Source organism: Antedon mediterranea, chromosome 3 (assembly GCF_964355755.1).
Source record: "Antedon mediterranea chromosome 3, ecAntMedi1.1, whole genome shotgun sequence".
Classification (NCBI taxonomy): domain Eukaryota; kingdom Metazoa; phylum Echinodermata; class Crinoidea; order Comatulida; family Antedonidae; genus Antedon; species Antedon mediterranea.
The window spans coordinates 28926010-28995857 of NC_092672.1; the positions used below are offsets into that span (position 1 = coordinate 28926010).

General features: G+C 33.1%; 4 protein-coding genes and 3 long non-coding RNA genes across 8 annotated transcripts; 4 read left to right on the forward strand and 3 right to left on the reverse strand.

The window, feature by feature from the left end:
- The first annotated feature begins 5008 nt into the window (after window positions 1-5008).
- Window positions 5009-6119, forward strand: LOC140043809 (uncharacterized). Its single transcript, XR_011844409.1, has 3 exons — window positions 5009-5158; window positions 5477-5642; window positions 5768-6119. It is a non-coding gene; the product is annotated as an uncharacterized lncRNA (long non-coding RNA).
- Window positions 6120-12901: 6782 nt separating this feature from the next.
- LOC140043811 (plasminogen-like) lies at window positions 12902-31573 on the reverse strand. The gene is made up of 7 exons (XM_072088280.1): window positions 31446-31573; window positions 16508-16537; window positions 16041-16295; window positions 15737-15766; window positions 15107-15361; window positions 14358-14588; window positions 12902-13962 (listed from the first exon to the last, which is right to left on the reverse strand). Exons 1-7 carry the CDS (start codon window positions 31507-31509, stop codon window positions 13703-13705), a joined length of 1125 nt encoding a protein of 374 aa, XP_071944381.1. The 5' UTR covers window positions 31510-31573; the 3' UTR covers window positions 12902-13702.
- LOC140043810 (uncharacterized) lies at window positions 24610-25535 on the reverse strand. Its single transcript, XR_011844410.1, has 3 exons — window positions 25428-25535; window positions 24943-25064; window positions 24610-24752 (listed from the first exon to the last, which is right to left on the reverse strand). It is a non-coding gene; the product is annotated as an uncharacterized lncRNA (long non-coding RNA).
- Window positions 31574-45684: 14111 nt separating the features above from the next.
- Window positions 45685-47288, forward strand: LOC140043812 (uncharacterized). Its single transcript, XR_011844411.1, has 3 exons — window positions 45685-46244; window positions 46733-46944; window positions 47054-47288. It is a non-coding gene; the product is annotated as an uncharacterized lncRNA (long non-coding RNA).
- Window positions 47289-52058: 4770 nt separating this feature from the next.
- Window positions 52059-61080, forward strand: LOC140045156 (uncharacterized). Of its 2 annotated transcripts, none has more exons than XM_072089924.1 (10): window positions 52059-52154; window positions 53343-53554; window positions 54228-54380; window positions 54717-54909; window positions 55559-55662; window positions 56354-56528; window positions 56843-56954; window positions 57269-58666; window positions 59022-59501; window positions 60010-61080. In XM_072089924.1, exons 2-10 carry the CDS (start codon window positions 53394-53396, stop codon window positions 60153-60155), a joined length of 2922 nt encoding a protein of 973 aa, XP_071946025.1. In that variant the 5' UTR covers window positions 52059-52154; window positions 53343-53393; the 3' UTR covers window positions 60156-61080. The 2 variants fall into 2 exon arrangements, with proteins under 2 accessions (XP_071946025.1, XP_071946026.1); XM_072089925.1 differs by having other exon boundaries at window positions 52136-52255.
- A 401-nt stretch (window positions 61081-61481) lies between these two features.
- Window positions 61482-64743, reverse strand: LOC140043813 (uncharacterized). The gene is made up of 4 exons (XM_072088281.1): window positions 64732-64743; window positions 63765-64319; window positions 62880-63400; window positions 61482-61799 (listed from the first exon to the last, which is right to left on the reverse strand). The coding sequence occupies exons 2-4, from the start codon at window positions 64300-64302 to the stop codon at window positions 61533-61535; spliced, it is 1326 nt and encodes a 441-aa protein (XP_071944382.1). The 5' UTR covers window positions 64303-64319; window positions 64732-64743; the 3' UTR covers window positions 61482-61532.
- Window positions 64744-65030: 287 nt separating this feature from the next.
- Window positions 65031-67589, forward strand: LOC140043814 (60S ribosome subunit biogenesis protein NIP7 homolog). The gene is made up of 5 exons (XM_072088282.1): window positions 65031-65178; window positions 65804-65890; window positions 66180-66318; window positions 66495-66635; window positions 67339-67589. Exons 1-5 carry the CDS (start codon window positions 65123-65125, stop codon window positions 67456-67458), a joined length of 543 nt encoding a protein of 180 aa, XP_071944383.1. The 5' UTR covers window positions 65031-65122; the 3' UTR covers window positions 67459-67589.
- The last annotated feature ends 2259 nt before the right edge of the window (window positions 67590-69848 follow it).

Consider the following 69848-nt stretch of genomic DNA (forward strand, 5'->3'; position numbering starts at 1 on the left):
GCAATAGTACGCACTATTTAACGATCGTTAAATAGTACTTTTTGAAACATTTTTGTGTACGAAAAAAAAAACGTCTCGCGGATGAAAAAAAATCTAGTACACAAATTATCCTATGATATGGCTCTGTACTGTGAAATACAACAGCGCCACCTGTCGTCTGGTCTCAGTTTCATTTGTAAACACCACCGCGAGATATGCAACAGCAGCAGATATTTGTGTACGATTTGGACATTATGTACTAATTTCATTCAAAAAGGCATTTAAATTAGCTTTAGATCGTTTTTAGGATTTTGATTAATTAATGGGGACATCCCTACAAGACGTGGAATTGTTGGAAAAACCATAATTAGCTTAGATAAGTTCCAATTGTCTGTCGAAGTTTTGCCTTTCAGCCAAGCTAGTACTACTAGGCTACTAGGGTAGCCTAGGCCATGCTAGTATTAGGCTAGGCCTAGCCTAGGCGTTTTAGCCTTGCTAGGCCTAGGATTGTTTGGTCGTTTGTTGACATAATTAACACAAAAGTAGTAGTCCAGTAAAATATCACCTTCACCATTGCATAACGTTAGTAGTCAACGAGATTCTCACCGTAGGTTCTAAACATTATGTAAAGATCATTTATTGATGTTGCGTCGCGTAAAAGTTGGGATTTGTGGAGAAAATGAAGTTTTTATACGCAGTTTTTGCTTCCTTTCGTCGTGGTTTGTTTTCATCGAAAAATGACGTCATGGGGCATAAGTGAATGACACGCCATTGTCGACATTTGCGTTCGTATTAAAAAGTGAATTTTAAATGTACGAATATGGTATTAATTATCTGTATTACATTGTATTATTATGTATCGCATATATAACAAGTCATTTTGATAAAAAATAAGTCAAATAAATATGAAAAACAAAGAAAATTGTGATTTTTGCATGTCATCTGAAGTGACCTTCCATACAATGTGATAGCGCCCTCTATAAGTATTGATACACTCGCACTTCAAACTGCAAGCTTTTTGTTGTTATATAAATTCATTCATTCAGAAATACAATTTAAGGAAGGAATCGAATCAAGGGCATTATTACTTGGTTTACTATATATTTATGATGTTTTCCCCAAAAATAATTACTAGTATGTACATTTTGCGAATTGTAGATGTACCGGCGGTATGAAATTAAAAAAAGCTGTTTACGCGGTCTGTAGCCTAACGATATAATAATTATATGTATAAAATAATTGTTACTTTTTTCTGATAAATCAGTATGAATAATAATGTTTACTTAGCGCTGCTTTAAGCACCATATTTAAAAAAAAGAAACAAATTGATTTAAGCTTACTTTTTGTCACGTTTTCGGTAATTAATCGTCTTCTTCGCTCTCACTATCTGATTCGTCACTGTTCTCATCATCCGATTCTGTTGGAAGAGGCCCCAGCAAATCGTTATCGCCAACGCACCATCCGTTATTGTCTTAGGGTTTCGGCAACTCTTAAATCGGTGTTAGAGTGCGAGCTTCCAGATCATGACTTGATAGTTCGATCGTGCGTCGTATATGTTGATGCAAGTATCTACGCGACGGTGGAAAGTTAGCTAAATCAATGTTTTTTAACACTGATTATCCGTCTTTTTCCTTGCATTTCCTGCGAAGAAAGTAAAATCTAAGTTCATCGGTACTCCTTGCTTTCGATCGGGATCCATATAAGACAGCGATGTTTTTTTTTTTTTATATTGTTACATTTTGTTTCGTCACGCGTCCATTATTGCAAAAGTCCTATTCGATACAGGCAGTGGCAGGAATCGACGAATAACCAATCTCACCAGTTTAGCCACCACTGAAATCACCCCAAGTCGATGTAATGCCATTCTAGGGCTGCATGCGTTCACAAAGTGCAGCACGACCAGCGCTTTCAAGGGAAAAGGAAAATTAAAGGCCATTAAACTTGTCGAAAAATATCCAAAATTTGAAGAGGTTTTCAAGAAAGTAGGAGAAAGTTGGAAAGGAGAAGAAGAGTTAATGTTTTCTGACAGGAACTGGAATAGTTCACGTGCCTGTTATTATATGGATTCCGTTCGAAAGCAAGGCGTAGGCCTACCGATGAACTTAGATTTGACTTTTTTCGCAGGAAATGCAAGAAAAAAAACCCCGGAATAATCAGTGTTAAAAAAACATTGATTTAAAAATTAGCTAACTTTCCACCGTCGCGTAGATGCTTGCATCAACATATACAACGCACGATGATCGAACTATCAAGTCAGGATCTGTGGAGGCTCGCACTAACACCGATTTTACGAGTTGCCGAAACCCCAAGACAATAACGGATGGTGCGTTGGCGATAACGATTTGCTGGGGCCTTTGTGGTGTGAAAGCGAGATTCTTCCAACAGAATTGAACGAGCGATTGCTGAGAACGACTCCTTTAACTCGGATGATGAGAACAGTGACGAATCAGATAGTGAGAGCGAAGAAGACAATTAATTACCGAAAACGTGACAAAAAATAGGCTTAAATCAATTTGTTTCTTTTCTTTTTTAATAGGGTGCTTAAAGCAGCGCTAAGTAAACATATTCATACTGATTTATCAGAAAAAAGTAACAATTATTTTATACATATAATTATTATTATATCGTTAGGCTACAGATCGCGTAAACAGCTTTTTTTAATTTCATACCGCCGGTACATCTACAATTCGCAAAATGTACATACTAGTAATTATTTTTGAGGAAAACATCATAAATATATAATAAACCAAGTAATAATGTGCCCTTGATTCGATTCCTTCCTTAAATTGTATTTCTGAATGAATGAATATAACAACAAAAAGCTTGCAGTTTGAAGTGAGAGTGTATCAATACTTATAGAGGGCGCTATCACATTGTATGGAAGGTCACTTCAGATGACATGCAAAAATCACAATTTTCCTTTGTTTTTCATATTTATTTGACTTATTTTTTATCAAAATGACTTGTTATATATGTGATACATAATAATACAATGTAATACAGATAATTAATACCATATTCGTACATTTAAAATTCACTTTTTAATACGAACGCAAATGTCGACAATGGCGTGTCATTCACTTATGCCCCATGACGTCATTTTTTCGATGAAAACAAACCACGACGAAAGGAAGCAAAAACTGCGTATAAAAACTTCATTTTCTCTACAAATCCCAACTTTTACGCGACGCAACATCAATAAATGATCTTTACATAATGTTTAGAACCTACGGTGAGAATCTCGTTGACTACTAACGTTATGCAATGGTGAAGGTGATATTTTACTGGACTATAGGTGTGTTTACGAAATCCATATAAATATAACATTTAATATAAAATTATTAAAAACCAAATGTTACTGTTTTTAATCAATGTGTGTGAATGAAATGTAGTAAGCTTTGGTTAGGGCTACCTTTTATTTGATTCAAATAACTAGAATTTATTTAGATGTTATATAAAACAAATAATGAATGTTTTGTATTCGTGTAATGGTACAAATAATGGCACTTGGTGAATGATGAAAGGTTATATCAACTCGGCTCATCGCCTCGTTGATATAACCTTTCATCATTCACCTCGTGCCATTATTTGTACCATTACACTCATAAACATTCATTATTTGTATAATACTCAGCTGGATCCTATTTTGAGTATGATTGTAATCTGGTGTAAGAGATTATTTAAAATCAAGTAATTAAATTGACATATAACCTCAATATCAAACAGTTACTTTGAATGTGTTCTTTATTAAATGATTGAGTATATCAAATTATTAATGCATATGAGCGTACACTTGACATGCTTATAATTGTATTGTAGATATTTTTACATAGATACTGTATGTATTAATATTTTGTATAATTTTATTATTGATTTGTTTGTACTGTTTTCTAAATAAATAGAATAAACAAAATGGAACATTATGCTTACTGTTGTTTCTTGCCTAGATTGGTGTAGGCCTACTTCAAAATAACAGAGTAACATGAATAAAGTATTGCTAGAGTTTCTATCAATATTGTATTCATGTTTTCATATGTGATTGAGTACATGGGCCTGTTCGTAGGGGTTGAAAATACCAGCTTATTCCCGATGATTACGTTTAATGATCAGGGGATGACTGGAATAATGATGGTCCGTTATTGTGGGTAAATATGTGTTTGGTATTGTGGGTAAATATGGGTTATAAACCCATCCCCACACTTTTTCACGCAGTGCCCTTAAATTAATAATTATATATAATCTATAATAAAAGTATGCCCTTATACAAGGAAATATTTAATTTATTAACATCAATTAACACTGTCCTGAAATTCTTTGATTTTCATTGAAATAATTTATTTAGATAACAATCATTATAAACATTTTTGCCGTTAAACCATCTTCTAATTTTATCTCAAACTTAACTTTAAAATACTAGGAATCAAACCATTTTCCAGTATGGTCTTTGACCCTACAGTTTTGCAGAAATACATGGGCTATTTGTAGCGTTGTTGTCCTACTTGATGGACACGCTTGTTCTGATATGACACACGACAAATGAAATCATTGCTAGGTAATTAGTTAACGATAAATATTTTTTTGTGTGAATTTGTTCGTATATATAGTGTGATATCATGTTTGGGTTTCACTGACTCATGTGTGATGCACATTGTTTTATAAACCGCTATGCATTGTTTACATCGTTCCTTTCAAGCTCCTCTAAAGGCCTGTGCACACCAAACGCGAAGCCGCGAATTTCGCGTTAAAAAGTGACGCACGCGGCAGGCGACGGACGCTTCCAGTGTGAACATACAAGCGAACAGTGTACGATAGTCGAATTTCAACTTCAACGCGTTGAAAACGACAGCAGCGAAGGCTTCGCACGCGAATTTTCAAAAGTTGAACCTTGGTCAACTTTTTGAGGCGTCGCGAGCGCGGTTTGCGTTCGTCAACCAATCAGAAGTCAGGAATATCTCTCATCGACGACACCGACGGCAAAAAAATGGTGGCTGACGAGCGAGGTCTTTATGGAAATACTTACCCTTCTCCTGCCCTTCTTGTGTTTACGATAAGGGAAGTAAGTCATACACAGACAGAAACATAAGGATTAATGCATGAAGACAATAATTTCAGACAAACATCTGTGTAGAAGAATGCCAGAAAAACTAGGCCTAAAACGCGTCAGAGATCAATTTGTAAAGTGAGTTGGCAAGCCTATTTCTAGCCTAGGCCTAGGCCTAGGCCTACCTAGGTTTAGGCAAAACTAGGGCCTAGCTAGGCCTACCTAGCCTAGGCTACATATACCCTAGTAGGCTAGGCCATGCCAAGTAGTACTTATAGGCCTACATAATACTTACTAATCCCTACTAGTCTACTATGAGCTAGGCCTAGCCTACTTATTATTATTAGTTAATATTTATAGGCCTAATATTTAGTTGATTTTAATAGTGTTGTAAGGCTAGGATAGGCCTAGTAGTAGTAATATTAATACATAAATACTGTTGTTTTGTTTTTTTAGGTCAATTAGATGAACATTGATAAATGGGATCCTTCAGGCTATTACCAGCGTTACAAACTCCACCAATGACCAAGCTAGTAGTTTAAGCGGCCAGTATATTATTGCCATGGAATTAAGAGCAATTGCTCCTCAAAAACGTGGACTGGCAATTATGAGGCTGATACAGGTTTGTATAGACTTTTTTCAAATGGGTATGTCAGTTGGTGACATACATTAGCCAGAAAAAAATGATTTGAGCAATATGCCTTACTATAGCAATTTTTTAATACTTGTTTCATTTTTTTTTAATAGAAAATGGAAGAGATTAAGGAGGAGTTGGACTGTAACTAGTATTTATTAAGTGGTTATAGAAGGAAAGCTGAACTGAATGTCTTTTTTTAGCAATAGAGAACACATGGAAATATATGTATATGTTTTGTTATACTCCAATACTAAAAAAATAGTCAAATTGGCTGCCAGCTAATGGAATTTTTTTCATTTTATAAGTGAAAACATAAGTTTTGTTGGGTTTTTTTCTATGTAAGTGATTAACTTTGTTAAAACTACAAAATGGCCTATTCAAATTTGATTTTAATCATCTTCATTTTTCATGATTCTATGGGACAATACATCTTTAAGTTTAGTGTCATTTTTTGGACAAGATATATTGTCTTCCTGAAAATATAATTTAAAATATTTTCGTTGTGTGTGTAATACAGTATACAGTAACACTTTAGGGTTAGTTATTCACTTTTAACAATAATATTTCTTCAATTTTCATTTTTTTTTTTGGGATGATACCTTTTAAATTTATTATTTTGATATTATTTTGCGAAAGTATTCAGGAGTAGTAAAAAAGAAAATCTGGTTGATATGTAATGATACCTTTAAAAACAATGATTCACTATTTCAATAAGTGTATTTATGTGAAAAAGTCATAAGATAATATACAGTGTCAGGGAAAAATTTCATTTTGTAATTTTGTTTAGCAAAATTGCTAATCAAACTGATTTTTGAGTCAAGAAACATAGTTTTGTATTGTATTTTTTGCTACACAATTTTAGAAATGTGTAGCAATATTGTTGTTTTGTATAGCTTTTTGCTATGCTACACTGGCGAAATTATTCCCTGAGTGTAATGATTAATTATTTAATGATACCTTTAAAAACAATGATTCACTATTTAAATAAGTGTATTTATGTGAAAAAAAGTCATAAGATAATATAAAGTGTAAATATGAGTTTGGGATATTTATTACATTTAATCAAATGAGAAAAAAACTGTATGTTTTGTCATGAATAATATAATATTTAATAATAATTAGAAAATGAATGTGAAAACTTTACATTAATATATAGGCCTATAGTTTATTTTATTTATTTATTTATTTATTCAATTTCTGCCATAAACATAAAAAGACAAAACAATTATAAAAGGAGGCACGGAAAGACCAAACAGGTGCTAAACACCTATGCTATAGTTGGTCAACCCATGGAGATTCCCAGTTCGTGTTTATATGAAATGTTTTATATGGTTATAAATGTTGTTGCAATGTGACTGTAATTATAATTGCACCTCTGTTGATTGGTAGGCTGACGCTGCAAAAGATATTTGTAACACCACTAATAAATATACTCAGCAGATCACATGTACGTGTAATCAACAATAAACGCTTTAATTCTTGTAACTGTGTTGATATTGGATACATCTTCTTCTGTCCTTGTGATACGATGTTTGACTGCTTGTTAATATACACACAATCATGCACATTTCATTTTCAGGCTTTGGAAAAGGATAACATTTTCCCACCAAAACCAAACACTGTGATTGGTTTAACCAGGGAAGAGTTAAATTACATTTTAATATAACTCTTCCCTGGTTTCACTTACACTATTCAATGTATGCAGATCCAACCTGGAACACCCTAGCAATCGCGCCGAATCAGCAGATCGTGACGCGTTTAGTGGGAACCGACAAGAAAAACTAATAGACGCATGACAATTCAACTTCCAAAGCGATCCGTCGAATGACGCGTGACGCATGACGCTTCGCGGCTTCGCGTTTGGTGTGCACAGGCCTTACTTGTTAATCCGCTTAAGGATTGGTCGTAAAACACCGCCCTCACTCACAGATTGGTACTAACATACATTCCTATACTATAAATATCAATCATTTTGTCCGTGTTCAATCTACCACACAATCCAATAAAAATCACTAATACTGTACACGCTAACAAACACAACTTGTGCTTTATTCCACTGTGTATTACAGTATTGTAAATGTGCAATGTCCGTGAAGTTATTCACTTTAGTCTTCAAAATCAAAGTATAATGGCCACAGGAATCTTTCCATAATCACCAGGTATGTAAAGTTTAGTCAAGTTTACCTAATCAACGTACTTTATAATTATTGTCATATACATTACTAATTATTACTTTGAATAACTTAGCTAAGTACGGTAAGGTTGATTATTTAGACCAAAAACGTTTGTTGGGACTATAATTCCTATATATAATTTGCTTTTCTTCCTTATATCTTATTAACTAAATTTTTTAAATTTTTTATACTAACAAACATTATTAATATGCCTAGTGTGTAAACATTATTGACATAATTTTATTAAACATCGACACAGTACGACTCTTCTTAACAACATTGTTTCAATCTTCTATCAACTAAAAGTCGTAGTTACTCATGTCTCGGGTCACATTCTATGGTCACCGTACAGATAGGCTACTACATCAGTACTTCTATGAATGGATGGCTAGTTGGTGACAAGAACGCTAGTTGATCATACCCAGTACCGTTTTGATTTTACGATCATTCGGGAAACCACCTCACGACTACAACTATTTTGGTTATTCCACCAGGAAGTTGACTCCTTGGTTATTCTTATCTGTTTGCATTGGATACTTTACCGTAGCACAATTCAATTGCATTCAGTTTGTAATTATACTATGTTGAGTAAAATAAAGTATAAACTGTGGCATATTCTACTATTATGTCAGTTTGTAGAAATAACAGGTCGGGTACATTTTCTCAATACTGGTAAGAAATAATTAATATTAGGCATAGACCTACTAACCATTCCTATTTGTCTAACGCTTGGTGATATATATTAAAACTTCACTAAAGCATTATATAAATATCATGACTGGTTTACTTGCATGTACACAATAAAATAAACTTAAAACAATCCAAACCATACTTTTCTGTCATTGGAAAATCAATTAAGACAAGCAACAAAATCATTAATTATTTAACAGAAAACCTCTATCAAATAAATCGTTTCTAATCACAGACAGTGAGTTTGACGAGGTACGAATATTTAGTTTCGGACATAATATTGTTTGCATCACATGACCTCTTCGTTTGATGATCTGGAATTGCATAAGATAACCAAAAATCATTTCACTTCCAACAAATACAACTAACCCTATAGATAGGGCCATTACGAATATGATGCATATGCCAATGATCCTGCATTTGTAAACATTTGTTTTCTATTTCCATTCAATTTTGTCTGACCTACACTATGATATTTTATATTGCCTTCGGCTTAACATCTCGCTGGACCTACCTCTACATTAGAGAGACAAGAGATTCTGCATAAAACTGGCCTCTTGAAATACGTGTATTATATTATACTGCCTTTAGACAACACATTTTTAGTCGCGTGGAAGCGACTCTATAGTTCACTATGTCGGTCGGTCGGTCTGTTGGTCTTTCGGTCTGTCTGTCGGTCCGGTATCACTATGCGTTTTATCGCTTTCTGACCATGTCTTGATATCAGTTTAATCTAGCTAAGTCAATTTTTCACAGGCAATTTTAAGCGTTTACAAAATTGCTATGAGTGCGCAGATTTTTGCGCACGCACTGCGCGTTAAATGTTATTGCGCACTCTTTTTGCCCGATTTCTGTTTTCTTGACTTACTTTTCAACTCGAAATTACGTTATACGAGCACGTCAAAAGTGACAGGCTACGCACGTGTAAATTAAAAAAATATAACTGTTTTTAAACATTTGAACATTTGTAAACATGTTCAGTAATTTCGGTCAGTTGGTAGGTTGGTCGGTCGGTCGGTAAACACTAAGCACGCGACTGCAGCCATCTATATGGCCTTGTTTTTAGTAGAGTAGAAATAAGGTTTCACCTCAAAAAAATTGCAACAAACGGTTTTTCAACGGATTTTGGTAGTATTAGGTATACTAAATAACAGAAAAAAAGTCTCAAGAATTTCGACCAAAGGAAAGTGGTTTTTTCAAGATGGCCGCCAAAATAGATAAAAAGTGAAAATGGCCATACCTCCTAAACTACTTGGTCTATTGATATAATTTTGGTACCAACATACTCAGAACATACATATTTATATTCGCTATAATAGAACATTTTGGCCAAAAATGACCGGAAATACCATTTCTGACAATTTGACCGTTGACCTTGATATGTTGTATCTTGGTAACAACTCACCGTAGGGAAACAAATGATGGCTCAAATTGTTCAGAATGTACATATTTAAATTTATTGTAATGAGACATTTTGTCAAAAAATGGTTGGAAGTAAAGGTTTTTCACCTTTAACTTTATCTATGTAGAATTTCTATATCTCACCAACTATGTGTGGTAGAGATTTAAAATTGGGCTCTAAATACTGAGAATATACTTATTTATATTTACTCTAATGAAACAGTTTGACAAAAAATGACCAGAAACGACATGTTTGACCATTGACCTTGATATGCTATATTTCGATAATGACTGACAGAGATACACCATTTATGGCTCAATTTGTTCAGAATATAATTATAACTTTTAAATTTCTAATTACGGTATAGCAGCAATTGATTAGATATTGTGCATGTATTTAGTACGGCATCTTAAACAACTGTTCCAACTTCGTCTTATCATCGTCATCAATCTTTCTATCTACGTTGTCCCATTCTTCTGGTTGACACACTCCACAAACTGAAGTACATGCCAATCCATAGTGTCTACAACTGCAACATACATCCAGTAGTTACAATGGATGACTTTCAAAGTTCTTCTGGAGCAGCAGTTTCCATCGTCATTATTGGCACAAATGTTTTATTACAAACTTTCCATCCCCACTTGGTAGCATCCATGGTATTATCTTTCTATAGCCATTGCATGATTTGACTGTGACATTCTGTAGCAGATGACGTTGGTGGTAGTTGTTGAGGCTAGGTTTGATAAATGATTTACCTTCAACAACTTTTTTATTAAACAGCTTGCATCTTTAGCTATTCAGGGAATCCAGTGACTTGGCTCCAAAAAGAATAGACATGTCCTTCAGTCCAAACTCCTCCAAACGAGCGACGTGCAAACTCAACACGAGTGTTGTAAACACAATACGAGGGATTTCAAATTAACATAGTTATGTCCGTCCTGGCGTGTTATAGTTTACACATACACCTCGAACCACTGTTATGATAACGTACAGGGAACATGCCGTAGACGCTCTTGCTCTTCCTGATTCCGAAAATACGACCTGAAACTGTCGAAGGTAGCAGAATTCATATTGCAGGAAAATTACCGCTAATCGTTTCAACCGACGAACGTTGCGTAAATTAATATTTTTCTAATGACATCGATGACATTATCTTATCATGGAATGCATCAAAGCAGTTGGGATTCCTCTCACCAGTTTACCCTGAGCCAATATGTCACCAAAACGTTGCATCAGTTGCTAATACTAGTCTGATTGCTGTGCCACGACCAGTTGCTGCGCCACGTTTCAATCTGACTAACTTGTCCTAGGAATTTCCAGAAGTGTTTGATGGTGTAATTCGCTCGATGCCTGGTGAAGAATTCACAATCAAGATAGCAGATAATGCTAAACAATTCTGTGTTAGCACCCCACGAAAGATACCATATGCATACCCTGGAAGCAACTTATCTAGCTAGTACTAACCACACCTTGCACAATGACGATCTTGTATTAAGCATAGGCCTATAGTATTGAATTATAACGCACATCACTATTCGTATTGCATTCATTTTTAGTCGCGTCGGTCGCGTGCAACGCGACTCTACAGCTCACTATGTCGGTCGGTCGGTCCGTCGGCAAAACACTAACTTGTATATGGCCTTGTCTTGATATCAGTTTCATCTAGCTATGTCAATTTTTCAAAGTATATTCCATATGGCAAGGACTCGATGTGATTATGTTTTTCACGGTGCGCAATCAAAAAGTACGCAGTCTACGCACGATTTAACGGAATCACGTTTGTAATCATATCTTCACAAGCATGAATCACAATTAACTAAAATTTGGTAATCATAAATTTCAGGTCATATTTCATCATAATTATGGCAATACAAGTATGTGCGTAGCGCATATAACGCATGCGTACGCGCACTTAAAATTTTCAAAATTGTAAAATTTATTTTCGATGAAATTAGAGTACGTTTCAAAATTTTAAGCGTTTATAAAATTGCAATGAGTGCGCAGATTTTTGCACTGCGCGTTAAATGTTAATATGCACTATTTTGCCCGATTTCTGTTTTACAACCTTTCTTTAATAATATTATAATTATTTGATTCACTTTTCCACTCGAAATTACGTTATACGAGCACGTCAAAAGTGACAGGCAACGCTCGGGTAAATTAAAAAAATTATAAATGTTTTTAAACATTTTCAACATTTTTAAACATGTTCAGCAATTTCGATCGGTTGGTTAGTCGGTCGGTTAAACCAACTTAAGCACGCGGCTGCAGCCATCTCTATGGCCTTGTTATGTTGTATTTTTATGGAGACAACATAAATGAAATGAAATGAAATAAAACATTTCATAAAATTGCGACTCTAACGTCATTAACAAAGTTTCCTGCACATCTACAGGTTAAGGTCAATGAGCATTGTTTATGTATGTAAGTATGTGGTGGTGGGATTGCAGATGTATAAACTATCTATACACTCAAAACTGATCTCCGGTGTGATGAGTAGGTATTATGTTTGCTCATATTGATTGTTATTATTACTAATCACCAGGATGGCAAAGAACATAAATTGTGATAGATGATCCGTTGTTTTCATTGGCAATAATATTAGATCAATGCCTTTTGATTTTTCTAAAAAATGCTATAAGTATGTCAATCTTTTCAATAGAAAGCGAAAGGGTTACTGGCTTCATACTTTGTAGATCCAGATGATATAAATAATCATAAAAGGTTAAGGCATCGTATTGAGTACAGCATTGCCGATGTTGCAATCCCTTGTAGTTCATTGAATTTATAAAAGTCTGCTAAATTCCAGTATAGTAACTATAGTACTGAATATATGTCCTCATCTTTATTGTTTATCTGTAGTAAACCACTAATATTAAACAATGTTTCAGATTTCATTTTAAATTTAGCTTTTATTTACTTCTTTTCACATACAATTTACTTAAGGACAATTTACTTATTTACGACAAATTGTACCTTCTTCCAGAAATTGTTTTAAAAAAGTTTAATAATTTTGAAAGCAGAAAAATAATCCTAAATAAGAAAAAAACATGCAAACATTACAACTTGAAAGACAAATGTCCAGGAACAATAAAAGAGTGACCGTTAGGGATTAAACAAAATTATACACATGACTTTGGGTATGACACACTTTATTTTAAAAAAACAGAGGGAGGATTAGTGTAAATCGGAGCTTGTAATGAAGTTTAACCACATTGCACAAACATCTTAATCGGATTTTTTTCTCCATTAATCTAATGTTCTCCTGTTTAAGATTATTTAATAAGATATTTATTAGAGTAATGCAAGAAGATCAACATACATTTAGTTAATTAGGTCAAGTAAGGTCGTTTTCCCACAGCCATAACAAACATTATTGGTTATTTAATCAGATACCGTAGTTAATAAAATAAAAATGTGCGCATGAAAAATAGTTACCGTAACACAAATGCTTCAATTTCCAAATGCAAACATTTGTCCTTCAGGTCAGAAGTTATAAATAATCTTATTTAATTTAACTTATAAAGGATTTAAATCAAAAACACGGTCTAAAATTAAGAACAGATCGGGATATTATATATTTCCCAATGATAAACAGCAAAAGAGCTTTCGAGTAAACATTAACTTCGAATATCATAAAAAGTTTTACAGGAATGAAATGATTTGATAAAGGCTAATTACGGCATTGGAAATGACAATTAATGTTAATCTACAAATAATGTAAAGTTAATCATTTTTTCAAAAAGAGGATTTAGGTATGACCATCATAAAGTGTTACATTAGCCACATGTGTTTTTAGCATTACCCACGTTACAATATTCCCATCTTTTACTACTATCGGTTGTATAACACCATGCAGTGTTTACATTATCGGGGCTTCGACAGTAGTTGTGATTACCTAATCCAAATGTTGGGTAATTTTCTGGTGTCCTTGTGTGTTTGTGTGGAGACTGCGAGGTCCATTGCTGGCACTTCCTTCCACTCTTTGTGACACTTACAAAGCCTCGATAGTCTTTTGCATGTCCATTCGTATAGCACTCTGGCGATGAGTAAAAAAGAAAGTCATATAGACTCTGATGATTTACCAATGACAATGATCAAAATTAATTGTGTATACATTTAGATAAGCATCATTCGCATATCGGTTAAAAAAAATAAGTTAGCAATTTTAATTTTGTATCAGTATAATTTTTTTTAATGAATTTACCATAATTGAAGAATAGTGTTTACGAATAATAATTTTTACTTTATTTATTACTAGATCAGTGGTGAATGTATTAGAATAAGAAACAGTGTCTTTGCTTAGGCTAATGGTTTGCCAAATATCCATGGTTTGATTCGATGCTTAGAATCTCAGTCATCAAAATACAGATTATGTTCTGTTCTTCAGATGATCTTTGCAAATAAGCGATTATTTAAATTACTAATATTTACCACAATGATCTCCCGGATTTCCAACATTACAGTATTCCCATGCTGCATTTTGAACATTTGTATAACACCAGGCTCTACTTTTTAGATTTAGTGGGCTCCTACAGAAGTTGTGATCACCTAAACCGGATGCCCTGTATGTAGTTACTGAGGACCAACGCTGGCAATTCTTTCTACTGACTGTTACACTTACTGAGCCCCGATAGTCATATGCATTACGCTTCTTATAACATTCTGTATGACGAAAAGAGTAAACCTTTCAATTAGGAAAGAATTATTACCTCCGCTAGGGAGGTTATGTAGTCGATATCGTGTGTCTGTTTGTTAGCAGCATTACTAACAAATGTATTGCAAGATCTTTACCAAATTGAAAATACAGGTAGATATGTGGTCAAGGACCAGTCCATTACATTTTGGAGGCAAAAAGATCCTCAGATTACATAGGTAAACTTTTCTGAATTCTGGATTCAGGATGGATTCAAGTGTAGTTGACATATTATTTAAAAAAATATATATATTTATATATAAATCCAAAGGCAAATTACTGAAAAATGACAATGCTGTGGATATCAGTGGCTGGATCTCAATGGAGATACAAAAAAAAAAGCGAAAAGTTAAATCAAAACGATAAGTAAAAAAGCCAGAAAGTTATCAGAGCTTTTGGGCAACACTATACATTCATCAGTGCAAGTGAAGGGATTTGGATAACGTCAAAGTAAAAAAACTGGCAAGTACATATATAACATATTTACCACAATATGATCCAGCTTTACCAACGTTGCAGTATTCCCACCTTTTTTTGGAATCGGTTGTATAACACCAAGCAGTTTTTGAGTTATCTGGGTTTCGGCAGAATGAGTGATCACCTAATCCGGAAGTTGGGTAATTGTATGGTGTTCTTGTGTGTGATTGTGGATACTGCGAGGTCCATCGTTGACATGTTTTCCCACTTACTGTCTGACTTACGACGCCCCGATAGTCCACTGCATTTGCTTGATTAAAACATTCTGATGAGTAATTGAGGCATCGTTTTTTAAGTTTTAAATGATAATCAAGCTTCGAATTGAGGGAAAGTTTAGAACTGATGTATTTGAATGCAATATTGCACTCTACAAAATAAAAACTCTCAACGTCTGACAGGAGAGCCTTCATTGATGTCTAATTACAGTACTAAGCATTTTTAATATTTTGTCATCGCATCATACAGTCACACATTCATTTTTAAAGAAAATTCGCATTGGGACTATGTTGATTGTATACAGAATGATACAAAGTCTAATAATATAATATTTAAAAATCAAAGATGAATGGAACACAATGTCAATGTATTAGTAGCAGTAATGCATGTAAGCCTATTTAAGTAGGCATACTAAATACCATACCATCTCCCGTTCTTCTTTTCCCGTCGCCATCTAAGTAAAAAAAAAAAATTGTTATAAAATTATTAGTCAAAAAATAATACTTGTTTTATTGTAGGGTGCTTTTTTTAAAACAATATTTCGTGAGCATCAACCATCCATATACATCTTATCATTAGAAGCTCTCTCTTTCCAAAATGAATAAATAAATAAATACGAACACAAATACATTAGTTAAATAGTGAACTGACTGACTTTATCACAATCATAAAAATAAACATTAAACTATTGGTAACACACATAAAATGACATAACATGACATATTTACCACATTGTTCTCCAGGATAACCAGCATTGCAGTATTCCCACCTTTTTAGCGGATTGGTTGTGTAACACCAGGCAGTTTTTTCGTCATCTGGGTTTCGACAGTAGTTGTGATTACCTAATCCAAATGTTGGGTAATTTGCTGGTGTCCTTGTGTGTTTGTGTGGATACTGTGAGGTCCATCGTTGGCATTCACTTCCACTGACTGTTACACTTACATAACCTCGATAGTCCTCTGCATTTCCTTTCCTATAGCATTCTGATGATGAAACAAGAAAGATTTTAATGAACGCAGAGTTGCATTTTTGTCGGGCAGCTAATACAAATTGATATACGTTAATATGTTACAAAATAATAATGATTTGATTGCGGAGTGTTATTTTTTATTTTGTGAGGGTCAACATCCATATATAAATATTATGACCAAGTGTGTATTATTCTAGAATTAATTAATAAGTACTGATGACGTACCGGTCCTTCCTACTATTCCTGTTCCTTCACCTAAAAAAACAAAGAGATAATTGAATAAAAAAGTATAAGATTTAGGTACATATAGCAGGTATATGAAAAACAAAAACAAGCTTAAATTTGCCAAAATGTTTAAGCATTTCTAGTAAACACACTTTTTAAATAAATCGTTAAAAAAAAATAAAAGTTGTTTTTATTGTTTCGTTTGCCTATCTAGATATTGAAGTATTCCTTCAAATAACAAACTAATATATTTTGGCATATTTAAGGGTGTCTAGAAAACTCAGATGTCAGATATATCTGAGTTTTCTAGATCTTGAAAACTTAGATATCTTACTGTTCTAGATCTAGAAAACTCAGATATCAAGATCTGAGTTTTCTAGTTCCAGAATAGAACTCGTACCCACACCAACTCGTACATACCTAATTTTTAAGCCTACATTTTAACGGTAACATGCACTGTATTTTTTTTATGATTTAAGCCGTAGGCCGCTTCTACATGTTACAATATTAGTAAGAAAACGTACTCAGTAATCGGTTTTAATAATACTCTAGTATTTCAAATGATTAATAAGGCCAAAAAAAATGATTGTGTTGGCCACGCCCGACCGACCCTAAAATGAAAGTCGCCTTTTTTTTCTTTTTTTTTTGTGAGCCAAACGGCAATTGTGAAACCAAATGGTGAAAAAATATTGTCTTATTCACCAAATTGGCGAAGTATATATTTCACATCCGCCGGACGTGTACAAAACGAAGCGTGCAGCCAACCGTGAATCAATCACGTGATAACCGGAATACGCGATTATCAATTTTTGGAGGATCCAAGTTTTAACTAAATGAACACTTTGATTAACACAGTGGTTGAGACACATTTTTAATTCTCTTGTGGGATGGGCTGAGACATGGAAACTTTCTTTAAAAATAAGTAAATGTAAATCTTTGTGTATCACTTTGAAAACAAAGCCTATTATAACCAAATATAAGTTGAATGATCAGGAATTAGATTGTGTTAATTTTCTAAGGGATTTGGGAGTTTTAATTGATAGTAAGTTAAATGTTTGTTTACATGTTAATTATGTTGTATCTAAGGCAAATAGAATGCTGGGTTTGTTATGGAGGAACTGTAGATTCATAGGCAATTGTGGAGCATTAACATCATTGTACCGTTCAGTCGTGCGCCCCCACCTGGAATACTGTTCAGTCATATTTAATTCAATTTCTTGTACTCAATCTCGGCGTATTTATAATGTTCAGAACAAATTCATTAGATTCCTTACTCGCACTCGTTTTTTTTCACAACTCATTCAATTCTGTTTATGATTGTCCTCTTGTTGCTTTGTTTAAGTTGAATATACCAACTCGTACTCGCAGCAAGTGTTTGCTTCACGTTCTTGTGGTCGTGTTGAATGCACAAAACGAGGTATTTTTCCAATAGGGTTGGTGAAAACTGTCCATAATAGGTTACTTTTCTGTCCATAATAGGTTACTTTCTGTCCATAATAGTGGGCGCTGTTGTTTGTCCATAATAGGTAACTTTCATAATTGGCTGTCCAAAATAGGTGACTTTTTGTCCACAATAGAGGATTTTATTGGAGTAGTGCGCCATCCATTGTGTTGTCTAAAATAGGTGATTTTGTTGGCGTACTTCGTTTATTTCCGTAGGATTTTAATGCCCAAAGTGAGATTTCACTTGATTTCACTTTATTATGGTGCTAGGATACCAAAAATGCTAGGTAACAAATTTTCACAATCCCGTAACCATGGTAACAGCCCCAAATTCAAAATGGCGACCAAATGACCATATCTCCATAACCCTTTGGTCTATTGACAAGATATTGGCATCAAAATACTCGGAATATATATATTTATATTCGTTATAATATAACATTTTTACTAAATTGAACCGGAAATGCTATTTTCTGTACTATTGACCCTTGACCTTGACTCGTACTGTATCTTAAAAACGGCTGGTCATAGAAATTTAAAAATGGTCTCAAATTGCTCAGACCTTATATATTTATATTTATTGTAACGCAATATTTTGTTAAAAAATGTCCGGAAGCAAAGTTATTGACCTTTGACATAGAGAAAAGCTTACAAGAATTTTTATTCAGCAGTATATGGTCATATCTCCATAACGCTTTGGTCTATTGACAAGATATTGGCATCAAAATACTCGGAATAAATATATTTATATTCGTTGTAATAGAACATTTTTACTAAATGTAACCGGAAATGCTATTTTTCTGCACTATTGACTGACCTTGACTCGAACTGTATCTAAACAAGGCCAACAGCCATTAAGTCGCGTGCTACAATGCATAGTGATACCGGACCGACAGACAGACCGACAGACCGACAGACATACCGACAGATAGACAGACCGACAGACCGACCGACCGACATAGTGAACTATACTGACCGAAATTACTGAACATGTTTAAAAATGTTGAAATGTTTAAAAACATTTATATTTTTTTAATTTACACGTGCGTAGCCTGTCACTTTTGACGTGCTCGTATAACGTGATTTCGAGTTGAAAAGTAAGTCAAGAAAACAGAAATCGGGCAAAAAGAGTGCGCAATAACATTTAACGCGCAGTGCGCGCGCAAAAATATGCGCACTCATGGCAATTTTGTAAACGCTTAAAATTGCCTGAAACGTACTCTTATTTCATCGAAAATAAATTTTGAAAATTTTAAGCGTGCGTACGCATGCGTTACATGCGCTACGCACGTAATTGTATTGCCATATGATGATTTATGCCCTGAAATTTATGAGTACCAAATTTTATTTAATTGTGATTCATGGTTGTGAAGATATGATTACAAACGTGATTTCGTTAAATCGTGCGTAGACCGCGTAATTTTGTATTGCGCACCGTGAAAACATAACCACATCGATTCCTGGCCATAAGGAATATACTGTGAAAAATTGACCTAGCTAGATTAAACTGATATCAAGATAAGGTCAGAAAGCGATAAAACGCATAGTGATATCGGACCAACAGACCGACAGACCGACCGACCGATATAGTGAACTATAGAGTCGCTTCCACGCGACTAAAAACGGCTGATTATAGAAATTTAAAAATGGTCTCAAATTGCTCAGACCATACATATTTATATTGATTTTAATGCAACATTTTGTTAGAAAATGACCGGAAGTAAAGTTATTGACCTTTGACCTAATAAACATGAACTTTATGTATATAAACATTTATCTATTTGAGCATGTATGGTCAATTGTTTGTGGTAGGGATTAAAAACATGAGTTTATACATATTATCATCATTCGAATATTTAATTTCTAATCACATTTAGTTTTTATATATTTTATAAATAGTATATACTTTATAGTGAAAGCACATTTATCTATGTAAACAACTTTGGAAAATAGTAAAAATTACCGCAAAAATTCATTCATTCACCCACTTCACTAAAATGACGTTGCCAAATTGATTCTTCCTGAACTTTTCCTGAAATGTTAATTGCTATACTTTTTACACTTTGGAGCTCCAAAATTGGATTAAAACATCTTTAATTACATCAGTACCATGCATTTATTGTGTCAGTATCATTGTTGCCATTAAGACAGTCAAGGAGTGAGAGTGGTTGATTCTTCAACTGTTGTACCTTTAATGCTTGTTCTTGAAACATTTTCATATATGGAGGTTTCTCATACATTGAACTGCTGCCGGCCATACATTATTACGTGGTTAGACGTTCCTTGGTTTTTCTTCTTAGACGTTTCAAGATATGAGAAGCAATCTTTCAATGCTAACATTGACTGCCATTTTTTGAGTCATATCGCCAAGCCAAGGTACCAATTTAAGGAGTGAGATTGTTAGAAGTGACCAAGAGGTTTTTGATGTTTACAGCATCTTATGATTTTATCTCCTTCAAGCTACTAAATGTTTTTAGTTTCATTTTCATTTCAGGTATAGTCCACAACCAGACTTTGGTCACAAACTTCAAAAAGCTTCAACTCCTTTTTTTATTATCTCTGTTTAAGATATATTTCTTTACTTCTTTTGAAATTATTACTAAGACAAAGTTTAAAAAAGTGTTGATTTTGTTAATTTGATTTGAAATCTTGACGGATTTGTGTGTTTTGTGTTGAAGAGTGAGTTTGATGGGATATCTAGTTCGATTTCCCCCTCCTAACTAATGCCAACAAGATCACCAACCCATTTTAACTGGTTTTCCTTCTGTTCTAGAGCCTGCTCCGGGAAAAGAGCACTATTTAAATACAGATTTTTTTTCTTTACATTCAAATTAATTACAATCTTTTATTCACTGTTATTGGGTCATCTACATGTTAGATGGCAATGTATCAGACGAGCATATAAATGAAAACCAGTCATGGGCAAACAAGTCTGCAAGATACCTTTCTAATATTATAGGTTATAATTACCATCAAATCTCACTCTGACATTTACTACTTTTAGCTAAATCAGAAATCTTCAATTAATACGTTTATAGAGGTTAAAAATGGCAATTGAAAACAATATCTGAAAATATGAGTTTAGAAAAGAACTGAATGCATAACATAATTATTCTAGTGAACGCCAGGCTAGTGATCTGGAGGTTGTTGGAGTCCCACATTACTTAAGTATTAATGATGTATTCTTAGTAAAAGTGAAAATTACGTCAGAGTAGGGCCAACATATCTGACCAATATTTATCCATCCTTGTAATATAAATAGCTATTCTGTATGTTAATGGTGAATAACTTTACTTCTGGTCATTTTCTTACAAAATATTGCATTACAATAAATATAAATATGTATAGTCTGAGCAATTTGAGACCATTTTTAAATTTCCATGACCAGCCGTTTTTTAGATACAGTGCGAGTCAAGGTGAAGGGTCACTAGTAAAGAAAAATGGCATTTCCGGTTACATTTAGTCAAAATGGTCTATTACAACAAATATAAATATATTTATTCCGAGTATTTTGATACCAATATCTTGTCAATAGACCAAAGGGTTTTGAAGATATGACCAGAGACTACGGAATAAAAATCCTTGTAAGCTATTCTCTATGTCAAAGGTCAATAACTTTGCTTCCGGACATTTTTAAACAAAATATTGCATTACAATAAATATAAATATATAAGGTCTGAGCAATTTGAGACTATTTTTAAATTTCTATGACCAGCCGTTTTTAAGATACAGTACGTGTCAAGGTCAAGGGTCAATAGTACAGAAAAAAGCATTTCCGGTTGCATTTAGTAAAAAATGTTCTATTACAACGAATATAAATATATATATATTCCGAGTATTTTGATACTAATATCTTGTCAATAGACCAAAGGGTTATGGAGATATGGCCATTTGGTCGCCATTTTGAATTTGGGACTGTTACCATGGTTACGGGATCGTGAAAATGTGTTACCTAGCATTTTTGGTATCCTAGCACTATAATAAAGTAAAATCAAGTGAAATCTCACTTTGGGCATTAAAATCCCACGGAACCCCTATTTGCATGCATGAGGAACCTGACTAAATAGTTAAATACTAATTTGCTTTCTCTTCAGACTTCGAGGCGGCCTAGCTAGGCCTAGGAGGCATAATTAGTATAATTATTTAAGTCTCTGTAGCCTCTAGGGCCTAGTCCTGTTAGTTAGGCTACCTCAGGCCTACTACTACTAGCCTAGGCCTAGCTAGAGTCCATTTTTGTTATTGTCCACTAATGCAGACGTTCCAACCCTCCCGATTTATCCGGGAGTCTCCCGAATTTTAACATCACCTCCCGGTTTCCCGAATTTTAAATATATCTCCCGATTTCACACATTTCTATAAAATTCAGTATTATTGCATTAAATTAAAATCTATCTTCCCACGAAAGTTAAAGATGTATTGTCCCTCTGAAAAAAATTTTTTTTTCGATATTTTTGTTGAATAGGCCATTTTAATTGCACATAAAAGTTATTCACTTTGACCTCAATTTGGATTGAAAAAAATAATTGTTTACACGGGAAAATCGCAATTTAATGCAAAAATTAACCAACCGGAAGCTATTTGTCTGGAAGACAAATGTGTTCCGGTTTAATTTAACCCTTGACCTGAGTTAGCTCATAAATATTCATATTGTATGGATACATCGTGTGGATGATGACGCTTTCCAAATCAACAGCCAACAACAACGATAGCAATGCCATGATGCGTGCGAGAGAGTCGAGTAGTGATGCGAGACGAATCTTGAAGAAAACACGAAAACTATAGCTAGCAGAATGCTAAGTTAGAATTACAGTTGGTAACTTTGATGTTGAATCTTATTCATTTAGGTGAGTTTTTGTTTCGCTAACAGGAGAGGCCTAGCTAGGCCCGAATTTGCTGCTACTGTACTACTACTAGTCTACTACTACTACTACTACTAGCACTGACAGTCTCGAGTAGCCTAACTGCTGCATACTTCTGTCTCTAGAAGGAATACAGATCACTCCGGCCGCGCTTCACTCCGGCCGCGCTTCAAATCCGGCCGCGATTCATTCCGGCCGCGATTCATTCCGGCCGCAGCTATGGAGCGCCCAATGAGTCTTTTACAACCGAGACACGTTTTTTGTAGAGAATCAAAATAAACATTTGTAATAATACAGTATATTTTTTCTCTTTCAGGATCACAACAACATCGCAAGTGTTTTAAATTAGGTCTAATGCTAGAACAAAATAATTTATGTGTTTTATCCAATGTAATAGGCTAGTATATTAATTGTAATGTGATTAATTAATGTAATTTATTGCAATGTACCCTATATGTCATATTATTTTTATCATATATAAATTAAAATATAAAATCATTGTAAATTGGACTGTACAAAAATGATATATTAATTCTTGATACAATTCCAGGTAACATTAATTAGACGGATATTTGATTATTTGAAATAAATTAATTAATATTGTAAATATTGTTATTAACTATAATTAGTAAGTATGGGTACTGGCAAGATAAAGTGTTATAAAAATAAGGGTTTTAACTAATTTTTAATGTTAATAAATGTAAAGCTATAAAAATAAATGTACATAGAAAGAAATTAAATATTGTTATTCAAGCATTAATTAGACGGGTATTTGATTATTATTTTATTATTGAATTTAATTAAGTTAAGTTTAGTTTGAAAGAAAAAGCAGTTCCAACTTCTTTGAATGTTATTGTTAATGAAACAAGTAAAATTGTTGCTAATAAATATTCAACTAGTTCCATTTAAATTCACCAAGAATTTGTTATAACACTGAACAGTATAGAAAACGTAGATATGGGCGCTCCATACTAACGGCCCCTTTGCACAGGAAGTCGAATTGAATAGCGGCCGGAGTGCATAACATCGCGCTAAACTGATACGGCGGCCGGAGTGAAGCGCGGCCGGAGTGATCGGCTACCTCTAGAAGTAGAGTGTAGTAGGCCTAGGCAGTACACTGCTAGCTAGGGCTACAGTAAACCACCACCAGAAGGGATGTATTTTTGTTTTAATCACGATGAATTGGTTTAATTTTTAAAGATTTCAACTATCTATTCGGCAGTGAAAATTAAAAAAAAAAAAAATCTAAATATTGTTTTGGATGTTTTACTGATGCAATATTTTAAAAATATTTTCTGTATCAAATGCAATAGGTTCAAATTAACATTCCGCAAATAAACATTTTATGCAGATATTTTGACACAAATTTCTTTTTTTTTTTAGGTTGATTGATTGAACAATAAGAGCAAGTAGTGAGAAACATAAAATGTATCGTACAGTGGCAACATTCACAATTTATTGAAACGTTTCTTACTATTAAAATGACACTTTGTAATGGATGAGAGCGATCTTAGAAGACTATAGCTGTCGTAATTACTGCCACAATCAACACATTGATAATTAGTAGACAAATTGACACAAAAAACAATACAGGAATTCAATAAGATATACTGTATATATATATTTTATTAACTACTTTTGCACTGTAATATTTACAGTAAAATTATGAAGTGTAAGTAAATTTGAAGAATTTATCCTGTGTACTGTTGTAGTAGTTCTTTTTTATTTATTGAATGTTATGTTTACAAAATAATATACTGTACATAATTATAATACAAAAAAAATTATACAATATTTTACAAGCTGGACAAGAACATATTGGCCGAATGCAGCAGGAGAGTCAGAAATATTTTTCCTGCAATATCCAATAATCATATTCCAATACCGAGTCTATCATTGTTGTCTTTGGGTGACCTCTGTTCCAGTCTTCATCAGCTCAACGTCTTTAAAAAAAGTAAAAGCAAAGTATGAAAATCCGGAAAAAATAGATCATGCATATTTAGTGCAAAATTGGGCTAGTGAAATTGCTTACTTTGACATAGTCAAATAAGTATACTACCTTTCTATGGTAATTAAAACACATTACTTATAATGTTATAACTTATAAAAATAGAAAATAAATATTTGACTTACTACAGTACAGAGAACATTTGTTTGTGTTGTAAAATGGCTAAGCTGGCTTTTCCCCTCTCTGTCTACTTGTACATTGCTGCTGGAAGGTTCTCAATTTCAGGCTTGTATTGCAACCATTTTCCCTGAAAAATGTTTGTTTTATTTTTATCATAAAAATTAGTTAAACAAGCTTCAACTGTAAATATATATGGTACAGCAAGCTGGCTGTATTTTCGGAATGTAGTTAAGATTGATGGCATATAGCCTAGGCCAGTCTATGAAGAGTACAATGTATAGGGCCTAGCTGGGCATCTTCTGCAGGGACCCGATTGTCACAGTCTGCTTGCTACTAGCCTAGTAGTAATAATATGCAGCAGCATGTATTAATTATTCTAGGCCTAGCCCTGAACTGAAAAAATCCCAGGCTAAGTTAATTAATTTACCTTCCTGTTATTATTGCGTTATATATATTATTATATTTAAAATAACCGTCTAGGCCTACATACCGACAAATTAACAGCTCAGCTTTACATATTTATACGATCAGCCATCCCAGGGAAACCCACAGTCGCGTCGATCTCTGGTGGTGTTGTTGTACCATACAACGTGCATCGATATCTTAGATCAGATCTCTGCTGTGTGGATGCTCATTAACATATCATGCATATGTATGAGTTAGCTCTACCGGCCTAATTTCTGAGCCGATGAGTTCGAAAAAATGGTAAATTTATTTTGATTTTTTTATAAGCGAAATCAATATTTTTTTCGGATTTTTTTTCGGTGGAAGTGAATAACTTTATGTTAACTACAAAACGGTCTATTCAAAATTTGATTTTTTTCATCTTTATTTTTCATTTTTTGGGGGACAATACATCTTTAATATTACAAATTAATTTAATCTCACACGTCGTACGTACCACCCCGTATGATACAACGAACATGTAATGTATGTAAAGATTGTATAGCATAGTACTACAGCGTACTGTAAGGCGACGTCCTTTATGTTTACCGACAGTACGCGATTCTTACCTTTAGCGATAAAGCTACAGTATCGCTTTATCAGTAGAGTAGGCGCACGTGTACTGAAACTTTTTCCGGGTTACAAGTTTGACCTAATTCCCATGCCCAGGGAAGGCATCATCGTCAGTGTAGTAGTAGTAGTAGTACCCGTAGTACTATGCGACGTCCTTTGTGTTTACCGACAGTACGAGATGAATCTACAGTATCAGTAGTAGGCGCGCGTGTACTGAAATTGCTAGTTACAAGTTCTTTGACCCAATTCCAATGCCCAGTAGTCCAGTCCCTAAGGGGAGAAAAAGGGGTGGGATGTTACCAGACTGGATACAAATTTTTCAATATAGCAGTTTGGTAGAGTATAGTGTGGAGATGCCAAAACAAAGTTACTGGAAATCTGATTTGACCTCTGTGACCTCTGACCTCAATTTTTATATTTTTCTATTATATAACTAAAAATCGCCATATCTTGACAACGCAGGGACATTTTACATTTATTTTTTTTTCAAAATGCTTGGAAAATATATATTTATATTCGCTATAATGAAAAAAATTGTACAAAAATGGCCGCAAAGGCTTTATTTTTCAGTTTAACCTTTGACCTTGATTGCCTAATATCTCAATAACACGCAATCTCGGAGATTTGAGAATGGGCTCAAAATGTTAAGAAAATAAATCTAATATTTAGTCTAATAGAAACTTTTTTCAAAATATTACCATAAATTAAGCTTTTTTGACCCTTGACCTCTAATGTTTGAATATGTCAATATCTCGGTAACTATTTGTCCTAAAAAGTTCAGTTTGGTGTCAAATTGTTTAGAATATACACATTTATATTTGCTATAACAAAATATTTTGTCAGAATTCAATTGGAAATGTCATTTTCAGCTATGACCCATCGTTTTGCATATATTTAGCAATTTATAATCTATAAAAAGAGATCGAGAGAGGGGAGGGGGTTGGGGTGGATGGAGAGACACATATTTTTGTTAAATGTTAAACTCTGTCTACACTATAACATTTTTATGCGACAAAAAAATGTGATGTGCCTATATATGGACACGATGAATGACATATCACTACCATATTTGGGCACATCACACCTTTTTTGTTAAACTCTCCATCAACCCAACCACCTCCCCCTTTCTTGCTTTTCCAATGCTACTGCATGCATCTATACACATCAAAATGGCCGGAATTGTACTGGAAAGTTTTTAGCTGCATTTGAAAATAAGTCCCAGAGGATGGGTGTATTGTAATGTTATCAGAATTATGGCAATTGTTTGTAATGGGAATCCGAAAGTTTTAAAACTACATTTGAAATATTTGCTAATAATATCACATGCTATTAAAGATATACTTATTTTCCACCTGACAAAAGTAATTTTGACAAATATTTTTGTTGAATATGCAATTTTAATGTCACACATAATAGTTTCACCAAAATTGGATTGAAAAAAAAATGATATAGTGCATACCCAAAAAAACTGTAATTCAAAGCAAAAAATAGGCTGGAAGTCAATGTGATTTTAGATAAATTAACTGTTTATTTTGTCTTTAAAGCTCAGGTACAGGCATGAATTTTAAATATAATATCTGGTTAATTGTACATAAATCAAGTATTTGTAAAAGGAATCAAGACGAAAAAACATAAATTTCCCTTAAAATGGTCAAATACAAAATTTTGCAAAATTCTGCTATAAAAACCAGGAAGACTTTTTTTCAGTAGTTAGGTAGTTAACCTAATGTAATAACATGTATGGTGACTCCCTAGAAGGTGAAAAAAGATGGTGGATATACGGTGGATAATTTTTGCTATAGCATGAAAATAAAAATCTGAAGTTGAATAAAAATACCAGAAATGTAATATTCAAGTTATATTACCTATATTTAGTCATCTGATAACATTTTTTACCACACCGTTTGTTTTTCATAGCTTTTTAAAATGCCTCTCTATTTACAAAATTTGTGTACAAAAGAATAGAGATTTTACTGTGTAATTTGAACTATCCCCCCACTGATAAGAAAGTGCTTGTTTTCTACAAGCTCGTGTAACACAAATAAAATCCCAAAAATTATGAAACATAGGGGAAACTATAGATCGATAATTATTGGAATGTATGATCAATAGAATTTTTTTGCCCGCACCTGGCCTTTAAAGTGATATTTACTCTATTTTTTAGATTAGCTCTTTGATTAAACACCTCTTCCAATGCAGTGAAAATCTTAAGTGTCGCCTTGTCTTACTAATCTTCCTTAACTTCTCTTTGAACGATCGTAATCAATATTTGTTGAGGTATAATATTTCCCTCTAATATGGTAATGCTTGTTTTATTGAGTCAAATGCTTTCTGATAATCTCTAAATCAAAGATTTGGTGATATTCATTTCCTTTTTATTTTAGTTGATTGACAAACTGTATAAGATGGTCCTACTGTATAAAGCCTTATATATTGGTTTATTTACTTCTAGTCGGTCTCTGATTTTGTTTTTTGATTACTTTTGTAAATTATTTGTGTACATGTGATAATGTTCGTTTGGTCGGTAATAGTTGATGTCAGTTTTGTCATGTTTTTGTGGATTAAAGTATAATTATCATTGCTTCTCTTAATTTCTTCTGGTTTCAAAGATTTTGTTGTATAGTGTTATGAGCTGGATGTGTTATTGCCTCATCAAGCCAAGATGGTAATTTTGACTGCTCACTGGTTTGTTTTCCTTTTATATTCCACTACAGTATGTTCTTGAAAAGAAATCAGCTTTGTAATTAATTTGTCTTTGATCCTTTTCAGATTTCTAATATTTTAAACATATGTTTTTCTTTTCTTCGCTTTTTCCTCACTGTTTCAAACATTTTATTTTTTCAGCATACTTCAAGCAATTAATTGATAATTAGGTCATATGTTTTATGAGTATCAAATCGCATTGGTTAATTCTTCTTTTCTTTCTTTAGGATCCTGATTTTCTTTGTTTTTTTTAAAATGTTATTTAACTTTAAGTTTATCTAATTTTTTGTTGATATTAAGTGTTGCTCTTACGGTGTAGGCCTACCATGCGATGGAATTATATATTTAAATTAAATTAAACATTAAGTTTTAAGAAAATTGTAAAAGGCTAAATAGGATATTGAATGTAGTTCTGGTCCACTAAATCTATATTTTAGGTATATTATTATATGACACACGCACGCTTAACAGTATATCCTGGTCATACCTCAAACTGGCATTTCCAGTAAAAATATGATAACATCTTCTATTAGAGCTAATATAAATGTTTACATTTTGAACATTTTGACACCAAGTTGAACTTTTTATGACATTTGGTTACAGAGATACAGACATATTTAAACATTAAAGGTCAAAGGTCAGTAAATGACATTTCCTGTGGATTTGGAAGAACATGTTTAATTAGAGTATATATAAATATGTATGCTCTTAACAATTTGAAACAAATTTCAAGAAATTTTGACCAGTAGTTATTGAGATATAGTAAGCCGAGGTCAAAGGTCAAAACATTAAGAAATTACATTTCCGGTCGTTTTTTTGAAAAAAGTTCTATTAGAGCGAATATAAATATGTACCCTCTGATCTATTTGACACCAATATCATTTCAATTGTCAAACCCGTTGCGGAGATATGGCTGTTTAAGATAGAAATATAAAAATTGAGGTCAGAGGTCACAGAGGTCAAATCAGATTTCCAGTAACTTTGTTTTGGTATCTCCATATCATGTTCTATCAACATGCCAAAGGGCACACTTGTATCCACTATGGTAACATCATTTCCCCTTAGGGACTGGACTACAGGCATCGATCGTACTATCGTACAGTACTGTATGTAATCTCACTGCGCATGTACCGGAAAAGTACTTGTAGTACTGTATTTTGCGTACATACTTTCGCGAATTGCAATCACTCGTGACATTTTCTGGTTTTACAGTATGTCGGAAAAACGTACAGTAGCGTAGTTTTAGAGACTAAAGAAAGTTGTAAAAAGAAAAAATATAAAACTAGATTTTCTAATGAATGGAAAAATACGTTTCCGTTTGTTAGTGCGAGTAATCAACACGTTAACGAGAGTGAATACAAGTTTTTTGCACTATTTGTAACGTGAATTTGTCATGCTCACAGGGAGGAATCAACGATGTTGCTGTACACTCCAAGTTGTTTGTTTTAATTTGTATTTTTGTTAATGAATTAATACAACTAAGTACAGATTTGATTTGTACTGTGAATGGTTTTTTATTTAAGTGTATACAACAATATAAATTTAGTAAATAAAGTTTGATTTATAATCACCAAACAAGTTCTTTTCTTTTTGTTTGTATTACTCTGATTTGCAAAGAGCTGTCTTAAGATTCGTGTTGGTAGTACAGTATAGTTTTATTCTTGAACGTTGGTGGCGACAGACATCACAGTGTTAACGTTGGTGGCGGTATACCCTCCCGATTTTTAATTCATTTAGGTTGGAACGTCTGCTAATGAAATGTGAGCTTTTTTTTTTCTAGGCCTAGCTTACAGCAGGGGGTACCTCCCTGCTACAGTAGGAATACAATGACATGGGCTCCATATTAGGTAGATACCGGTAGGTTTCCTACTACAGTACAAACAACTAGGCCTATCCTCAGCAGTTATCTATTTTTTGGGTTTTTTTTTATTATTTTAATATGAATATTTTACAGACTAACATACTATTTTACTCGTAACTTTATAAGCCTACTGCCTAACTGCAGGTCAGGTCTGGCGGACTAGTCACTATACAGTCTTTTAGTTTTACTAATACCACTGCCACCACCGCTTTGTAGGTACGCGACGGTACAGAGGGGTTAATCGTTATAAACTTCGAACATCGTATCGTGAACATAATTCGTAGCCTTTTGCTCAAGGGTACGCGTTGGTAAACTTCGGCTCGAAAAAAATCTAAACATTTTGGTCCCTGGATGGAACATTTAATTTAATTTAATTGATTTATTTGACCAACAAAACATAATATACAATGTACAAAGATGAATTGGTCAGGGAATGCTAAAGTAATACGATTACTGTAACTACAAGAGTCAGCAGTCCCATGATCTTAACTAAAATAAATATAAAATTTTATAAACAAATAAGTATAAAGCTGTGAGTATACAGAAAAAAAGGAACAAATATATGATATACAAACAAATTGAATTAAATATACAAAAAAAAAAAAGAATTAAAGATAATTATCAACATGACATATCACCCAGATGGGATGGAGCCGAAGGAGAGAAAATAGCTGATGTACAAGAAGCCATTGTTCAAACATAATTGATAATGAATTCTACAAATGGCCTAATTTATTCTAGTGGAAGTAAATCACCACGACCTAGGCTGGATGGTGAACGGAGATATCCACCCTATTATTTTATAGAATAGAAATAATAATTAACATAAAATACTTAATAAAAACCTTCAAAAACATGTCTAGTGGTATACCGTAAATTAATAACGGAACCCACATCATCATAATAAATAATATTTGTTTCACTTACTTCGACGAGCATTCCAAATCAATAGAAACACGAATATCAATGATGATGTTAGATAACTCATCATTATTATTACTGTAGGAAAGCAACCAGTCACTGTTTCAATCACTCAAGTCTGTCTCGATAGTCTGCATACAGTGCTAACTTTATATAGGCCTACATTTGAATAACCATTCTTATCTGATCTTAAAGTTCCTGTAATTATTATTAATATAGAAAGAAGTAAACCAATCAGACAATAAGCATATTTTTTTTTTCATTTTTTTTTTCTATTATACACGTTTTATAACTGTACCATATTCTATCTGATCTTGATTTTCCTGCAATTATATTATTATTAAAGAAATGAATACTTGTTCTCAACCTTTTTAAATAATTATCAGAAAGGAGTGTTGTTCTTGTCATTGAACAATAGAAATTCTGTTCGAACCGTATAATTGTTTACCGTGCCAAACCTTTATTCTTTATCGTTATTTTATCAATATTTCAAATAAGCATTTATTCTTGGAATTATTATTAAAGGTGAAAGAAATGAATAGGGGCTTACTTGTTCTCAATCATTCAAATAGTTATTAAGAAAGGAGTGTTGTTCCTGTTATTGAACAATAAAAATTCTCTTTGGACCATAGGCTAGGCTAGGCTAGGCTAGGCCTATAATTGTTTATTGTGCCAAACCTTTATTCTTATCGCTGTTGTATCACTCTTTTATTTCAAATACTCATTGTCATTATTTCTGAAATTATTATTAAAGATGAAAGAAATGAATACATGTTCTCTCAAAGAATCTATATATTAATTCTACTGAATTTTTCGCGTATTTTACGTATCTCTTCCAAACCCACATTTGGCACACTGATGTTTATTGATGGGCCGCATACGACAGGCTATGATACTTTCCTGAATTAAGGATAAACACTAAACAAATGCAAAAAAACAGCAGTAATCTGACGTATCCGCCACCAAATTACGCTTAAAGCAAGTCTAACCCTCAATGTAATTACAAAGTAGCGAAAAAGATACCAAACCTCATGCCAAAAAATAGCAATATATTAAAAACCATTGAAATAAAAAACAAATGTAATGAAAAACAAAAACAAAAAAACAAATAAAAACACAAACATAAATAAAATTTTAAAATAAATGTTAACTTTTTTGAGTTGGCAACTAGTTTATCAAAAAATGTAACATTTAGTTTAAATAACAATTTGAAACCAGAGTTCCAAAGTCGTGTTTCCACAAGATATCAGATATAAAAGTTTGTGTCCGAGTGCATTATCTAATTTCAGTAGTGTGTGTACTTTTCTATTGATTTTAAAGTCCGTTTTACTATACCAATACTGTTCACATCTTATTCTATAACTGACTGATTAACAGAATTCAACGTGCACTTCTCATGCACGTTGTCACTTTCTGATGCGCACCCTAGATTAATATTCACACAGCACCAAATATTAGTCGAAAAAAAATTCATATCTTAAAGATGTATTGTCCCCCTGAAAAAATAATTCTTAAAACATTTTTGGTTGAATATTCTATTTTAATGTAACATAATAGTTATCCACTTTGACCAAAAATTGAATCGAAAAAAATGTATTTACCAGAAAAAAATGTAATTTAAAGCAAAAAATGGTCAAATTCGCTGCCAGCCAATGTATTTTTGTTTGAATTTAACCATTTATTTTGTCATTTTATTAGTGAAAACATGATTTATTTTTGTTTCGTTTTCTATAGAAGTGATTAACTTTATTAAAACTACAAAATAACATATTCAAAGTCTGATTTAATTAATCTTCATTTTTCATGTTTTTGGGGGACAATACATCTTTAACGTGTTTTTATCTTAACATATTCATTTCACATTCATATCTATATTGAGGTTATATGCCAACACAATTCCTTGATTGTAAATAATCTTTTACACCAGATTACAATCATACTCAAAATAGGATCCAGCTGAGTATAGTACCATATGTCACAACTACTATTATTAAAGTTACTAGGTAATATCTCCTTAATTAGAACATTCTAAGCTCGATAATTTATTACAGCACCTGCTAGATTACCAGCATACTCAATAGTCGAGTTAAGCACCATCAATGTCACTACCACTGATAAAACTATCTAATTAAGTTAACTTAAATTGATTTATAACGCAAGCATAATTAACGTACCCTTACATATAATTCCACTTGTTGAAAAAATACTTTATAATTTTCTGTGGAATGGTCGACGTGAAAAAATTAAAAGACTTGTTCTTATTAAAAAAGTATGTGAAGGTGGCTTGAATATGATAAATTTCAACTCCGTAATAGATTCATTAAAACTAGCATGGATAAAAAGATTACTCAGTCCCGATCCAGGAAAATGGAAAAATATTCCAAAATACTTTATGTATCCAATAGAATACACTATAGGTGCAGCTACTCAGCTTAACTTTGAAGATCATATTGACTTGAATAGAATGCCTGATTTTTATGTATCAATGTTAAAATCAGCGGTTAAGTTGAATAATATTGTTAGTGTACAAAATATAGAAGACATTTTAAAACAACCACTTTGGGAAAATAAATATATAATTTCCGCAAGTGGAAAATCTCTTTATTTTAAAATATGGGTACATTCCAAATACAAATCGGTATGTGACATTATCGATTTCTAACTTCAGATGAAGTGATACCTACTTTAAGCAATAAACGAAAAGGACTTATCAAATATTTTGCGCTCTTGTATTCAATTCCATGTTTGTGGAAAGAAATCATCTTTAATTCAATAAAAAACAATCAAATTAACCTGCAAGTCAAAGAAACTGTATTTCATAAAAAATACAAGGCATCTTTTCATTATACCCTTTTTGTTAGCAATGTTGCTAAAATCCCCAATATACAAGCAAAGTGGGAAGTTGAGTTAGGTAACAATGAAATAGACTGGGACAATACATGGTACTGTAAAGTTCACAATATGAAACATTTACCACAAGTCGCCCAATTTAATTTTAAATTATTACATCGTATCTTAGCTTGTAGAAAAATCTTAAAGAAGTGGAATCTTAATAAAAGTGATTGTTGCGAAAAGTGTTGTATAGAAAGTGAAAAACATATGTTGTACACCTGTAATAGCATTCAATCAGATTTGAGGAAGTTCCGTAAACTGATCGTTAAATGTATTCCGACTAATGAAACATTACGGCCAGGTTTCCCCGAATGGTCAGACATAATTATAGGAACTCAGAACACGCTTGTTAATGAACTCATCTCTTTATTTACATTTAGTATTTACAAATCTTGCATTATTTATAAAACAAGCAAACGGATTATCACTTGGAATTTATTTAAGATAGAAATACAAATGGAATATTGACAAAGGATAAGATGTTTTTCTGATGGTCTTCTAATTCTGGTTGGAGGAACCAGAATAGACCTGGTAGAGGTTGTAGTTCCTTCTTCATCATCACTATCTTGTGGAGAATCTTCAATATCTCTTTCCCTACTATTCCCAAATATAATAGTTTCTACTTGGAACGGAAGACATTTCTTTTTTGTAAATGCTTAACAGGAATGCACTGAATCATTTTCCTCTAATGTCGATCCTACATACCTTCAGCTAAGCTGAATATACAGCATATCTTACGTTAAAATTAAGATGAGAAACTTAACTAACAGAATATTTTTCCCTAGAAAACAGCAAGAATGAAGATAGTGGACAGTCAGGTGCTAAAGTCGGTCAGATAATAAACGGCAGAAAATAAAAAGAGGAGCCGATCTAAAAGAGAAAACATTTCCTTCTCAAAATCTACCTCAAGGTACAGGTAAATAACAGCCGTCTTTAGTTGCTTGAAGTACAGTAAATGAATCATCCAACTATAAACACTGATATTTGTTTTCTGTAGACAACAGCGATATTGAAGATAGTGGAGCATCAGGTTCTAAAAGTCGATCACATAATAAACGGTGGAGAAAAAAAGTAATGAAAAAGAAAACGTCTCTCCCTCTAAATCTGCCTAGAGGTAAATAACAAACGTCTTTAGTTAATTGCGTGAAATACAGTAAATGAATCATTAACCTCTATCCAACCTATGCCTCCCATCTAATCTGTTATAGAAATATATTGTAAGTTATACTCAAGATGAGAAAATAAAGAAACACTGATTTTTGTTTTCTGTAGACAACAGCGAGAAAGAAGATAGTGAAGCATCAGCTTGTAAAAGTCGACCAGATAATAAGCGGTGGAGGAAGAAAGTGAAAGCCAAACAAAGAGAGAAAACATCTACTTCTCTAAATTTGCCTCCTCATGGTAAATAACAAGTTAGTTAGTTTCGGGAATTACATTTAAATTATTAATTTACTTCTCACTTTTAATGTCCTCTTATATACCTCCTTAAGCTGATATATAATTGTATCGTAACTTATACGTACTTAAATTTATTGGGTTTCATAGACAACTGCAATAATGGAGATGATGGAGCATCTGGTTCTAAAAGTCTTCAAGCAAGCGCGCCGGATCCAGAATGTTACGAAATCGGAAAGTGGGAACAAATCTTCCCCTCTACATCTTCCTCAATGTAAAGGTAAATAACAAAAGAAAGATGAATTAAAAGAAGTGAATTTCAGCAACTTTTACAATATGTTCCGTGACACAGCGTCATACACGTCATATGACATATCTCTACTCTAAATTTAACTTCAACCTACCTTTTACATGAGTATATGCCTATGTAACTGGACATATGAAGGCAATCAGAACACTGAGCTCGCCTGACCAAGATAGGAACTCGTAACAGTCCTTTGATCTTATTAGTCTAGTAGGAAGGAGGGGTTACCGTGCAACCCCATGATGTATTTTTTTAACGTATGTTTTTGTAATCCTGAATATGTAATTAACATTTTTTTATGTTCCCTAGCACAAAATATTGTCACATAGGGTCTTTTGGAGGCCTCTTTGGTGGCCATCTTGGATTTACCAAAATACTAAATATGTATGGTACTTGACGAGTGATCATAGAGGTCTGATTTGATCTTAAATTGTTCAGAATATGTACATTTATATGTAGGCCTACTATAATAAAAGTTTTCGTTCAAAATGACCGGAAATACCACTTTTGACCTTTGACTAAGGTGAGAACAAAATAACTTTCTCTAGACTACAGTGATAATGAAAAGATGGTGCAGGGGAAAATTTCATTTTAAAATTTTGTTTAGCAATATTGCTAATCAAACTGATTTTTGAGTCGAGAAACATAGTTTTGTTTTGTATTTTTTGCTACACAATTTTAAAAATGTGTAGCAAAAAGGTTGTTTTGTATAGCTTTTTGCTATGCTACACTGGCGAAATTATTCCCTGTGGTGGTGCATCAAGTTCTAAAAGTCGACCACCAGATAATAAACGGCGAAGTATCCAGGATGTTAACGTAGAAGCTAAACGAAGGAGGAAAACATCTACTCCTCTAAATCTGACTGTATGCAAAGGTAAATAACAGAAGAAGGATGAATACAATTATTTAAATGAGGATTTTACATTCAAATACAGTAACGTATAGAATGTGTTCACATACATCACATGCACTATCCCTACTAACCTTTACACATGTTAGGCTGTATCACAGAATATGCCTATAGTACAGGACAAAAGATTATATTATGCAAACGTACTAGAATCAACGTTATTCAATCATATCCAAGAACACATGTGAAGGTTCAAAATTTCAACTGTAACATTATGTTAAAATCATATTTTTGTACACTTAAAAAAACAAGTAATACAGTATTTTTCAAACACTTCCTTTACTATAACTTGATGTTATTTATTCTACAGATATGCCAGATAAATCAGCAACGACATTTCTTGATGAAAAAGATAGTATCTATACTGTTTATGGCTTCTGTTTTTAACTTTTTCCCTATGACCAGGGCCACTTAATCTCTAGCTCGCTCTCTCAAATGACAGAAAGTTGTTCTAAAGTAGCCTAAAAAGCAATGTAGATATGAGTTACATTGTGATCAACAGTTTAGTATTAGTAAAAAAAATCCGATTCAATGTAAACTAAGCTCGTCAAGACAATTTAAAAATGTTTCATTCGTTCTCATGTCAATTTCTGGCCAACTCATAGTTGACAGTTTACCAAATGTTCTTGCCTCAGCCCCAACTTTTATTCCAGGAGCTGAGCTGAAAATCCTCTGACTGACCATCCCTACCACTTAATCTCGCATCGACTTCAAAATGCAACTAATTTCCGGCCAACTAAAGGTTCACATTTTCAAAAAATTCTTACATTGAAAAAGTAAGGTATTGGTGGTGCATCATCTCACTTACCACCCCTACAACAAACCCCGTGTATGCCATTGGCATTATTTTTTTCCTATTAGGTTAAGGCAGAAACTATAGAGGGCCTGAATCCATACATGAATATTCATGATGTGACAGAAAAACATGGAAATAACTTTCACGCGGTAACCAAAAATTATCTCTCGTCGCGCTGCTAGAGTAGCTGCTGCAAAAACATTCACCAGCCATGTAGCCGCACCTACGTACGTATAGTATTAAAAAGTGAGTTTAAATGAAATTGAATAAGAATTTGACACTAAAATTACATATATATATATATGGGAAAATCTTTGGAACTGCTAATGCAAAAACAAAATAAATAGAAAGAAAAAGGTTATAACATGTTGCTTATGTTTCTGAAATATTTAAAGGAATTAATAAAAACTCACACATAACCTCAGAATCAATTGTGATTATAGGTTTAATTATATCATATAGCTAGGTTTACATATTAACATATAATGCCAAAAAAGGAAAGAAAATTCAGCAACGCGACAATGTCAGGCTAGGCCTATATATAGGGTACGGTGTTCAAACGTCTACGAGAGAACTTTCGACGCGAGCTACTTATAGGTAGTGGATTGGTTTTCTCTTTTTATACAAATGAACCTTAATAGAACTCACATTTAAGACAAGAAATGAACTGGTTTAATGTTGATATATATATGCATTATTTTTACAAAACGTCAAAAATTGCAAGTTAACAACTAAAGAACAAGAGTAGGCCCTACAGTAACGCCGTCTCCGATCTGCACACTGCGAACGTGCATCACAGATAGTATGTTTTGCAAGTACACATATTGTATATATGCACGCCCTCTATTGTTTCTGCCTTAACCTAATAGGAAAGGAATAATGCACCTCAGTGTATATTTTAGATTCAATTTCTTTTTAATGTTTCATACAATTGATTCCAAGTTGGAAATTTGACGATTTTTATGATTTTCAGCCAACTATAGTACCATTTAAAATATCTTATCTGAGGAGGACAGTAGGTAGAGACTCAGTCTCAGTAGTCACCTCTTCTTTAGATTAATCTTTTGATGTACACTTAATCATAGTTGGTCCATCAAAGGCTCCATTTTTTCCTCCATGAACTGGGTATGGGCTTGATTTCTTGAAAACAAATATTATGTGTAGAAATGTGTTGTTTTTGAATGTTTTGTTCCTTTTTATCTTATAGAAAAGATAGAAGGTTTTCTGCTTGATATACAAGAAACATCGCTGAAAATGCAAAAGATTTAGCACCAGCAATACTGAATACAAGATACGGAGTAGACATATCTAAACTCTTTACAGAGTTGAACCTACTCAAACAAAATCTGAGGAGAAATGGGAGTCAGTCAACGACGTTGAAAGATGTGTTGAATATTATCAAAGACAAACAAGGTTGTAAAGTCCTTATAGATGGTGAAGGTGGTATAGGTAAAACGACGCTTTTAAGGTACATAGCATACAATGCAGGTACAGATAAATCATTTGATGTATTTGAAGGTAAAATTGTCTTTCTTTTGAATATAAGGGAGTTGGAAGAAGGAAAGGGAATCTTAGATCTAATTGTAAAGAATATTGATATGGAAGATTTTGATTTGAAAACAGGGCTTGGAGAAGATGCCAAAGTAATCAAACAATTCATTGTAAACCATGATGATAAAATTGTGCTGTTGTTAGACGGACTAGATGAATTCAGATTTAAGAAAGACATTTTTATTAAGCTTTTTAAAAATGAAAAATTAAAGAATAGTGTAGCAATACTTACATCACGTACAGAAAACATAGATGAATATATAAATGCATGTGATGTACATGCAAGGGTTACAGGGTTTGGGGAACACAGCATTGGAAATTACATTTCCAGATATTTTGAACATTTTGGAAAACCAGCCTTAGGAGAATCACTTAAAAAGGAACTCCAAAATGATACATTACATTATAAACATCAAGAAATTCATTCAATGAGCAAAAATCAAATGTTACTTCTCACAATTTGTTGTATGTGGGAAGACAAACAAAAGCTCCCTAATAATAAGTCTGATCTTTTTAAAGAATTGTTTCGAAGTATTTTGAATCAGTTCATTAATAAACAAGAACAACACAATTTTATTTCAAAATTTGATGATGCTCCAGTGGGGTATGTAAATGCTATGATTTTGTTAGGGAAATGCATGTATCATAGCTTAAAGATAAATCAACTTTCAATAAACAAAGGAAATTTGATAGCTGACAAAAATTTGATTTATATGGCCCTGAAAATGGGATTTGTTTATGAAGATGCACGAATTTCAAAATCTAGCCATGAAAAGTTTTACATGCCTCCACACAAGTTGATAGTGGAGTCATTGGTAGGATTTTATCTATACAAACTATGTGAAAGTGAATGTATGACAAATGAACGCACAGATGATGTAAACCAACTACTTGCGCCATTAGATGAAAAAGAATGGAAAGAAATACGAGAAAGTAAACATCTGAAAATGGCAACAGAGTTTGCAATTGGGTTTATTGGAGCTGATGCTGGTGAATTCTTAAAGCACTGGATTACAAATGATTTGGCAGCATATCGATCTTTGGGTAGATACTTGGGATTTGTTAAACAATCCTATAAGGATACTGTTGAAAAAGTTTTGACTAATCACATGTCCAAAACAACTTCAGAAATACAACATTTTTTGGAAGATATTTCAAATTCATTAAAAATGTTTATTAAGCATGCTAAACGAGATGACAAATTTAATGGAAATTTTTTACAGCTTTTGAGAGAGTTTCATAACATATCTAGTGAACATTTGTCCAGTTTCTATGAAACAATACCTTCTGGTTTTAAAGAAAAGGTTTTTACACACATTGTATGTATTTCAATTTGGTATGACCCAGTCATGTTAGAACTAAATAACTTAATCATGCATAATTGTAATTTAACAAATGCTGTAATGAATGCTATGATCAGAGGAAGTAAGTTGAGAATACATAAAATCAATATCAGTGGTAATAATCTTAGTGACATTGATGGTACATCACTGTCTTATCTATTGAGTGCATTGACTGTGGTGGGTACACTTGACATGCATGATTGTAATCTATCAGGTGCTGTAATGAATGCTATGTGTAGAGAGTGTTATGATAATAACGTTATGGTTAAAGTGTATCACTTAAATATCAGTGGTAATAATCTTAGTGACATTCATTGCACATCACTGTTTTTTCTATTGTGTATGATGACTTATCATAGTACACTTGACATGCATGATTGTAATCTGTCAGGTGCTGCAATGAATACTATGAGTAGAGAGTGTTATGATAAAGGATTTGAGTTGAGTTTATATCATTTAAATATCAGTGGTAATACTCTTAGTGACATTGATGGTACATCACTGTGTTCTCTATTTAGTATGATTACTAGCCTGCATACACTTGACATGCATGATTGTAATCTATCAGGTGCTGTAATGAATGCTATGAGTAGAGAGTGTTCTAATAAAGGAGTTAAGTTGAGATTAACTCACTTCAATATCAGTGGTAATAATCTTAGTGACATTGATAGTACATCATTGTGTTATCTATTGAGTATGATGATTAGGCTGCATAGACATGATTGTAATCTATCAGGTGCTGTAATGAATGATATGGGTAGAGAGTGTTCTAATAAAGACGTTAAGTTGGATTTAAATCACTTCAATAACAGTGGTAATAATCTTGGTAAGCTTGATGATGCAACAATATATTCTATATGGAGTAGAGTGGTGCTGCGTACACTTGACATGCATGATTGTAATCTGTCAGGTGCTGTAATGAATGCTGTGAGTAGAGAGTGTTCTAATAAAGGAGTTAAGTTGGATTTAGATCACTTTAATATCAGTCGTAATAATCTTAGTGACATTGATAGTACATCACTGTGTTCTCTATTGAGTATGATGCCTTGGCGTAGTACACTTGACATGCATGATTGTAATCTATCAGGTGCTGTAATGAATGCTATGAATAGAGATTGTTCTAATAAAGGAGTTAAGTTGGATTTAGATCACTTCAATATCAGTGGTAATAATCTTAGTGACATTGATGGTACATCACTGTGTTATCTATTGAGTATGATGCCTTTGCTGCGTACACTTGACATGCATGATTGTAATCTATCAGGTGCTGTAATGAATGCTATTAGTATTGAGTGTTCTAATAAAGGAGTTAAGTTGGATTTAGATCACTTCAATATCAGTGGTGGTAGTAGTAATAGTGACATTACTTAACTTAGATGAATCTTATTTTGAGTACGATTGGAATCTGTTAAGTGGTTTAATAACGTATTACAATCGGGGAGTTAAGTTGACATAATAATGTCAATGTAAAACATAATAATAATTGGCATCATTGGTATTTTTACTGTGTTCTTTATTGAGTAATTATTATGAAGTTAATAGCACACTTGACATGCATTATTGTATTGTAGATATTAATATACAGATATGTATTATTTTGTTTTTGTTTATGTTTTTTGTAATATTTTCTGAATAAATGAAATAAAACAAAATGGAAAATAATGCTTACTGTTGATGTTTATTTCTTGCCTAGATTGGTGAAACTCAAAATAACAGAGTAACATACATTGTTGATAGAGTTTCTATCAATACTGTATTCATATATGGATGTCAATAAGCATGGTAACTTTAATTATCAAGGGATACTCCCTGATTAAAGAAACTCAAGTGTTGAACCTTGATTAGAGACTTGATTATTTATCATAAAATTCAATATTTTTCACCCGTCTTTGTGTACGGGCGAACGATTCTTTACTTATTCTTAGACAACTTAAGAGCCATTGTCTGTAAGAATCAAAGAAATATAAAAAAGAGTGGCAGACTCAAAAGTGGATTTCTTTCAAATTTTGCACATGGCTATATATGTGTTGAGAGAAATCAAATATGAAGTATTTTTTATTTCACACGTATATTTCCATGGCAACGGCCAAATTTGTGTTTTTGACAAATTTTGTCCTTTTTTAAGGTTTTTTAAAATGGATATTGGCACTACTTTGATGAACGATATTTTTGTGTTGTTCATTTAATTATAAAAAATAATTAGTGTATGCATATTAACAATGCATTGTGTACCTGTTTCAAATTTTTTTATTTTTTTTTATTTCATACTTTGGGAGATACCATTTATTTAAAAAGGTGTGTTTTTCACTTTTTTTAAATTGTTCAATACAACTAAACTTTACTTCACCATACCGCCCAAAGTGGTGTATTTTTTTAGCTGATTTATTACAAATAGGTAGTTCTAATGTTTAATAATTGATTTCTAAAATAAAATACTGGGGTAAATTTAAAATCTACAAGCAGTGTTGCGAGAAACATAGGCATTTTTATATAAAAAAAACATGGTATATTAGTAAAAACATTTTATTTTCTTTGATTATTTGATTTGAAACTCATTGGTCAGAAAAATTCTTAATGTTTTATATAGTTCTAATTGTGTTGTGAGAAAAAAAAAATAATTTTTAATTATAGATTCTGTAATTCCCAGTTTTAATGTCATTTTATAGGTTATATCCTCTGGAAATTTGAATAAATTATCAGATCGTTGTGAATTTTAATCTTTGCAACAGATTACTCCTCTCTTATTTTGAAGCTCCTCTTTCATTTGTTTACTTCTTTTATTTGCTAACCTAAGTAGATCCCACATGCCCATCCACCACCACTTTTGACTACCACCCCTCCCCACCCCCACCCCGACTATAACCACAAAAAGATAAACTGCAACACTTTGGTCGATCATCCACTATAGAGTGTCAAATACATGCATTCAAGCACCACCCACACTGCCGCTACTATCGCCCCAATGAATAGACGGATTCAAACTCCTCCATCCCACCACCTCCCCCTTTTCTCCAAGCCCCCACCCACCCCAAGTTAAAAATTGCAATGCAAAAGATAGGACATAAAGTTAAGTTTTTAGACCCTCGCCTTCAACCACCTAACTATTTAAAAGTCCTGGATCCACCACTTTCCCCTCCCCAAAATAGAACCAATCAAAAGTCAATGATATACTCAGGTATGTTAATGCTACATAACAAATATTGAAGCCCTGATTTGAAATTTCATTTCATTTAAGGTCAGCATGTAAAATATCACACTTTATTATTAAATATTGGTTTTAAATTCTATATTTTTTTTACTGTGATGGTTGGATTCAGTAATAATTATTAATTAATAATTATCTGATAATTATTTAATTTCCCTTAGTTATGCATAGCAACAGTTACTATGGTAACTAAAAATGAGATATTCTTTAGATTTTGCATATTTATCTCATACAAATTTAAATTTGTAGATTATTAGCAGGCATGCCTTATTTGCATTTTCAAATTACCGTTTCACAAGGTCATATTCGTAAGCACTTTGTTCTGTGATTATTTTTATTCATGAAAACCCCATATTTTATTTACAGCGGCCACCTCCCTTAACGGACGCACTTTGAAAAGCCTGTTTGTTCTTCCTATCTAATTAGTGCATTTGGTGCTTACCGTAAGCAGCTGCGAGCACCTTTTTATACTAAAAATGAAATTTGTTGTAAGCGGCCAATCGAAAAATGTGATACTTATTGCATGGACCTATGAATTAGAGGTGCATGTTTATTGTATTTCTTTATATATTAGCTTTATTTTGAAGAGGTTTTAAAAACATTACTGTGAAGAGATGAGAAAACTACACAGATTTTGACCGACCATTTTTCATATGATAAAAGTTTTTAAAATTTGTCTGAAAATGCTAAAAAATACTAAACCACCTGATTATAAATAATAATATGCCTACAATTAGCTGGAAAATTGAGAGGCTCGTTTCGTTAAGAATATCGTATAATTATAGCCATAAGTGATTTTGGCCCTTTATCGGCAGAACCTCCCTAAAGGTGCAATAAAGGGTGCAAACATATAAAAGAGTGCTAATTTGCGCCTTTTTCTCATAAAATGGTGCAGAGTTCATAAAAGGTTTATTTTTGCACCTTTTTTATCGAAAAATGCAGACAAGTATAAAAAGGTGCAGAACTGCACCAAAAAGCCCAAGTACGCCATGGTGACTGTGTGACAAAATAAGACCTATATTAGATTAATGAACGCTTCTTGATATATTATTAACTTAGGGCTTCTAAAAACTTAAAAGGTAATGATTATGACAATTTTTTTAGAATGACATTATTGTGGTAAGTTAAAACAAAAATAAGAAAGATTCATAATAATAGGTTTGTGGGGACAGCTATCGGAAATCGCGGTTGTTAAACGGGTGTCACGAAAGCTCAGACCACGAAAGCTCAGACCCCCTAAGACCTAAGATCACGAAAGCTAAGACCCAACACCTAAGATTACAAATACTAAGATATACTACAGCTTAAAAACAATACTTGTTTATCCATACATAATTTTAAACACAGTAGGTTTCATTTATTACCATAAATATAATTTAATACTACCGCAAAACATAGATAAACTCACATTATTTTCGCCCGTTGAGTAAATGTATATTTTTTCTTTACAACAAACAAACTTGACGGATTGTTTGTTGGTATATATTTACTCCATTGTGTTGGTTCAGAGGATGTTTTTCTTACGCACCTGCCTTTCTTGTATTTTGACTCCAAATTTGTTGACTAACTTTATCCTGAACACCACACTTTAAAATTAGGACTTATAAGTACTTTCAGAAGGAGAAACACATAATAACAAATAAATAAATCCTTTAAATTGATGATTTTACAGATGTGTTTCTTTGTATACTGTAATGTAACTCCTCGAGCTCCCATGCTCAATGTTTTTGTTTCTATGGAGCGCCAAAAGAGCAACAATAATAGTACAAGTATAAAAACAGAAAGAAAACGAAACAAAAAAACTTATCATGATTTTTAAATTAAAATTTATTTGCCAGTATTTATTTCTTCGTACTTGCATGATTATACTATTATCATTACAATTTTAATTTTACATTGTTCCATCCACACTGTAGATGGACTCCACAGAGTTTTCAGCCCTCTATATAATTTTTGCTCTTTTGACGTTCCATAGAAACAAAAACATTGAACATGGCCCATGGGGTAGGCCTACTGTACTGTTACTGTAGGCTAGTCATTTTGTGTGCGAGAAAAACGTCTGTAAAATCATCAATTTAAAAATGTATTTGTTACTTTTTATGTGATTCTTTTTCATGAAAGTGCCAATTCTAAGGTGTGGTATTCAGAATAAATGTTAGGAGTTAAAATACAAGGCAGGTGCGAAAGATAAATATTTGTAATCTTAGGTGTTGGGTCTTAGCTTTCGTGATCTTAGGTCTTAGGGGGTCTGAGCTTTCGTGGTCTGAGGTTTCGTGACACCCGTTGTTAAACATGCAGTTTAAATATTGAGAGGAGTTTGCGCCCAAAAAATCTGGCCTATAAAACTAGGCCTAGCCTAGGCCTAGCTCCCGGATCCCACACCTCTCCAGTGCAGGATAGCTGTTAAAAGTAAGTAACGAAGCTTTATAGGCATGTAATTTGGTGGTTTTTATTAGATTAACTATTATATAGGCCTATAAGCCTACTAGCCTACCTAGGCCTAGGTGGCCTCTACTAGGCATAGGTTAGGCCTAAAGTAGGCAGTCTAGAGGCCTACTTGGCCTACAGTAGACTCTCGGGCGGGGGCTAGTCCTAGACCAGGCCTAGCCTACTTACCTGGGCCTAGTTAGTAGGATAGGCATAGATAGGCCTAGAGGCCTAGGCTAGCTAGGCCTAGGCTAGGTAGACCTTAAACTTAATTAAAAGCAGACCTAGGCCTAGGCCTAGCCAGCTAGGCCTATAATTAATAATAGGCCTAGCTAGGCAGGCTAGGGGCCTAGGCTAGTTATTAATATTATTAGTTACAGTAGCTGGGTATTAGGCCTAATAGGCCTATACTAGGCCTATAGGCCTATGCTATATTAATTCTTATACACATTATTTTTAATTATAAATAGTTACAGCCTGCATGATGTCATGGAGGGATAAAATAAGTTTAAACATGAAAGAGCACCTCTGCTCTGATGATCAGCAGCAATGAAGATGTTCAGAAAAGGAGAAACAAATTTGACCACATGTACCGTAATACTCTAGATATAGGGCCTACTAGACTACGAGCTGAGGAAAGGGAGAGGAACATACTTTAAAGTATGTGAAGCATTTTGACAAGGTACTTTGACTTTAAAAATCAGAACAATGCCAATAATGTATTGTATGATGTTTTCATATTATTGATAATATTAATATAATAGTTTCCCCTCCTATTTCATACTTTTTAGGAAAGTACATAATCAGGTGAAAATGTTCGGAAAAGGTGAACCAGACATCAAGAACACTGTTTCAGATACATGGGAATAAGAAGAGAATACTGTCAAAGATGTCATCATTAGATACTTTTAGCAATAGGCCTATTGTTGGTTTGAGAAGAGTTAAGGTGCAAAGACTGGTAATTGCCATCCAAAAATTCAGCAGTTGAATTGAATAATGTAATGTTTTAAAGTTGAATAAAATTATACCAAGCTTAATCAATATTTTTTGTATTTTAGTGATTTTTATTTGTGCACCTTTTTAACAGAAATTTGAACCTTAGAAGAGCATTATAGAACCCTTTATTAGGGTGTAAAGTTGCACCTTTAATTAGAGGTTGAATTTTGCTCCTTTGGGGAGCTGCTATTGTTGCATTTCGTTTGCACCTTTTAGGGTAGAAAATTACACCTTATATGGTGCAAATGTGAACTCCAAAGGAGCATTATAGCACCCTTTATCAGGGTTCAAAATTGCACCTTCCGTCAAAGGTGCAGTTGTGCACCTTAAAGGGAGCTGCTATTGTTGCATCGGTTTGCACCTTTTTAGGTAGAGATTTGCACCTTTTTTTTTAGTGTGTAGTTACGCATAGAAACAGGTTCTAAGATAACATAAATAATACATTTTGACATAACTTGACCCAAAAAATGACCCTTTCACAAGGTCAGACATTTTCTGGGATTCAGTAGATAAGTAAATTTGGGAAAAGGTAGTAAAGCTATGTAATCAATTGTTTGTAGTCATGAAACCCCATATTAAAAATATTGTACTTAGTTACGTATAGAAACAGTTGCTACAATACACTATAGGTAAAATGTTGATGTCATTTGACCTCAATATGTAAAATTTTTTTTTTTTTCATGAAACTCCATATTTAATTTTTTTTTAAATATCATTTGTTACGTAAACAGGTTTAAGATAACACTAAAGGTCATTTTTTTTTACCTTTATTCAGATTCGTCAAGACTTTCTTTCTGAGATTATTAGGATTCAGTATTTAAAGTAAATTTGGCAAAAAGTAGAAATGTAAAACTATGTAGAAAAAATGTTTTTTATTTATGAAAAACCCCTTATTTTTTTTACATTTTCGCATAGAAACAGTTACTATGGTAAAATGTTGACCTCAAAATGAATGAATTTACAATGTCAAGTTTGTCATTAATGGAATGCAGTAGAAGTAAAATTGAGAAACATGTACAAATGCAATCAATTCTTTGTATTTATAAAAACGCCATTTTTTACGTTTTTTTAAAAATTACTTTCCTTAGTTACACATAGAAATGGTTGCTAAGGTAACACTATAGGTAAAATATGAAAATTGTTGAGAATTGTTATGAACTATCTTGTAAATTTTGATCAAACATTAATAGTTGTAGTAAAGTGGGGACCTGTCCTGTTTTGCATTCGGACCCCTTTTGACCTCAAATGACCTATTTACAAGGTCAGATTTTTTGGGAGGTCTTTCTGTATCTCTTTACACAAAATAGATTTAAAAATTTATAAAAACCATTGACTCAATTATTTCCAAGTTTAACATTATTTTCCATCAACTAAATATTTCAATGCAAAATACTGTTTTTCTGGCAATTAATTGAAATAAACCTGGCAACACATTCTCCTATTTTATCTAAACTATTCGTATGACTCTAGTAGCATTATGACAAGCCATATATACATTTTATTATTGGATTAGCCATATTTAAATTGTGTTTCATGTGTTTTGTTTGTTGATATTTTTTTATATTTTTTGCATTTTTCGTATTTTCCTGGCAACACAAAACCTATGTACGAAATTTACCCCAGTGTTTTTTTCGTGATTATTGTTGACAAACCTATTGACTATCAAATTATAAAACCTCATTGATTTAAAAACACCACTTTGGAAGTTATAGGTACGTTTATGAGGTATACTTTTATAAAAAAAATATTTTTTAAAAACACCCCTTTTTAAAATAATGGTATCAACCAAACTCCATTTTGTAATTTATTTTTTTTCTACATTAAATGGAACTCAATACATGTTGTTTACACTGCTATAACCAAAAACTGTATACTGTAAGTATTTTTGGTTAAAATAAGTAGGCCTATACAAGTTTGTACTTTTTCACTATAGAAAATCTGTGAAAAATGGCAAAAACATCAAAATTTGGATAATTGACCGTTGTCATGGCAACGGAGGCTAAAAATTAAAATGAATGTTGTAGATATGCTTTTTATTGAAATGTCTATTCATGGTAAACATTTGAGAGAAATCCATTTTTTTACATCTGCCACCAAATCTTTGATTTTTACAGACAATGGCTCTTAAAGTTGTCTTACTGGCAATTGTAAAAATTAATTGTCATTCTACTGTGTTCTGTTAAAATATGCACATAATCCGTTTTGAAAGTAAAACCAGTCTAGTAAAACTTGTCACGGATCGAGTTGGTCATTTTGTTGTACTCTTATGGTATGTTGACGTTGCAGGTATGTCATTTGCATACCATGTAGTTCTTAATAATGTGACGCGATATCACTAGATGGACGTATTTTAATTCAATACTGGTTTACAGTTTTAAATCTATTTTTATCAATCAGCAGATTGCGTTTACAAATAACAACTGAAGATCGTGAATATTATTCATTAATCTATGATGTTGGGCAGTGCTATGATTTCAGAACCAACTTCACATTCGAGTTGAATTTTCATTTTCGGTTGTTTTTTTTTTTTTGTTTTTTTTTTTGTTAGGTTGGTGAAAGGGGTGGGGAATTGCGTGTTTTGTTTGTTTTATTGACTGTGGTAGAGAATGTTAGTTCCATTATAAGAATAAAGGCTGATATAAGCCTACCAAAAGAAACGTGACTGATACGACTATTTGTCATTCTTCAATGTGTGATAAATAATATATTACGAGGACGCTGCTTTTTCAGAGTTGGTTCCAGGGCGATTTCAGTTTATGCATATATTACAATTTAATTTGGTTGCTCTTGTCCTATTTAATATCAGTGCTTTTTGTTCTTATCAGCTGATCTTGATCCATCTCCCTAAGACAATGTTGCTTGATTAACCATGCAGGGCCGTTGTACTTTACAGAGATGAGTTTTACAGAATGAAATACAATGACACACTAACAAAAATGCTGCATATGTTATCAGAATAACATTAGGTATAATTGTATCAACTAACAATAGGTTCAGTTGAATAACAATATAACAATTATCAACTGTGTGAAAATTGTAAGAAAAGGATGATTTTGAGATCATCTTACTTTAAAACTCAATGCCGACGATGTTTCATAAAATGAAGAATTAGAAATAACATGACCTTGTAGGTAAGTAATTATAGGCATTAGAAATGCCGAAACAGCCATAAAAACCGGTCAAAATAATAACAGAGTTACATTGAAAAACCTCCCTAAAATACAAGTGTTTTCTGTTATTTCATGCCGTTAATCGGAAATCGCCCGGATTTTTGGGTACATAAAACAAAATATAATGTATGACAAAATGATTGGGAAAGTCAGAAGATACAGTCGCTTTTTCACGAGACACAAAACTCTTTCTGAAACTTAGTTGTTCAGAAAAGGTAGGCCTGTAGGCAACATAAGGTACAAAGTTGTGTGAATATAACAAATGTACTTTATAAAATGCTGATTTTATGTATAACAAATATATAATGGAAAGTCACAGTTCTCAACAAAAAATAGGTAATCCAATACGACAATGATATACTAAAATTCATAAAGTGAAAAGTTACTCAATAATAATTAGTATTTGAGTCTTGCTGGAGAAGAAGGTCACGTGATTGGTCTATAATAACGAAAAGTAAACAGACTACGAGTTGGCAGACGACACATGTGAAAATGAAACATAAACAAAGAACTGAATAAAATGACTATATCAAACTACAGACCATCGACTAATGTAGGCCTACAGAGAAAAAATCATGGAAGCAACTATTAAAGATATTAGTGTCCCACAAAACGTGAAAAGATTAATAAAATAAATTAATAAAGACTTTAAATAGGCCATTTTGTAGTTTTAATAAAGTTATTCACTTCATTACAAACAAAAAAACACTAATTATTCCACTTATAAAAAGAGAAAAGAAACATTTAATTTTAACCAACAACCATTTGTCTGGCAGACAATTCAAGTATTTTTTGCTTTAAATTACGTTTTTTTCAGGTAAATATTTGTGTTTTTTTTCGATCCCGTTTTTGGTAAAAGTGAATAAATATTATGTGACATTAAAATGGCATATTAAAAAAATAGAAAAAAAATATTTTGTAGGAGGACAATATATCTTTAAACACTGTAAGGATCTTAATGAATACTTATCAATTTTATTCCTACTACGTGGCCTATATAAAAATGATTAGTAGGCCTACATTGCTAGTGTCGTTTGTAGTTGAAGTTGAAATTGTAGTCCTTAATAATAATAGAGCCTTTTGATTTGTGATACTCTTCTTTTCCGTTTTGTATACAGTCATGTAGGCCTATGTTGCAGAGCGATCTGTTCACAGAATTAAAAAATGTCATGTGTTTTCTACGGTGCCATTTTTAATGTAAGTAGGTTACAAGGATTATTTTTGAGAAAAAAAACTATGGGTAACGTAAAATAAATTAACGAGCTTTTTCGGATGTTGAAAGTAGAAATCTTCAAATACCATGTTGGGAATGAACAAAATTATTAAATATATTTTTAAAAGACATAATGAACGGTTATTTCTTTTAATAATTTCACTAACTTTTCCATTTCACCAATGGGCAAGTTCTGGTTGACTATTTTTCATCTTTAAATTACACACATATGTATATTATACATTTTTGTTCTAAATAAAGTTCGTTAAAGTTCACCTGTAATGACTTCAAAATAAAAGTGTATTTTTTTTCGGGGATTTTTAGTCGCGCCAAACCCGACTCGACTCTACAGCTCTATTGTATACTTTTTGTTGGAGAATTAGTGAGCGCCCTCTAACATATGAAATAGTTCCCGAGAGAAGACAACAAAACCCTCTTCTCGGTTAGGCCTAGCCTAGGCTAGTACTTCGCTTTCATATTTGAATGTTCTTTAACAAACTCATGACAGCGTAGGTGGGTGTCACTGTCAGTTCGGTGATAATTATTACTACTCAAGTAGGCAAGGTCTGGGCCTAATAATGGACTAGGCCTAGCCTAGGCTAGCATCCAGCAGTGTAAGACTAAACTAAGAGTAGCAAGGCAACTAGCCTAGTAGGCCTAGCCTAACTAGGCTAGGCCTACTAACTAGCTAGCAGGCCTACTAGATGGGTCTAGCAGGCCTGGCTAGCTAGGCCTAGCAAGCCGGTGTCTTGCAGCCTACTAGGCCTATGCTATAAATGAGTAAGAGTCTAGAGAGAAGACAGAAAAAACAGCCTAGGCCTAGCTAGCTTACTTATGCCTAGGCTAATAGTAGTAAACTAAGTAGCCTAGGCTATTATCCTTTCGGTGATCAAGATAACCATTTTCTAGGCCTGGCCCTAGAGGCTAGGCCTATTTTATTATTATTAATATTAAACGTTTAATTTTTTAGCATTTAGGCCCTAGGCCTATCTTTTTTCATTTTTTTTAATGTTATTATTTGGACGCACCTTTTAATCCACAAAAAATGTACAATTTTGAATAATATAAATAAAAGTGAAGTTTCAATTAATTATAATTATTATTTCCTCTAAACATTTATTTGGTTACCGTATTTGGTTGTACAGTATTCTACGTGAGACAAGCGATGTGGTTTCTCACTTGTCTAATCCTAGGCTAGGTCCCAAAATGTAATTGGAGGGCGACCTATATTTTATGAAAAGTAATAAATTATTCATAAATTATATCATTTCAATTACATGCTTAGCCTACACTCTATCACACTATTTTTGTGACAAAAAGTGTGATGTGCCCATATATGGACGTGATGATGTCATATAAAACTACAATATTTAGGCATATCACTACCATATTTGGGCACATCACACTTTTTTTTTGTCAAACTAGTTTGATAGTGTTGACAGAGCTTTTACATGCCTAGCCTACCTAGACTAAAAGTAAATGTGTCATAATTTGATGATAATCTATATATATAATTATTGTTTATTGTATTTGATACAATTATTAATGTATTTTGAAACCAGGCTTAAAGCTCTATATTGAGCTTATTTGGTCTTTTCCAGGCTTTGAATTTTTTATTTAATACTTTTAATTATTTTGTGAAATAAAAACAAACGAACAAATCTAATAAAAAACATATTTTGTCCTCCTTTGTTCTTCTAGGCTCTACTTGTATAGCAAGAAGTTCATAGTTGCCATAGGCCACAACCAAATATGTCAAGGCGCACATCTAGTGCTTTTAGGAACTTTCAAAGCAATGAAGATCGTTCAGGCCTTCGAGCAAGCCCAAGAATTTTAAACCTCTCAAAACGTATCGTAAGTCCAGTAAAGATAAAGATAGCCAGTCCAGACGTTGTTCGGTCACCGATTGCCCTGTAAGTCCAACCATTCTTTTACTCTTCATACAGATACTGTTAGACTACATGGCTACGTTTTGTTCTAAAAAAATGTAACAGTTGATTCGCAGCGTTCTATAGAGGGCCGCGGATATAGACACGGAGTTCAATGAGTGTGTTTGTTTGATTGGCAGCAGTGCTTTAGTATAGGCAAGCGCGTTGGAAAATTGTTTGATGTCACCGTCGATGCATATTCTTCTATTCCTTAATCCATGGTTATACATAAGGTGTGATGCACATTGGAAAAATGACTCACCTCTCCCCGAGGGTCACATAGTGCGTCATAAAATAATAAATAATAAAGTGCATAATGTGATTGTGGAATTAAGAATTTCCAGGATTTAAATTATTACACCTTACTTTCTGTGTAAATGTAAAGGTACATAGGCATTGAATTTTCAGCAATACCGAGGCTGCCATATCGGTCTACTGTACTTATGACCTGTTGAACTTGAGTTTATGAGATTAAAATCTGGTTTACGAAAGTTTACCGAAATCCTTCACAAACATTTTGAGATGTTGAACCACGTATTTGCCATGACCTTTCACCCCTTATTTCTGAATTTAGTCTCCAACATGCACATACGTATTCTAAAACTACATACAGTACTTCTTGAACATTCTTATCATTTCTAAATATCCAATTTTTTAGGTTCAGGAAATTAGATGCAGAAATAAAAGCTGACCCTTGCAGTAAAGAGAGCGTGATATCCGCCATCAGAAAATGTCGTAAACGATCTGTGAATTCAGAGAAGGATCGTTCTGAAGCGAATTTAACAGAGGATAATAACAAAACTAAGAAACTGTAAGTCCCTGGTCTTTCAATCAATCAATTTTGGATGCGGATTAGGGTTATAGATGGCGTACACTACATGTGGGTCAATTGTGATCAGTTAATGACAGCTAGCCTCACTGTGCAACAAAAATAAACATGCAAAAACGAAAATATAGTACTCGCACACATATAATGACGATTTGCACTCTCAATGATGTCATTAAGAGTGCAATTGAACATTTATTTTAATATCATGTGACCCACAATCCTCCAATCAAATTGCATTGCACCTTCAAAACACTGTTAATTGTTGCTTTACTCTTTAGTTTAAAAAACTAAAACTTTGTAACATTTATTTGATGCTAGGCGAAATGAAATCAACTTTAGAAGAACACCTTCTCCTCTGCTCACCGTTGACAACAACGTCTCCAACAATGAAGTCAGTCAGAAGGTAGCTGTTAATCAGCCTCGTCTTAGCATGAATTATGGGATTGTATCAAAGACGCCACGCAACGCTATATTCAGTTCGTTTAGCTCCTCTAGATTAGCTTCCAATAATGTGAGTTTTTACTGTGTTTTTTAGATTAAAATTGAATTTTGATAACGAAACTTCACAATTTGACACCAATATTTCAGAAGCTATTTATATGTAGGAGACAATTAACGCGATTAAACACGAAAATTATCTCTACTCGATATTAGTGTATTGGATCTTTTTAATCCATTGTATTGTATAGTTTTAAAGCCTTTATTTGAGGTAATTTGTCAAACAAACAGTATTGAATCTTGTTTTTGCCAAAAAGTGGCTATTGTCAAGTTAAGCTTACGTGTTGATTGGGCAATGAGTAATCAATAGTGTAGTTCAAAGCCTCTATTTGCATGAGGTAATTTCTCCAATGATAAAAAAATTAAATTTGTGGTATTGTGTACAAACCACCTGCGCTCACCTAGTGTTCCCTTCATAGACGGCAGTTGTGACTATAGATTTTAGACTTTGATTTTATACAGTTGACAGAATGCTTTTTGTTAAAAATTATGTAATTTTTGTGACTATTTTAGTATGATCTTTTGACTTAGTCATTTTTTTTTTTAGAATTTCTAAAATTTGTTTTTTTATTTCATGCACAGATTATGAAATTAAAAGATGGAATGAAATGGAGCAAATAACAAAATAAATATAATAATAATAATAATTTTTTTTTTAACAGAAAAAAAGATTATTTGAAGAGACTGTATTGGAGGAGGATGATGTTGTTCCTTCTAAGAAGTTTATTCATGCTTTGCAGGAGAAAAAGTTACCAAATACCAATATGTAAGTGGCAATCTTAAATCGCCTGAAGGATGTGCGGCTCCCTAGATAATGGCTTTGTGTGTACTAGTACACCTGGGTAACCTCCTACTCGCCTCGTAAAATGTACTAGGTTAAAAATTTTGGTCGGTTGGACTTGTGCAACATTAAAAAAAGTAATTCACAAATAATGCACAAGTCGGAGTGTGTTAGTGGAGATGAGGCGCACTTGAGGGTATTTACAATGGTGCGACATGCGCAACATTGTAAATACCCGAGAGTGCTCCATTAACATACAAATTTACAATTTTCATTTACCTTTTTGGGTGAATACACCTAGGCCTAGCCTAGAAAGAAGCTAGACCTAACATGGCAAGTACCACTGCTCGGCGACCAAATCACCGCCTAGGCCTAGCAAAATGGACAAGATATACAAGTGGTGTGTGTTTTTTTTTTTTTTATTTGGGCCGCGGGACAGGCAACCTGGTTTGTACTTGTAAATCGTGCAGAGAGCCTAGCACGATCGGTACTCACTTCAATACGATTTACATGTAGAGTGCTGTTATGCATTTGCTGCACACTTTTTGCACTCCAGTGCATGATAGTGAAAAAAGAAAGAGCGCACACATGACTCATCTCAGCGCATCTGATTGGCTACATCCTTGAACCCATGTTATAAATTGTTTTAATAATTCAAGTAATATTTTTATTACAGTAAAGAGGTGTCTGTATCAATAGTTGGTAAATCTTCAAACCAATCAGCAAAGAAACACGATCAAGAAAAAGTTAAAAGCTCGGAAACTGAATCGGACGGTCAGCCGAAGCTTAAAAGGACACAGGGTCATCGGAAAATGCCAACATTCAGCGCCATAGGAAGCAGTATATTTGTAGTGAGTAAAATAATTAGGAAGGCCAGCTGCATAAATATGACCAACCCATGTGCGACTAATAAATTAAATAATCATTTTATTGTAAGTGTAGTTTAATAACCCATAGATATATGAGAATATCAATATAAAAAAAGAGAAAAATTGGCAACAGGTAATTACAGGTCCTCAAACTGATTGTTTAAAACAGTAACTCTGTGTACTCCTAGTACCACAGTTTTAAAGTTGCCGATCCAGTTATAAAGTTTATAAGTACAGTAAACTTTAAATCTATTTATTGTTTGTATCCACTTACAGAATTATATTTTTATTTATAGCCTTCAAGTACATCATTTGAATTCACAGCGAAAGACTTGGCTGAGACGAGATACCAAGCGGAACAACGTGTGAAACTCCTTAGGCAAGAACTTAAAGAACAGGATGAACTTGGTGAGTTAAGTCAACCCTAAACTCTTAATCATAAACATTACAAAAACTGTCTAAATTGATTAAAGTGTCTGAAACCAAAACTTGTTTGAAGCAATTAAAACTAAAGCTCTGTCTACACTATTAAACTAGTTTGTGCCAAAACATGATAGTGATATGCCCAAATAAAAAGAAAAATATCACATTCTGTCCATATGGGCATATCACATTTTTTTGTCGCATAAAGTTTTATAGTGTAGAAAGAACTCAATATTCTCCCAGTCCTGGACTTTTTACCGTTTTAAAACGATTTAATTATCTGTGTGTTTTTTTTATAGAGCAAACTAAATTAAAAATAAAGACTAAAGTAGAAGGATCTGGTTATGTTTTGGGAACCCAGACAAATACCCCGTCACTTAATATTGAGACGCCAACGACTGGAAAAGGACTACCACAGCTAACATCGTTAATCAAACAGCCTAGTATACAAGAACCTGTGAAGACTTCAGAATTGTTAACCCAGCAAACTGGTGCCAGTTCAGCTATGCCTACTTTCTTGCAAGGTCTTGGAAAGTCATCTGCTTCTACCATTCCTCCTTCAAATCTCTTAACATCCACTACTGCCAAGACTGGTTCTCTCACAACTGTAACTCTTGGGCAGAAATTATCAACAGGTGGACTTGGAATGTCTTCTCTGACACCAGTCTCATCAACGCAAGGTACTACTACGCCAGTAATCAACTTCGGTACCAGTTCGAAGGTCACACCAGCGGCTACCAAAACCAATACCTCTTTGAATCCAGATCTATCAATTAAGAATGCTTCAAATACTCCTTCAGGATTTCAGTTTGGAACCAGTGAACCTAAACCTTTCTCTCAAACTGGTTCTACATCATTATCTAGTGCTGGACAAGGATTCAAGTTTGGTGGAACTGGTGACAGTGCTGCTAGCGCTAAATTTCCAGTTGGAGGAACTGTTCTTGGAAGCAGTCCATCCCTTAACCAACCTACCAGCGTGCCATCGACTTCAACTGGTAGCTTCACATTTGGTGGATCAATGACCACCAATAGTAACAATCAAACTAGTAAAGAACAGAATAAGTCAATGAATTTACCAAGTTTCTCAACATCCAGTGGTTCTATAACTGGTAACACAGGTTCATTTGGTGGTGCAACAGTGAGCTCAAATATTTTTGGTGCCACTACGACTGGTGCAAGCGCCCCATCCACTCCAGCTCAACAAGCATCCTCATCCTCCTTCCAGTTTAAAGCCTCTGGCAGCTCCGGTAATTTGTCTGGTCTTTCATCCGGATTGTTTCCGTCAGGGATTACTAATAGTGTTTCTTCACAATCGCAAAAGAGTACGTTTAAACCGATATTTGGTGATACCCTTCAATCCATGTCAACAGCGATGACGCCACCTAAACAAACATTTAACCCGATCTTTGGTGCACCCAACAAAAGCAAGCCACCTCAAGGTGGATTTAACTTCCAACCAGGTGTAACGTCCGTATCAACAGGTGGTCAAACTTCAACACCTGCATTTGCCTTTGGTGCTAAGAGTTCCTCTACTTCTGGTGTTTCCTCTGGTATTACATCTGGTATGCCATCTGGTATTGCTTCAGGCATTGCTTCAGGTACAACTGGCAACAATAGTGGTTTTAATTTTGGATCAAGCACCACTAAAAACACCTCAAATACAATGACAGCAGGAGCCAGAACCGGTTTAAATTTTGGTAAGTAAATAATGAAGTCACAATGCCTTCAAATTTGAACTTTACCCAAAGTATAATAATAAACACAAAATAATGATTATTACAGCTTGTCCCAAGATATTTAGAAACTTTATTTGGTCAAATTTACCATAAGTTACATAACATTGGCTCTGTGTTTCGTGTAAACTTCCTCTTTTATGACCTCTCTGTGTGACCTTTCTGTTTTGAAATTATGTACTACTGTACCACCTGCTGTATAAAATCAAACAAGATAAGAATACTTGGCATTTAATAGACATGTGGACTGTTCCATTCTTATGGAATGGTTAGTAGTTCTATAGTATTAATATAACATTCTTGTGTATTTTTACTGTAGGTACTTCGCAAGCACTAAGTAGTGGCTTTCAATTTGGCCAATCAAATCCCACTAATCTTCAAAGCACTCAATCTGGTGGGATGTTCAGTCAAGCTCAAGCAACACCAGCGTTTGGCCAGACCACACAGAGTATGACCGGGTTTGGACAGTCCAGTGGCTCCGCATTTGGACAAACAAGTAAACCGACCTTTGCCCCGTCTGCAGCAAATAGCTTCGGTCAACCAAATCAAACTAACATGTTTGGACAACCTGCTCAAGCAGTTCCTTCATTCGGCCAGAGTTCTTCTCAGCCGGCCTTTGGTCAAGCGTCCAGTCAAGGTGCTAACACAGGCTTTCAGTTTGGTGCTGCTTCTGCTACGCCGCCTTTTGGGGGATTTGGTCAAGCTAGCCAAGCAGCAACTCCGGCTGCTTCCCAGCAAATGACTCCATCGTTTGGACAGAGTGATAATGCAAAACAGGGCTTCAACTTTGGTGGATCAGGTAGGAGACTATTTTTAAAATATCCTAAAATATTGCTATTGGAGTGAAACAACCCAAGTTTCTTATTAGTTCAAAATAATATAGACCAGGACAATCGCATTAAAGCTCAGGTACAGGCATACATTTTAAATATAATATCTCGTAGTGTAAATAAAGCAAATGTGTTTAACAGAAATCATGACATAAAAACATGAATTTTCCTTAAAATTGCCAGATACAAAATTTGACAAATTTCTGCTATAAAAGACAGACTTTTTTTAGTAGTTGGGTAGTTTAACCAATGCAATACTATATCCGGCAACTCCTTAGAAAGTGAAGACAGAGTTGTAACATTACAATATCAGGAAACAATAAAACATTCATGAGAAAGAGCACCTTTTCTGCACTCTTAACCGCTCCATTTGCTTGACACAGAGTGATTCTTATTGACCTTTAAGATTGTGTCCGCTGATCAAGACACCTTATTTAATGTAAGATAATGTTATTTAATGTATTTGTTTGTTTTCAGGAGTGTCTCCTGCACCAAACTTTGGTTCCGGTGGATTCATGACGCCAGCAGGACAGAATCAAAATTTTTCTGTAGGGGCCGGTGGAACGATAGCCAGGGACCGAAAGAAATATGCTGCCCGCAGAAAAGTGAATAAAAGGAGGTGATCCGGCCGTATGTAGGTTTTATACAAATTCAAGGAAGGTATTTTTGTGGCCACTGATTGGTGGTTTGCCTCACTTCAAAACGTGGCTCTATTTACTAAGGAGTTGTGAATTTATTATCGCTACAAAATAAAATACAAAAACAAAAAAGGCATTAATATGAATTTGTTATGGTGCATTGGCCACCAGAAAGTGCATTCCTGTGCCCTCATGTTTGAAGGAATGATGCCTGTTTAGTTGTATACAATTTTACTTATTCTCGCATTTGTTATTTTGTACATTGCGGCCAATAACATAAACTTTGAAAGATAGTTGTCACAACATGAAATGGCACTATTGAAAATGGATGGACGATTCAAAATCAAATTCACAATTAAATTAAGGAATGGATATTTTGCCATAATTAAAAAGAATAATGCTGTATAGGGTATGTAAATATTTTGTGTTCATGGTTACGATAAATTTTTAAAACATTGTTTGCAAAATATACTAAAATTTATTCTGCGTCAAAAGTGATAAATTATTGTTCAAATTGAATTTCTAAATCTGTGTTGTATTGTAACACTTCCAATACAATCTTTGTAAAAAGTTTCTGTAAATGCTGCAGCATAGACCAGAAAAACCTTAGTGTACCACATTTTATTTGTCGAAAAATGTAGTATATTTGTAATTTGTAGCGATGTTATCATCATGGCAGTATGTGAATATTATATTTTGTCAAATAAAAGTAAATGGAGCAGCATGTTATAGTATTTGTAATAATTTCAATAATTTTAAGGATATATTTGTCTCCCTGAAAATAATACTTTAGTTATTCACTTTGACCAAAAATTGAATTTGAAAAACAAAATTGAAAGGGGATTTTGGTTTGAAATCATTTTGTTTTTTGAGTTTTTTTTTAAGGAATATAACTTTATTTAAAGTTTTATTGTCCCTATTATAAAAGATAAAAAGTTATTCACTTCCATAGAAAAAAAAATGTAACCAAAATCCATTGACTTCCAGTCAATTTGTCTTTTTTCTGATTTTTTTTTCAGGTAAATAATTTTGTTTTAATCCAATTTTGGTCAAAGTGAATAACTTCATGACATCAAATAACATATTCAAGAAAAATTTGAAAACAAATATTTGTTCAGACAATATATCTTTAAAACTACAGTACAGTTTAACAAAGTATGGTATATGAAAAATACACCTCTACAAGCCAGATTGTTAGGAAATAGTTTATTAAAATAATCTTATTATTAGTATTAATATCTTTTGCACAAATGATTTTTACAAATATAAATTGTAAAACTAATGCTATTATTATTTTTTTAAATACACTTTGCTTTTGCTGATTAAAGGTTATCTTCAATTTCATCATTATAAAATATTTTCTTAGGTTTGTTTGTTAGTGGAAGATTTCTCCGAGTTATCTAAATTGTTTTCCATAATTTCACAAAACTTTTTAAAATTATTTTCTTCTAATTCTGTCATGATTTTGTTGAGTGCATATATTTCTAGCCTTTGTCGTTGTTTCTTTTGCAATTCTTTCTCTTTAAGATATTGTTTCTCTGTCCTTTTTGCTTCCTCTTTTTTAGCAAGTTCTTTTCTCCTCGCCTTGCTTTCAATTTGTGAGAGACGTTCCTTTACCGTTCTTTGACTCTGTAATAACGAAAACAAAATTTTAAAAACATAAATAAATTTTGGTAAAACATAAAAACCACCATTAAAAGCATTAAAAAACGTAATATTGAAAAATGTAACATATTGTCCCTTTGAATTTTTTTATAATTTTTTCAAATAGGAAATTTTAATGCTGCATAAATAGATATTTACAAAATTGGATTGGAAAAAAAAAATATTTACCTGATAGAACCATAATTTAAGGAAATTATAAATTATAGTTATATATTATAATTAAACTGGAAGCTAATTTAACAGTTGATTTGGTCATTTTTTATAAGTAAAATCATAATTTTTCATTGTGGTTTTATTGTGGTATTCCTTTCAGATTCAATCGAAAAAACCAAGGACAGTACAAATGTACAACAATAAAATAAGTGAATAACATTAAACTAAAAAAATGACCTACTTCCTAATGCCTCCGTCCTCTTAAAGATGTATTGTCCCTTGAAACACAAAAAAATGAAGGTCAAAATATTCTAAATTTAAAGTGGCCATATCAAAGTAATATTAAAGTTATTCACTTTAAGTCGAAAATTTGAGCCAAAAACAACAAGTTTACATAATTAACAGGTAAATTAGCTTGAATACATTTCATCTGGAAAATCGTCACGAGCGAAAGTAAACAAAGATTTCAAACCATGAGTACGCATTATGCATATGCTAAATTAGGATTGTTTACAACTCGTCACGGTTAAGAAGGTATTTTCACACAGATCATGAGGAAGTTTTATGATTATGCATACAGAGTAGCGAAACAAGCGCGTTTCATTATGAGATATGTTTTGATCGAAAACTTTGACTGGAAGTCAAAGTTATTTTTTTAACAAAAAAACGTCTGTATTTCAGTAAAATTTTTTTTTTTTAGAAAAAATTTTTGGTGATAGTTACTATTATGATACTTCAAAATGACCCACCTTTTTTCGAAATCTATTATTTTTTATTTTTTGGGAATTAGTCAAAGGGACAATACATCTTTAAATATAACTGCCTAAAGGCGCGGTGCAAAAACATAAAGAAAAAATATAGTATTGATATTAATGATAATGATTTGCTTACCCGAATATCATTCATAGAAAGAACATATTCCACTTTCTTAAGCTGTTCAATTGTTGGTGTACAAGGAGGAGCACATGGCAACATCATCCCACAGTCTTTGATAACACCAGATTGCTTATCAGACAAGTACACCCTTCTCACCTTCTCATCCCCCTCCAGAACTGGCGCTTTGGTGTATATAGTGGAAGCTCTTTGGAAGACATCAGAACACAAGGATGTCTCTGATGAACTGATGGATTTAGTGGTTGAACTTGTTCTGGAGATGGAAGCACCATCTTCAGACAACTCTCGTCTCGTTTTTGTTTGTTTTGGGACTGCCTCAATTTGTAAAACAGAATTTTTAGATAGTGCATTGTAAGAACTAATTACAACTTGATTATTCTGTATTTTTAACTTCCCTTTTTTACTGACATCTTTTCTAGTTGTACACCGTGACTTCCTGCCATTGGTTTTACGACTTTTTGGCTTCTTCTTTGACGAATACTTGGCTGATCGACTTGTTAACTTGACTTGATTTGAATCTAAAAATAGAAAAAAATATATATATTTTTTTATGAAGTCTGCATAAACCACTTAAAGAACATTTCTGAAATTCTAAAAATAATTAATAAAAACAAGTCAACATATTCATATATTTACATAAATTTGTTTTTATTAATTACAGTTTAATAGAATCCGGCCTTTAGGACACTTCAAGAGGCAATAATATAATACATATGTTTTCACACTAAAACTAACTCTTATATGGGAGACAATCCTATTATTAAGGGGACACTTAGATAATCATGTTGGATCTTGAAGGCGTCCCCTTAATAGAGGTTATACTGTAGTTAATAATGTAATCATTGTATTTTTTAAATGTCCAATAACAGTGATAATACAAACCTTTGGAAGTTGTACAACCAGTTTTTGTATCAAAGTTCAACGTCCTATTGTCGACCTCATCAAATAAATGTTCATAATATAGTGAGGTATATGATTGCACTGGCGATGGTTTGTCTGCTTTTTTGTCATCTTTCAGCTTTGATCCACAAGCAGTTTTATCTGTCTCAAGTACTCTAAAGTTTGAAAAGGAGCTTGCTTGTATTTTATAATCGGATTCAATCAAGCTGGAATGTGGAGACATATTATCCAAAATTGCGGAATTTTTTCTAGAATTTGATGCCGATAATTGTATATTGCGATGCGATTGCTGCCATGAGATATGTGGTAATGAAATGCCGTGCGGAAGAGGACGTATCACGGTTGGAATTACATTGTTTCTATTTTGTTTAGCATTTAGCTCGTATGTCGTAGCAGGTTGACATACTCTTGGTGCCAGCCCGCTACCTCTTATTGTAAACATTGACGTCAATAGGGGTGAAGTTGTACCCATGCATATACCTTTGGTATATCCTAATATTCCAACAGTTGCACCGCTCATGATTTTTCTAAATGTCTCTTTAAAATTATAAATATAAAACAAAAATGTATGCACAAAATTGGTAATCTAACACAATTTTTTTCCAATATTAAGTAAGTATAAATGAAATTATTTCCATATAACAAAACAAGGCTACTTCAAAGTAGTATTATGTAGAACATCAACTTTGTAGAGTAGACCATTCATCTAACATCTGACCGTACACAAACAGGAAGAAGTCCACTCATTCACTGGATAATCCCCGTCAGCCAGCTCAGCAGCTGAGTTGAGTATCTGTTTTAACCAAATACAAAGCAGTTTGGTGTACTTCTCACGCCTTTTAAAACCAGTACAGAACATTATCTATTAATATAATTGTTTAAGCATTGATCTGTACACTTTATACATCTTAATTTACTTCGCAAAGAATGATATTTTCTAAATACGTACGAGTACACTCCTCTTCCTCTCTGTACTATGTAAAAACCAGATCAGAGAGCACGTCGAGTTTGTTTACATACTACAGTATCTACGGAAACATGAATATTCATAAGCAGTGGTTTGCCACGCCTCTTTTGGTATATAAGTTTATATTTGTATAATTATTAAACCGCGATTTTATTATTAGAAACATAATTAACGTAGTAGTAACAGATATATAAATGTTATTTTATATTAATATTACTTTGTATTATATTACAATTTAGTTATTAATCAATACAGTAGGCCTAGTACTAGTGCAGTAAGATTGTTCAGCTAAAAAAGGTCATTACAGGGTCATCAGTGCACAAACGTACATGTGCTTGTTTTTTTTAGAAGATCCAAACAAAATAAAAACGAAATGAGGCCTTTAACAGAAGAAGAGACAAAGATATTCTTTGAAAAATTATCAAAATAGTACGTAAATATTATTTCTTATATTACTATTACTTATAGTTCAAGTAGAGGACATACACAGCCTAGTTACTAGTAAACTAGCTAGCTAGCTAGGAGTCGGACCGGAATAGTAGACTAAACCGACGTCGTTAGTGACATACCGGACAGATGCGGGAATGCAGTGAGTGAGTGCCAGTGGTCCGGAACAAGCAAGTTCATTAGCTAGCTAGGCCTAGCTAAATAGACAGCATAAAAAGCTAAGCTGCACTTATTTTATTTTAGTAAGTTTGTAGGCCTATATTTTCTATGTAATTAAGATAAAATGTATTGAAATGAAACTTAATAATAAAATAAAAATTATAATATGAAATCGATTTAATTTAGTTTTTATAAATTATATTTTTATAGAGGTTTTATTATTTATTAATATTCAATAATATTATTCAGGTTACAAAACAAAACAAAGTCTACAAACAAATGCAAATACAAACATAGGGTCTACACACATTATGATTTATATTGTAAAACCATTTTTTATTTTAAAAAAAACCACAAATTTTAATAATGCATTTAGTTAGTGTCAATAACATCATCTTGGATAAATCGCCAGGTCTCTAAATAAAACTGTTTTCAAATATTTTACCAGTATTGGAGAAAACATCAAGATGTTAATAGATCGGCCTGACGGTACATACTGCTTTCGTTTCCATAAGGACAGAGTTTATTACGTAAGGTAGGTTTGTAAGTTATGGTCACATTTTGGAGAACAGTTGTCGACCGCAGCGCATCACAATTTCACAACCATAAAATCTGAAGATAACTTACCTAAAAAAATTCCTCTTGGCAAACTGGCCTCATGAGATATTTTATTAAATTCCAAACAAATTATCAAACTCATATTATGAACAACTCATTCAGGAAAATTTGAACCCATGACCTTGTGATTAGTGAAGCATAACCACCTAACTGCATCGTGGGAATATATTTGATACTTATGTAACTTTTTTTCTTATTTCATTCAGTGAACTGATCATGAAAAGAGCAGCTAACATTGCTAGAGAACACCTGATGAGTTTTGGAACCTGTTTTGGAAAATTTACAAAAACATTGAAGTTTAGGTTACATGTGACAGCATTAGATTTTCTTGCACCATATGCTAAGGTACTTACAGAAGTTTGTTAAAGTCTTGATCCAAGGAGATTAGGAAGGGATTTTATGCAGATTTTTAATCAACTGAGTGGCAAACGTCTCATTATACATAAACAAAAATCACATAGGGGCGGGGGCGGAGAAAGAGGTAATCACATGGCCATACAAAGTATTTTTTTTCTTTACAGTTTAAAGTGTGGGTAAAACCTGGCTCTGAGCAGTCATTTCTGTATGGTAATCATATATTAAAGAGCGGTCTAGGTAGAATCACAGAGAACACATCCAAATATCAAGGCGTCATTGTCTATTCAATGTCAGATATTCCTCTGGTATGTACTTTCTTTTCATTTGTTATTTTGGTATTAATATTAACAAATAAAAATAATAACGTCGTCTTTCACAATATAATTTAGATCATAAAAATACCACAGTAAACTCCCCGAAATCTTTTCCAAAAAAGCTTTTTTTAAAAATGAATCAATTGATTGATTGAATGTTCAAACTCATTGATATTGAATGCTTATTTTCATTGATTGAATACTCAAACTCATTGATTGAATACTCAAACTCATAAATTGAATACTCAAACTCATTGATTGAATACTCAAACTCATTGATTGACTACTCAAACTCATTGATTGAATACTTAAACTCATTGATTGACTACTCAAACTCATTGATTGAATACTCAAACTCATTGATTGAATACTCAAGCTCATTGATTGAATACTCAAACTTATTGATTGAATACTCAAACTCATTGATTGAATACTCAAACTCATTGATTGAATACTCAAACTCATTGATTGAATACTCATACTCATTGATTGACTACTCAAACTCATTGATTGAATATTTTAACTGACATTGATTGAATATTTAAAATCATTGATTGAATACTCAAACTCATTGATTGGATACTCAAACTCATTGATTGAATACTCAAACTCATTGATTGAATATTTTAACTGACATTGATTGAATATTTAAAATCATTGATTGAATACATTTTGATTAATTTATACATTACAGGGATTTGGCGTAGCAGCAAAGTCAACTCAAGAATGCAGACACACCGATCCGATATCCATTGTCGTTTTTCATCAAGCTGATATTGGCGAATATTTAAGAAATGAAGACACATTAACTTGAACACAATCGATTAATAAACTATCTATAAATAGAAAATCTTTCTATAAATAAAGTTAAAGCTTGTTTAATAAAACTTTCTATAAATAGAATGTATTAATCAAACTTTCTATAAATAGAATTTATTAATCAAACTTTCTATAAATAGAATTTATTAATCAAACTTTCTATAAATAGAATTTATTAATCAAACTTTCTATAAATAGAATTTATTATTCAAACTTTCTATAAATAGAATTTATTAATCAAACTTTCTATAAATAGAATTTAAGCTTTTTTGATCAAACTTTCTATAAATAGATTCTATTAATCAAACTTTCTATAAATAGAATGCTTTTTTGATCAAACTTTCTATATATAGATTTTATTATATAAACTTTCTATAAATAGAATGTAAGCGTGTTTAATCAAACTTTCTATAAAAAATATAGAATTTAAGTTTGATCATAAATATTAATTTTAACTTGTTTGGTCAAACTTTCTATAAATAGAATAATTTAAGCTTGTTTATAGTCAAACTTTCTATAAATAGAATGTATTAATCAAAATTTCTATTAATAGAATTTAAGTTGGTTTTTTTTTATAAAACTTTAAATAAATGTTCATGTTGGGGGTTTATTTCGATCAAAAAGTCTCCAATGGCAAACTTCAGTGGTGTTAGGAATTGGGGAAGCCTCGCTTCATGTTTTGTGTCGGAATCATTAATAATGATTTCCATCAAGGGGGAGGTGGGCTGGCTTTGTTGTCTTACCCAAGCCTATCTCAAGTTTACTATGGAAAGTAATGAATAAAGTTCAGATGACAAATGGACGTCACAATACTTATGTTGAATGTTCCACCAATGATGAACAGAAGAAATTCATGTCTAGCGCCCTCTATTATTTTTCGAAAAACATTAAATGATAATGTTCGTACTTATTTTTTGTCGTGTCTTTTTTAGCCCATTTTGTAAACTCAATGAACTAAATATTATAGCACCGCAAATAAAGTTTTATGCGTACTTTTCAATTGTTATCGTTTACCGTAACCATAGAGATAACGGTGCGAGAATATGAATCCGAATAGTCAGCTAACAACAAAGTCCGAGCAACAACAAAGCGGAACGCAACTTACTGCTTTGATCAAACACTGATCCCCAGTAAAGCGTGGTTCCCACTAGCGACGCAACGCAAGGACGTAACGCAAAGCAAGTGAATTGACCAATCACAAGCAATGGCTTATTCGCTTGTGATTGCTAACTTCGCTTGTCATTGGTTAAAACGCTTGCGTTGCGTTTACGTCCTTGCGTTACGTTCTAGTGGGAACCAAACTTAAAGCTTGGTTCCCAATTGCGACGCAACCTACGCAGCGTAAGAAAATCAATGCCCTTACAATAAAGCGTGGTTCCCACTAGAACGCAACGCAACAACGTATTGACGCAAAGTGCTGTATTGCGTAATCACAAGTGGGAACCGATGACGCAACAATGCTGCAAAAATCGCAGGTTTGATTTGACGCAGGCTGGGGAAAACACAATAATTATTGCAAGAACATTTCCTTACGTTGCGTAGTATCTAGTGGGAACCACGCTTTAGCTTCCCAGGTCCTCTTGCTTGCGTTCCGTTTACGACGCCCCAGAATTTGTCGTATTCGAATGGGAACTTTCGTTGTGCTCAACACTAACGTCATTCGAAATTCGAATATAAACGTTGACAACGCAAGCTTTTTCGTTAAGAACAATCTCAACGCTCAAAATATTCCGTTATGATAAGTAGGCCAACTCAAGGGAAAAACTGTACTCAAAGGTAAAAGTCCCACTCGAATGCATACGACAATTGCGTCGCGTCATACCAAGCTTAATTTAGTGTTGTAACAGTGATCTTCTAACGATTATTATTTGTTATTTAACTGCGTTTATATATATAAATCATTTTCACTCTCGTACATTTAATTAACTTTGGTTACACATTTTTTTCATATTTCTCTAACAAAACGATGTTGGTGGTCATAAAAAAAAAACTCTTCCTCCCAGCATTGTATCTATGGCAACAACGCGACAATATTATTGCAACCATGACTATGGTCACGCACTTCCGTTGTCCGGCCACATAAACATGTGCGCGCTTTCGCGTTTCTTTTGGAGAATCGACATGGGCGCGAACTTCAAAAATTAAACGTGAAACAGCGTACACGTGGTGTGCAGATGGCCAACTAGACTTCAACGCTATTTTCATAAAACTTGTTTATAAATCATCTCTTCATTTTATGATAGTCAATACACACATATTGCGATTTTTATGCATAGGTCCTATTTATCTAATCAATAAGGCATTGCCTATGCTTTATAATTATAAGTTACAGTAGGCATATGATAAAAATGCAGAGGCTGTATCTTTAAATACGAATGAGACAGT

Coding starts and splice junctions, on each gene's coding strand:
- LOC140043814 (XM_072088282.1), top strand. CDS start 65,123: ATGAGGCCTTTAACAGAAGAAGAGACAAAGATATTCTTTGAAAAATTA. Junction 66,319..66,494: donor TTCTTGCACCATATGCTAAG/GTACTTACAGAA, acceptor TTTTCTTTACAG/TTTAAAGTGTGGGTAAAACC. Junction 66,636..67,338: donor CAATGTCAGATATTCCTCTG/GTATGTACTTTC, acceptor TATACATTACAG/GGATTTGGCGTAGCAGCAAA.
- LOC140043811 (XM_072088280.1), bottom strand. CDS start 31,509: ATGATGAGTTATCTAACATCATCATTGATATTCGTGTTTCTATTGATT. Junction 16,538..31,445: donor GATTTGGAATGCTCGTCGAA/GTAAGTGAAACA, acceptor TTGTTTTTTTAG/GTGAAGGAACAGGAATAGTA. Junction 15,362..15,736: donor GAAAAGAAGAACGGGAGATG/GTATGGTATTTA, acceptor ATTACTCATCAG/AATGTTTTAATCAAGCAAAT.
- LOC140045156 (XM_072089924.1), top strand. CDS start 53,394: ATGTCAAGGCGCACATCTAGTGCTTTTAGGAACTTTCAAAGCAATGAA. Junction 55,663..56,353: donor AAGTTACCAAATACCAATAT/GTAAGTGGCAAT, acceptor TTTTTATTACAG/TAAAGAGGTGTCTGTATCAA. Junction 56,529..56,842: donor TAGGAAGCAGTATATTTGTA/GTGAGTAAAATA, acceptor TTTTATTTATAG/CCTTCAAGTACATCATTTGA.
- LOC140043813 (XM_072088281.1), bottom strand. CDS start 64,302: ATGAGCGGTGCAACTGTTGGAATATTAGGATATACCAAAGGTATATGC. Junction 63,401..63,764: donor TGGTTGTACAACTTCCAAAG/GTTTGTATTATC, acceptor TTCTATTTTTAG/ATTCAAATCAAGTCAAGTTA. Junction 61,800..62,879: donor TTTCTATGAATGATATTCGG/GTAAGCAAATCA, acceptor TCGTTATTACAG/AGTCAAAGAACGGTAAAGGA.